General features: G+C 35.2%; 6 protein-coding genes and 1 long non-coding RNA gene across 14 annotated transcripts in view; 3 read left to right on the forward strand and 4 right to left on the reverse strand.

The window, feature by feature from the left end:
- The first annotated feature begins 8,407 nt into the window (after positions 1–8,407).
- LOC18436208 (protein trichome birefringence-like 36) lies at positions 8,408–12,108 on the forward strand. 2 transcript variants are annotated; one of them, XM_006846230.4, is made up of 5 exons: positions 8,408–8,880; positions 10,126–10,297; positions 10,772–10,962; positions 11,169–11,327; positions 11,583–12,108. In XM_006846230.4, exons 1-5 carry the CDS (start codon positions 8,537–8,539, stop codon positions 11,899–11,901), a joined length of 1,185 nt encoding a protein of 394 aa, XP_006846293.1. In that variant the 5' UTR covers positions 8,408–8,536; the 3' UTR covers positions 11,902–12,108. The 2 variants fall into 2 exon arrangements, with proteins under 2 accessions (XP_006846293.1, XP_088701793.1); XM_088845667.1 differs by having other exon boundaries at positions 8,413–8,880; positions 11,789–12,108.
- Positions 12,109–15,540: 3,432 nt separating this feature from the next.
- On the forward strand, positions 15,541–19,177 carry LOC18436207 (protein LATERAL BRANCHING OXIDOREDUCTASE 1). Its single transcript, XM_020668438.2, has 6 exons — positions 15,541–15,578; positions 15,698–15,753; positions 16,456–16,739; positions 17,432–17,676; positions 18,116–18,440; positions 18,788–19,177. The coding sequence occupies exons 1-6, from the start codon at positions 15,541–15,543 to the stop codon at positions 19,037–19,039; spliced, it is 1,200 nt and encodes a 399-aa protein (XP_020524097.1). The 3' UTR covers positions 19,040–19,177.
- Positions 19,178–26,183: 7,006 nt separating this feature from the next.
- On the reverse strand, positions 26,184–37,347 carry LOC18436206 (transcription factor PCL1). Of its 3 annotated transcripts, XM_088845669.1 has the most exons (4): positions 35,278–37,347; positions 27,022–27,159; positions 26,749–26,916; positions 26,184–26,644 (listed from the first exon to the last, which is right to left on the reverse strand). In XM_088845669.1, exon 1 carries the CDS (start codon positions 36,261–36,263, stop codon positions 35,400–35,402), a length of 864 nt encoding a protein of 287 aa, XP_088701795.1. In that variant the 5' UTR covers positions 36,264–37,347; the 3' UTR covers positions 26,184–26,644; positions 26,749–26,916; positions 27,022–27,159; positions 35,278–35,399. The 3 variants fall into 3 exon arrangements, with proteins under 3 accessions (XP_088701795.1, XP_006846291.1, XP_088701796.1); XM_006846228.4 differs by having other exon boundaries at positions 26,749–27,952; XM_088845670.1 differs by lacking the exons at positions 26,184–26,644; positions 26,749–26,916; positions 27,022–27,159 and adding an exon at positions 32,687–33,550.
- Positions 37,348–50,551: 13,204 nt separating this feature from the next.
- LOC148780742 (uncharacterized) lies at positions 50,552–51,997 on the reverse strand. The gene is made up of 2 exons (XR_016039751.1): positions 51,914–51,997; positions 50,552–50,928 (listed from the first exon to the last, which is right to left on the reverse strand). It is a non-coding gene; the product is annotated as an uncharacterized LOC148780742 (long non-coding RNA).
- A 2,716-nt stretch (positions 51,998–54,713) lies between these two features.
- FES1C (Fes1C) lies at positions 54,714–60,674 on the reverse strand. 2 transcript variants are annotated; one of them, XM_006846227.4, is made up of 6 exons: positions 60,374–60,674; positions 57,769–57,911; positions 57,583–57,633; positions 56,687–56,908; positions 56,352–56,454; positions 54,714–55,794 (listed from the first exon to the last, which is right to left on the reverse strand). In XM_006846227.4, the coding sequence occupies exons 1-6, from the start codon at positions 60,457–60,459 to the stop codon at positions 55,182–55,184; spliced, it is 1,218 nt and encodes a 405-aa protein (XP_006846290.1). In that variant the 5' UTR covers positions 60,460–60,674; the 3' UTR covers positions 54,714–55,181. The 2 variants fall into 2 exon arrangements, with proteins under 2 accessions (XP_006846290.1, XP_088701797.1); XM_088845671.1 differs by having other exon boundaries at positions 57,769–57,985.
- Positions 60,675–62,843: 2,169 nt separating this feature from the next.
- LOC18436204 (uncharacterized) lies at positions 62,844–66,684 on the forward strand. Of its 3 annotated transcripts, none has more exons than XM_006846226.4 (3): positions 62,844–63,348; positions 63,512–63,690; positions 66,105–66,684. In XM_006846226.4, exons 1-2 carry the CDS (start codon positions 62,992–62,994, stop codon positions 63,671–63,673), a joined length of 519 nt encoding a protein of 172 aa, XP_006846289.1. In that variant the 5' UTR covers positions 62,844–62,991; the 3' UTR covers positions 63,674–63,690; positions 66,105–66,684. The 3 variants fall into 3 exon arrangements, with proteins under 3 accessions (XP_006846289.1, XP_020524148.1, XP_011624127.1); XM_020668489.2 differs by having other exon boundaries at positions 62,854–63,348; positions 64,738–66,684; XM_011625825.3 differs by having other exon boundaries at positions 62,854–63,348; positions 66,525–66,684.
- Positions 66,685–69,620: 2,936 nt separating this feature from the next.
- LOC18436203 (pumilio homolog 1) overlaps positions 69,621–71,475 on the reverse strand; it is a 20,125-nt gene continuing 18,270 nt past the window's right edge. For both annotated transcript variants that reach the window (XR_016039752.1, XM_006846225.4), the window contains 2 exons: positions 70,280–70,454; positions 69,621–70,125 (listed from right to left, as the gene is read on the reverse strand). Coding sequence is in view for 1 of the 2 variants with exons in the window: in XM_006846225.4 (XP_006846288.1) it covers positions 70,088–70,125; positions 70,280–70,454 (213 nt within the window). In the remaining variant the exon portion in view is untranslated. The remainder of the gene's footprint in view (positions 70,126–70,279; positions 70,455–71,475) is intronic.

Raw genomic sequence — 71,475 nt, forward strand, 5'->3', positions numbered from 1 at the left:
TAAATATTGAAATTTTATTTCATTTCCAGAGTCTAAGCATCTTAACCTAGATCAGGATTTGGATTAAAAATCCATTTTTGAGATACATTTAAGTAGGGCCCTGCATATACACAGGATGAGCCGGCTGACTCATAGAAACCCCATCCAAATGGTGGCAAAGTCACACATGAGGTTACTGAATATGCCTACGAGACTAAGGGCTTGGTTATTACTGTGTTAATATCCAATAAGACTTAATGTTCATAATCCAACTAAGCAGATAATCAATGGTTTTGAAAGATAAACACGTGACTTTATTGCAGAAAAATATGCACAAGATAGGGTACTTTTTCAGGTGATTGGGCTCAGTGCGTGTGGGACATCATCGAGCCCGAGAAAAACATCGGGGGTTGCCATTTAGGCTGCGGCCAGAACAGGGGCCCATGGGCCTGGGAAGTATGGGGCGTACAGGTCGGGCCCAATTTAGGGATCAGGCTTTGAAAGAAATACCTATGTGATCTTTTGCAAGGAAAATACAATTTTTTTTTTTTTTAATAATGATCGCCCTTTATAATTTTGGCAACAAGATCACTCACAGATGGTCTTATTATAAATAATAAAAATTTCAAAAATAAATAACACATTAATAAAATAAATCTCAACTACTTGATGTCATTCATATAACCTAATATTGTGCTTATGAATATGAAATAAAGAACAAGTAAGTATAAGATAAAGATGCTGGAGATTACCTCAACCGAGCTTCTTACACCCCACATCGAGTCACCACATTCAATGGCGCGAGATCTGCGGTCTAGCTTCAATCTTGAATCAAGAAAGCTGATTTTGGCCAAACTATGTAACCACCATTAATTCTTACAAAACCCTAACCTCCAAAAATAATTTAAGCTTCCCTCTAATTTATACAACCCTTAGTTTCTTTTTAGTTCAAGGGAGAAAAAGAGTAGTACCATTAGTTTTTTCTTAGTTCTAGGGAGAAAAAGAGTAGTCCCCTTAATTCCTTCTTATTTCTAGGGAGAAAAAGAGTAGTAGTTAGAGTGTAGTACCATTAGTTTCTTTTTAGTTCTAGGGAGAAAAAGAGTAATAGTTAGAGTTGAGACGTGGCCCCCTTTAAAACTTTGGGATAGAGAGGGTTAGAGAGAGAAACTCAAAGGAGAAAGAGTGGGGCGTGCCCCTCAAAGAGAGAGAGATTGTTATTATTTTAGATATGGGAAAGAACTCTCTTATTTATAGAGAAAATAAGATCTAAGGTTTTTTTAGGGTTTTTCATAGTTTATCTCTTTCGTGAGATGGAATTGTACCGTTGATTAAGGTGACTTGAGAGGTGAGAGATCTGAGTCATCTATTCTATAGATGGACTATCAACATTATAAAAAGTGCTTGGACTATTATCCCCCTTTCCTTAAACCATTTTCCCATTAATATATTTAGATAAAATAGATATAATGCATTCCATAAAAATAGCATGATCATATCACATATTCCATAAGGATATATCAAACATTATCAAGTAAATAAATACTACCAAAAAATTTAAACAAGATAAGGTTAATATTTACCATCTATTCAAATTGACCATATCCTTTTTAAAACATACTTTTCATATTACAAAATATACCATGGCTGCTATATCCTTTCCAAGATTTGACCACATGCCTCAAATCAAAATTACCATAATCTTAAATACCTTCATCACAAAGAAACAAGAGGAATCCAAAAGGTGGGGCGTGCCAACCCTTTGTGGCACATATGGGCACCCACCCACATGCCACATGATGAGCCTATGTGTACTTTGGGCCCCCATGAAATTTTATAAAAAAAAATTAAAATTAAATAAAATGAATTAATATATATTTGAATTTTTACAACTTTGTAAAATCAATAACCATATTTTTATAAGTCCAAAAATCATAATTAAAATATTGAGAGATTCATAAAAATTCAAATAATAAAACTAAAATCATTTCAATAATAAAATTAAATTAATATGATGGGAAAATGATCCATATGATTTTAGGAATTCAATCTGTAATAATAGGATACTCCACCTTTAACTGTGGACTACAGACCACACTAGCTTTATCGAACCGACCCAATGTTTTCCATGACCTACAGTCGAAGCATAAGCTCATTCGCGGGTCACCTTTGTTAGGTTGATAAATCAAGGGGTTGCAATCCCAGTCTGTAGATTACAAGTCCTCTCCTAGAGACGAGTCAAGGTCACCACGACCTGATGTGACCGTAGCTCTATAGTGCATAGGGGTATCTCTCGTACATGCATATGCTTCACCCAAAAGTGGATATCTGGCTTTCTCGAACGATCTATCAATATGCATGTCGTGTAATGAAATATGGATGAGGTTTTTGGACCCCGTCTCAGTAAGCCTACCATCACACATAAGGGTCACACAGTCCATCGGCTCTCTCATCTAGGCATAAGCTTCGACCTCATCAAGGGCTAACTCAAAACCCTCATTGGTTAATTCTTTATGCCTAAGTACCTTGAGTTTTACAACCGATTAGCCTAGATCGATAAACACAGTCCGGTATAAGTAAACATCATTCGTTTAGTATGGTCCTCGAGGGACCATACTCTCACTAAGTTTATGTTTCACTATAATAAAAGTATTTCAATACACATTTATAAGGCCTTTAAAGGTCACATAAACCCAACAAGCTTGGGGGCTCCACTGAAGCCTAGGGGCCAAACTCAGACTGCGACCTAGCTCCGAATACTCAGGTATGATGGCCCTAGCCGAGCTCGGGCAAAGCTCAGCATAACCCAAACCTAGCCAGGGGCTGCCAATTGGGGCTGGGCCAAGCTCTGAACTAGACCTGTCATTAATCATTCTTGCCCGAACCCACTGTAAAAGCTCATGTCATGCCTAAGCCAACCATGGCCCAATCCAAGTCGAACTTATTGGTTGCGCCAAAAAGTCATGGGGATCTGTTCGAATTTTCAGATCATCTTTAGTCAGTTCAATTCCATTATCTGATTTAGATATCAATAACAAATTCCAAATACATTTCCCGACAAGAACTGCCTGTAAAATGTCCATTTTAAAGATGACAAATTCAAGGTTTTGTAAGCTCGAAATCTTTATATTTTTTTGGAATGTTAAAACAAGATGATTTGGAAATTTTTTATACAAAAATTATTCTCAAAACTATTGGCTTTGGGAGTAGGGGTGGAAATGGTATGGTAGGATCAGGTCCCGGTCTACTTGGACTTGAACCGGGTCCAAAGCTTAGGTGCGGTTCGAGTCGGGTATGAGTCTAGAGCCTAACAAATTTTTTAAAAAAAATGCTATGCACATATTATACACGCACATCTTATTTTCATATATATATATATATATATATATATATATATATATATATATATATATATATATATATATATATATATATATATATATATATATATATATATAATGGTGGGATTAACCCACTAGCTCGTATGAATATATGCGTTCATATGAGCCCAATGGCTCAGATTGAATCTAGGCCGATCTGACGGTCACGACTTCATTTTGTGTTTGAATTTTAATATTTTTTATACAAATCCAAATAATTTGAAATTTTAGGCGTATATTTTTCAAAAATAGGAGAATCTAATAAAAATATATAAAAAATAATTTGTGAAAAATAAATTAACCAAAATACTCTTAAAATATTTTGAAGGTATTTTGGTCATTAAAATATTTTTATTAAGTGCGCCTTGATGAGAAGAATGGATACCCAAAATTTCAAGTTATTTGGATTCGTAGAAAAAAAAATTAAAATTCAAACATGAAATGAGGACGTGACTGTCAGATTGGCCTAGAGTTGGATTCATATATTCAAATGAGCTAGTAGAATATATATATATATATATATATATATATATATATATATATATATATATATATATATATATATATATATATATATATATATATATATATATATATATATATATATATATATATATATTATATAGTCAAATTTATCAAAAATTTATATATTTCAAAAAATATTTATATAATATGTATAAATATATGTATATGTGTATATAGATATGTTTGGGCCGGGTTTGGAATGGTTCTATCGTAGAACTGCTCAAAATCGGCCCCACTTTATATTTTTTATTTTTTAATTTTTTTTTATTTTTAATGTCCAATTCGATAAATTGGATCTCCAATCTACTCAACCAGATCGGAAATATGCATGTGCGATCCTGCTCACCGATGCATTTTTTTAAGGCTTGTGTAAATATAATCGCCAATAGACATTCAGAAATAGTGTCTCAACATAATAAAGATTTATAATACATCACTCCTATTTTTTCTTGAAATCCAAAAAATAATATTAATAATGATTTTTATTGAATTTTTTAATGCCGGTTTGGGCTGATCCAGACTACCTATCTGGACTAGTCTTGGGGATAGGCTATCCATATCATCGATTCTTTTTCTTAAACATTTGTTCAAAGAATGTTTCCCTTTGTTTAATATGGGAATAAACAATACCAAAAAAATCTCACTGTCAAAGGGCAAACCAAAAGCCCTATTTTTGTTGGATTACCGTCGTACAACAAGGCCCAAGCCCATATCCTTGTTAAAGGACTAAGATGGGCTTGAAGCCTTGAACTGAAGACTCAAATGAACCGCCCTTTTAACAGTCCCATAGATAAACATAACCAAAATTTCACCATTTTTTATGCAATAAATACTGAGTAAAATTAAATTAATGTTGGAAAATGGAAGGCCCTTTTCACACTAGCCCATACTCTTATCTTCCCAATCTCATTATAAAGTGTCATATCAATTGGGTGGGCAGCAATCCACTCAATACTATTCTTTTCTTGACCTAGATTCTCTCTCTCTCTCTCTCTCTCTCTCTCTCTCTTTCTCTCTCTCTCTCCTCTTTCTCTCTCTAGGTTGTGGAGAATCCCTCTTTACTTTACTTAAACATTTCCTGAGAATCTTTGGTTTCCTCGAAGTCCCACCAAGAGATGCCTCATATTCATCATATATTATTTGCCAAACTTATTCTAAGCCGTTATGATGAGTTAAATTTCATTTACCTGATAAGGAGCATAGTATAACTTCAATTGGTTCCCAAAACATGATGGAATGTCGGCTTATTTTGGTGAATATCAAATTAGGGTTAAAATCTCAAATCTATTCTTTTCCTTATGTCTTTTACCTTCCTACAAGGGACAAAGGATAAGTAAAAAAAAGTTTACCTTTTCTCGAAAAAAGTAGAGGAAAGAGGAGGTCTCTATTTTTATATTCCTTGAATTAGTGACAATGATACCCTTCTTTCTCCTAAAATACCACAACAATACTCAGGCCTTGTTCCTAATATTCTTTTTTAAAGAGAGTTTTTTTTTTTTTTTTGGTACATTTCAATACCCAAGATTAATTGTGGCCACTTTGTAGCAATAATAGCGGTTTTATTTTATACTTTTCTTATTATATCAAACTAGATCCCCCAAGTATGCTATGTTGGATTCTAAACTATGAGACCATTTATTTTTGTATAAAGAGGTTATAATTAGTTTTAGCCATTGAATATGAAATCCAATAGATTGAAGTGTGTCACAAGATTCGAAAAAATTTAGTTTGCACTTTGTGTTTAAGCAATGACACATCTTCAGCCATTCGATTTCACATCTAACCGTCAATAATGATTATTACTTCCTTATATCAAAAGTAAATAATATCATCGTATACATTTCCTTTTCCATGTTAAATTATACAATTTGGTCTCGCATGCATCAAGCAATATTAATATATTAGACTTGTCTAAGAGCCAGATCAAAACCGACAGCATAACCCAAGCGCTCTTTTTGCAATTCCATTGACGGTTGAGATTAGCCCAAAGTCAAGCCTTCACGTTAAAAGAGCAAAACCTCATTTTTTTTAAATCTCTCTCACAAATGTGATAAACCGCTTTAATATTTATTGTCACCCTTGATTATGAAAATTAAAGATGCAAAAATACTTGCATATTCATAAATACTATAAAATAGACTGTTCAAATGATATGCCGTTGGATATATATATATATATATATAAACAAGATATTTTATTTTCAGGGCTTAAAGCCTATTTTTCTTTTAGATATATAAATTTTTGGTTTTTGAGGTCGAGATATCAATTTGAAAGATTTTCAACATAGTTTTGAAAAACTGCTTTATTTTTAGTTGTGAATCTTAAGATTCATAAAAACTTTCTCTTTCGTACACGCATTTTCCAAAGCCAATCACCGTAATCGCGGGGATGTACCTAAGTCAATTTTTTTTTAAATGTGACACACTCAAATGGCAGCCTAAAGTGGGGGGAAAGAGAGGAGGTTTTAACTTTTGAAGGATGATTTGGGGAGTGCCAGTTGATAGGATTAAAACCATTAAGGGGTGGTCTAAAGTCCGATGCACATGTACACTTTAACAGTTCAAATTGAACCTAGTCTCATTAAATAAAAAACAAAATTATATTTTATGTTGGATGTGGCTTTATTTAATCTGAACTGTTATCCTCCCTTCCAACCATGTACAAGTGCAAATATGTAGAGAAATGTCGAAATCAATGGATGGATGTTGTCGTGAGAGTTTAGGGCCTACATTAGGATGGGTCTTTGTTTTTCCATCACTAACCGTCCACACCACCAACTACATGTACGTTTTGAGAATGAGCTTGGGTGGTACCACCACCCGAGCCCCTGTTAAAGGTCACGGCCTCCATTCTCATTAGCACTTGTTAAAGGTCACGGCCTTTATTCTCATTAGCACTGTTAAAAACTTGACTCTTCCCAAAACAGGTTGGGGCAATAGATGATAGGCTTGTCATTTGCCGATTGCTAGGACAAGGAAATCAAGGAAATTGATACACAGGCCATGGATTGCCTGTTGCCATTGCCAATTGCTAGGAGCCGATTGCTAGGAAAAAGAAATCAAGGAAATTGATACACAGGCCATGGATTGCCCATTGCCATTTGCCAATTGCTAGGAAAAGGAAATCAAGGAAATTGATACACAGGCCATGTATTGCCTGTTGCGTTTTGCCAATTGCTAGGAAAAGGAAATCAAGGAAATTGATATACGGGCCATGGATTGTCCGCCAATTCTCAACTTCTCTTAACATATATATATATACGTATCTTTCTTTTAAAAGATTGCATATAATGTGATCATTTACTTCCATGAGCTTCTGTGATGGGACCATTTAGGTTTTTATATGGATTTAGGATGTAAAATATAATTTTAATCATTTGAAATTACAGTTCTGTTTGATCCACCTCAAAAGGTTGGTCCATGAAGAACTAAATGATGCAAAACAAAATAAAAAAGAATACTTTTTAAAATATAAAAATTTATTTATTTTTTTTAAAAAAAATAGTCAAAAATCTATAATCCATCATTTTCAATCATTCTCTCTCACTTGTTCATAAAAAGTCACTAAATTAGTGTCAAAATGGTAGTTTTTTAGCTCAGTTTCCAATCTATACAATCATTTCTTTTATCAACAACCAAAATAGAATAAATCAAGAGTTCAAATTTCAGGATTTCTAAAAACCAAAATAAAAAATCTTTGATTTATGTCACATTCTTTCACCAAATTCTATCAAAATTTGTCATACAATGCACTTATCATACTGATGTACAAAATCCATAACAAAATATTTTAAAACATAACAAAAATCCCCTAACATTGATTTTTGCTTTTATCTATTATCTCTCAATAGAAATAATTAAATTTTTGAACTTAAGGTCTAAATTAATTTTTTCTACAATCGAACGATGGAAAATTGGGTCTCTATTTTCATTTTGAGCTCAATTTTTCTTTTTATTTTAATCGTTTATTTTGGTTTTGATTCTTAGCTCCCAAAAACAAAATTTTGATTTCGAGTTTCCATGTTTTCCTTGTTTCCATTGTTTCATCCTCCCGAAATTCTTTTTTTTTTTTAAAGCTTTTCGTTTTCTTTTTTAAAACAGTGAACCTCCTATCATAAATAACCAATAAACCGATTTGACTAGAAACTAGTGGGTGACTGTTCCATCCCGCCGATCCGACTTTTTAAACGTTCAATAGAAAATAGAAAATAGAGAAGAAGAGATTTAATAAGATTTGGAAAATATTTATGAAAAATAAATATCACGAAGGAGGCCCGACTATATTACTTGCATTAGTCAAAGCTGGGCCAATTCAACCCGGGGCACTAAATGGATGCCCATTCGGCCATGACAAAAACTTGTTTCCAATGGCCATAATATGGGAACCAAACATTACAGTAATTGTTATTTTACATCAAGGGTACGTTTTGAGTTCGTATTATTGTGAAGGGTAATTTAAGTCAAGTTTATTAATTAAATAATACATCAAACCGTGAACTGGCGTATAAAAGGACGCTCTGACAACCGAAAATTTGAACTCCAAAATTCATCATAAAAACCCACACCATAGCTGAGACCATGCTTTCTCTCTCTAAGCGTTAACATCAAAACTTTCTCTCTCTAAAGAAGGAGGGAAACAGTGAGGAGTGAGAACAGATGCCTGAACTCGCACTGAGCTCTTTCCTTTTTTTGCTATTATTGTTATTCTTCCTCTTTTTCGATCCTCTCTCTGCAACTCATTTGCCATTTTCTAGAGACAGAAGGCTCGGACGAAGCATTCATGGCCATGTTTCGTTGCTTGAAGAGAATATGGTTTCAGAAGGGAGTGCAGAGCTCTGCAACATCTTCAATGGAAGGTGGGTTTTTGATGAGAGTTACCCTCTCTACTCCTCTCAGAGTTGCCCATATATCAGCTCAAGGGTGAACTGTAAGTATAATGGAAGGCCAGATTCAGATTACCAGAAGTGGCGATGGCAACCTGACACTTGCAACGTGCCAAGGTGGGTCTCTCTCTCTCTCTCATCTAAATACTGCAACATAACGAGGTTGGAAATGCAACTCTGTTGAGTTACTCTCTGTCATCTAGTTTTGGTCTCTCTCTCTCTCTCTCTCTCCTAGGTGATGTGCTCTCTCTCTCCTGAGAGGAAAGAGTAAAGAGTTGTTTGTGCTTCACTGTTTAGGAGCGCTCTCTATCTCTCTCTCCCTCTCAAATGGAACTGGTCTTTTTCTGTGGGTTTTCCTGGGTTATTGCTTGGAAGTTGGGGAAAATAACCTCCCCATAATGGGGAAAGGAATCTGTTTGTCTGTTTCTTCTTTGTTTTGTGGTTTTTAGACGATTAACCGGCTAATTATTATTATTATTTCTTAAAAAGTATCGAGTCCTTTAAAAGTGCGGTTTGTAAAGAGCCGAGGCTCTAACCAATCAAAGTAAAAGTGCACCTCCAAATAGTGTCGAGAAATGTGGTTATGAAAATCTTTGTGATAGCTTTAAAATATATTAAAATTTTTAATTATAAAATTTAAATATTTAAAAATAATGTAGATCAAGCTGATAAACTTGAAAATCTAGAAATTTGGCCGTCCAAAAATGAATGCACTATTTCCAAAAACTTGAAATCCATGTTTTTCCTTTCAAGCTGAAGCTGAGGATATTTGGGCATCAAAAACAACTTCTTCGGCTAAAATTTTGAGGTGGGCTCTAATTTTACTGTTTAGAGCCTCGGCTCTATATATTCTTTTTCCCCTTTAAAATGGAATTACTTTTTTTTCTCCCTCTTTAATTTGTGTCATAAAAGATGGGTAGGTCACTAAGTTTTTCTTGACTTATTGAAACATAGGGAAATATAATTTTGCCATGGATACATCTCTCCTCATTTTTCATTAATACCTTCAGACCAAAGGTGAAATATGTTAATTGTTTTAGACTTTCCTTACAGGATATTTGTAGATTTTTAGATGAAGAAAGTGATGTAATAAATTCTTTTTTTTTGAAACTCCATATGAAAGTTGGTCTTTTCGTGATGAAGAAAAGCAAAAGTGTTTCTTCTTCAGTCTCATTCTTGGCCTTTTATCAATGAATTTCTGCAAAGTTAAAGCTTACAGTTTCAATTTTGAATCTTTCTGACTTTAACTTTGCATCATGAGATAATTATCCCTTTAACTTTTTGGTTGTAGTTCTTTTGCAATGAAAATTTGCAGCATCTATCCCATTTGTTTATGCTTTTTTGGAGTGAATCAAAATGCAGGTTTGATGGTGAAAAGTTGCTGGAGGGGTTGAGGGGGAAGAGGTTGATGATAGTTGGGGATTCATTGGACAGGAGCATGTGGGAATCCTTGGTTTGCATGCTCCTTTCTTACTCCCCAGACATCACCAAATCCATTCAGCTCAATTACCCCTTCAATGTCTTTAGAGCCCTGGTATACTCTCTCTCTCTCTCTCTCTCTCTCTCTCTCTCTCTCTCTCTCTCTCACTCACACACACACACACACACAAAGAGACATACACACACACACAAATCTTTTGGTTTTCTTGTTGATCTTAAATTTCCCTGTCCCCCACCTTTGGTTTTAATAAAACTCTCTCTGTCTCTCTCTCTCTCACATACACACACACATGTACTGGTAGGTTTTTTGGTTGATCTAATTTTCCCCTGTTCCCAGTTTTGGTATTAACTCTCTCTCTCTCTCTCTCTCTCTCTCTCTCTCTCTCTCTCTCTCTCTCTCTCTCTCTCTCTTTGAAATGATTTTTGAAATTTTAGTGAATGTTTAACCTTCTTCAATATTATTCCATTTCTTGCTATTGTTTTTCAATTTTGACCTTTTTCATGGTACTCATATTTGAGTACAGAAATCTTACAAAGGAGTTCTATAAAATTGTGTTCGACTTTGCAGGAGTACAATGCCAGTGTAGAATTCTTTTGGGCTCCGTTTCTAGTTGATTTGGACATGGAACTGGTTCTCGGCCAGCCCAAGAGAGTTCTCAAACCCTATGAAATCGAAGGAAATGCCCAAGCATGGAGAGGTGTCGACATTCTCATCTTCAATTCTGCTCATTACTGGACACATCTTGGTGGTCTCAAATCGTAAATCTCCAAACCTTTGACTATTTTTTCTATTTTTTTCATCTTTTCTCCTTGATTCTGATTGCTAGAGAGGCCTGAATTGGAACCATAATAAAAGAAAAACACCTAAAAACCTAAAACATGATAATACAGGATGAACCCATAATGAAAACTGAAAAGAACAAGAAAGTGTACAAAAATTGATGTGCATTTGTTTGTATGAGCAGATGGGATTACATAGAGTATGAGAATGGACTATATGAAGACCTAGACAGGATGTTTATATACCAAAAAGGCATGGAAACTTGGGCAAGCTGGATTGACTCTAATCTGGATCCACAAAAAACCAGAGTCTTCTTCAGGAGCATTTCTCCTATTCACACAGAGTAAGAAACAAAACCATAATAACTTACCCTCTAGTTCTTCTATACATATTTTTTTGGTAAATAGTTCTTCTATACTGGTTAATAATAGAACAAATTTATCTTTCCATCCATCTCTATTTAACTATCTAGCTATCTATCTATGATGGCTACCACCTTCTCCTTTCACTTGTCTTTTTCTTTTAATTTAAATGTGGTAATGTGATTGAATTCTGTATTAAAAAGGAGAAAAGAAGATTTATCCAAAAAATTTTGCAGCCCAAGTCAATGGGACGAACCAAATGGGAATCGGTGTGTGAATGAGACCGAGCCAATTACACAGGATGCGTTCTTGAGCCCGATCCCTCCTCAAATGACCATCATCGAGACTGTTTTGAAACAGATGAAATTTCCAGTCTATTTCTTCAATATCACAAGGCTTTCGGATTATAGGAAGGATGCTCACCCTTCTGTGTACACCTCAGGTGATGGAGAAATGAGATATGGAAGTGCTAGCCCCGCTGATTGCAGCCATTGGTGTGTCTCTGGGGTGCCAGATATCTGGAATGAGCTGCTCGCGTTTCTTCTTCTCTACTGAATTTTCTGCGACTCTCTCTCTCTCTGTGGTAGCTCTACTGAGTTGCAGCCAAAGGTGACTTGGGGTTGCCATGTATTTGAAATGAGCTGCTTGCTTTTCTGCTGCTCTCTTAAGCTTTTGCAAGCCTCTCTCTCTTTCATGTTCCCATTTTTGTATACTCCCTTTAGTTGGGATTTTCATATCTTATGTAGTCATTTTCTTGTTACAGTTCGTCTGCCTCCGTTGATGCTTGCGCTAAACTCCGATATGTTTACCTATGATTAGTTCTAGATGGATGAGTATGCTCTATACATTTTGATGAAAGCAAAAAGCTATAGGGCATGGCAGAAAATAAAAACAGGGGTCTATTGAGCATCCCATATTGCATGACTCCACCCTGGTTCTTTATGGATTTAGGATAGGAAATAATTTTGGGACCAATCGAAATGTACCTTCACTTTGTATTCATGATTTTGAAGAATTAAAATGAATTTTCCAGTAAGAAAAAGCTTCAAATATATTATTTTTAGGATTTGGTTTGCACAAGGTTGCAATCTTAAACAATCAAGGTAAGGTGTATCTCCAACCTTTATCATGAGACGTGATTCTAGTATTGAAAATTCTTAGATGGTATGAGAATCAATTTTTATCTCGAACTATAACATTGTAAAAAAGTGGTTCAGATCAAGCACATCTATAAATGCATGAAAGTATCGAAAATGGATAGTCCAGATAATGTGTTGCAAAAGGGCTAAGGTGGTAGTGGTAGCACCCTACACCTTAGTCACCACATTGTGGTTTCCATTCCCATTACTAACACCGCTTTACTAACATCTTCAAAAGGCTAACTCTTAATTTACTTGAAAAAATGGGTAGGGCCTACCCTCCCCATTGAATTATCCAAAAAAAAAAAAAAAAAGGATGTACCACATTTAGGATTTGAAAATATCTTTTTTTTTCTCCATATTTATACATCTCAATATCAAAATTATTACTTACATTTTTTTCCAATATCAAAACAGCCCTTTTTTAAAAGGATTTTAGAGGGGCACCTTAATTCTACATCTTAAGGTGTCAACCTTCTAAAAAATTTTCTTTTATTTTTTATGCTTCAAAATCCAATTTTAGGGTCATTGTCGATTTTGGAAGCATAATCGCATTTGAATACTGTTTGGGTGGGTTTTGTCGCTCCCAAAAGGACTTAACCCATATAAAACACTGAGCACTCGAGGGAATACTTATCCAATAGGCCTTCCATCTATACATAAGCACTTGAGGGAATTATCCAATAGGCCTTCCAACTATACATAAGCACTTGAGGGAATTATCCAATAGGCCTTCCAACTATACATAGTTTGGATTATGACTCAATTAAGCTCATGCCATAGTTCACGCCCAAATATGGTCCATGCCTTGTAAACCGACTTATAACTCAATCCGCTCAAGCATCCGTAGTATCCTCATAAAGTCCATATCCCATGAATATACTGTTTGAAATTCCATATCCATATTACCCTCGTAAGTCTGCATCCATAATCATCTAGTGGTAAAGTCACATGGTTGAAATGTACTACACCCTTCGAAAGACATCGTTATACTCCTCTATCATAAAAAGAGGATAGGATGGTGTTTATAGTGCAAATCTCAAGAGTTCTCCGATAAAACATCCCAAATTTACGCTTGAAGCTGTTAAAATTAAACATCGATAAAGAATAGTCGGGTCTAGCAAATTACAGTTCAACTCCTGATCTCAAAAGATCAACCTTCTCTTCTCTAAAACTCGTTGGTAGAGCTAGATTGAGATCACATAGAATCCATTAAGAAACCCTAGAAATCAAACCAAAAAAAAAAAAAAAGAAGAAGAAGAAGAAGAAGGAAAAAAAGAAACGAAAAATAAATTGCAAATAAAAGATTTACTGAAATCCGGTCCCTTTGGCCTGGCACCTAAGATTTGGTGGCTCGGAATAGACTTGCGGTTAAAGTGCTTTCATCTTCTCGACCCCCGAAGATTCGCTTGAATTTGGAAGTACCTAGGACGTGTTCATACTAGGGTTTTAAAGTTGATGAGAATCAGGGTTAAATGATTGTAGAGAATTGACTGACTTACCTAGGGCTTCTAAGGAACTGCGGACCTGCACTCGGACTCATATCTTCATCTAGGTTAGGACATAAGACTTGGACTCGAATCTTGACCCTGACATGGACCTTGAATCAGACCGAGATCTAAATAGTGCAAGCCACACGAAATGGTTTGAAGAAAGATTGACCTAGGAATCTATAAGTAGGTCAGGATCCATGATGGGTTCTTAATTAGGGAGAAATTTGAAATGCGAATAGGTCTGATAGGTACCCCTTAGGTCACGGCCACCTATTAAAGGGATCAACCAAGTCTTACAACACCTAAGATACTTTGGGGCAGAAAATTACGGAGGGTACCTCACAGTTACAGTTGCACAATCCCCAACCGTATTGGGCCCCACAAGCTTAAGGGTGGCAATGGATTGGGTATGGATCATCAGGCCCAAAAGTTGGACCCATACCGTAACTGTCGGGTCCCGAGTCTAGCCCATCGGGTCCCAGGTCTGATCGAGTTCATTGCCACCCTCACTATGAGCTTCCTTTTTTGCAGCCTACAATGGTGAACAACGGAGAACTAATTTTTGAGGGTTGGGCGATTAGAGAGAGAGAGAGAGACAGTCGAGAGCCAGAGAGAGCTATGTCCCCAAGAAACTGAGAGAGGGAGAATTGCAGAGAGAGATGATGGCGATGGAGTTTAACCATTTGGAGAACTAGGGAGAACTAGGGGAAGACAAAAAATATTGAAACGATTTTAGAGTTGGGGCTTTGGCCTTCGGGTGAACTAAAATTTTGAGTCCAGACGGGTAGGGTATAGCAGAACCTGTACCTGAACTCGAGACTATCCGGGTATCCTTTATTTGACTCAGACCCCACCCGTGGGTCCCAAACTTGGACCCATACACAGACCCGTGTCGGGCATACCCGGCAGGTACGGGTCGGGTCCGAGTCCATTGCCACCCCTACACAGCTAGGTACCCCTCTCACAGTTAATGCCTACCACGGGGGTTTTTGAAAATTTTGACATAAGTCTCAGGGTTACCCTGTTGGTGTGTGCGAGAGATGTGGAAAGCAACACGCGTGTTATGCAATATCAAACAATCTAGAAATCTAAGAAGCAACAATAGTTATTTTTATTTTCATTTTTCATTTTTTTTTTTTTGCTTTCTGTAGTAAAAACATCAGGAACGAGAGTACCACAGAGGGGTTAGGCACCGCCGGAAAAGTTTTCCAGGGTCTTGGATTTGGACAACGCGTACACTGTCATCTATCGCAGAAATCCAGATGACAGTGTCTGCATGATGGTTTAGGAAGTATCCAAAAACAAAGACCCCATACAAGTTTTGAGGAGGCTAGTGTAACAACATAGGCTTGATCGCATGACAAGAAACGAATATACCTCCCCTCTTTGGCAGCGTTTGCTGACCCACTTGAATTTTCATTATTTATCTCCTAGGCTTATATTTTTATCGTCATCTTTACTTCACAGAATCAATGCCAAGCAAACAAAGGAATCCAATGATACCAATACAATACAAGAGCATCCAAGTTAACCTACTCATGAACAAAATACCAAAGTGTATGATGCCTATTCATGACAATAACACAACAGCAATTAAAGTGTGAAGAAATGGAGAGAAGACGAGATTTGGTCATAAGAAAGACCACCGTAAAAAAAAAAAATTATCTTTATTTTTCATTGTTATTGATGCAATTTACTTGCTTTTGGTCTGTTGAACAGAAAAGATATATATGGCTTCAGTGCATCTAGAAAGAAGATGCATGGCAGTGTTATCGGTTAAACTAAGCAAATTCACCCTAGTCCTTCAAAACATACACCAGCCAGGAAAGGGAAATGCCCTAATTGAGCTAATCAAACCATTAACACAACCATAACTCTTCTAAAATAATTTTCTGTAGGGTTCAATGATAACTAAGTAGAAATGTACCATAGAGGGATCCAATGGCTAAGATCCAAGATATAGAAAGCTGAAGAAAGTAGAGTGATACCTTGGGAGCAAAGAAATTTGCCCCTTGGACAGAATAATAGAAAGAAATAGACTTACTTCCTATTACCCTTTATTTTTTGTTTCCATTTTTTCTTATTTCTAGTTCTAATATATAGTTATCTCATGGAAAAATGATCTAGTTAATGCCATAAAGATCAAGGATAATAGAAACTACAACAGCAACGTTAACCAGGCATTGGCTGTTTATGGAGATTTCCCCAACAAGCACAGAGCAACCCATGTCCTTTTCTAGGAGCTCCAAGAAACTACAAGGGTTCCCTTTCAAACAGAAGTTATAAATTACACATTGTATTGGACCCACTGTCTTTTACACAGAGTTCTTTGCATTTTCAAACAATATGAGGAGTCAAACAAAGCAATTAGCGAACATTAGTGCAGGGAATCCCTAACAATCAGAAAGGGCAAGATACCACACAAGGATTACCTATTGCAAAATATATGGCCACCATAAAGTCACAAAAACCATAAGAAAAGAGAGAATGGATCTGCAAGTTGAGAGTCTTAGAACAAAAGCAAGGAATCCCCAGTTGGGCTAAATCTTTGCCCGTTGAAAGCATTCAAGAGATTGTGAGGAAGAATCCTTCCATAGTCCCAGAGAGATATGTCAAGAGCCATGAAGAAAGACCAAATCAAAACAGTCTCTCTCCTCTCACTTCTCAGACTCCCACCATTGATTTCTCATTGCTATCTCAACAAAATGAAGATGAACTCCAGAAGCTAGATCTTGCTTGCAAAGAATGGGGCTTCTTTCAGGTATGAAAAAGTAACAAGCCAATTCTCATAACTCTATTCTAGTGTTCGAAAAATCGAACCAGAACGGTTAACCGGACATAGGCTTGGAAGCGGTTTAACCAGCCTAACCGGTAAACTGGCCGATTTAACTGCTCTAACCGGACAAGTCCCGGGCGGTAAAAAAAGTGTTGAAAAAAAATACAAAAAAAATCTACTAAAATATGAAAAACATATAAAGAATGATTAAAACAAAATACATTCAAGCGAAGTTGAAACTTAATGAAAAAAATGGATTTTAACCCATTTTATATTTTCCAAGGGCTATTTTTAAAATTTCTAAAAAAGATGGAAAAATAGAAAAGTGAGTATTAATGACCAAAACAATTTTTAATCTTTACCATCATGTAAAGAATATTTAAAAATGCATTACAAATCAAATTCCTTATTTTTGAGAATTTATATACTTTTTTTTTTTTTTTTTAAATACCGGTTGATCACCCTAGCCGCCCAAAACCGGAACCGGCCAGCTCCGATCTAACTGGGCGGTTAGCAGTTAGATCGGGCGATTTTGCGAACAATGCTCTATTTATACTCACATCAACTGATACTCCTTTTGCAGCTGTCGAATACTTTTTAAGTGTATGGTAATTTGTTATTGTATGCTACATTTTCTTAATTTAGTGTGTAACCCTGAACTGATATTACTTGCACAGATAATAAACCATGGGGTCTCAGAGAACCTATTGCAAAAGATGCAGGCTACTGCAGCTGAGTTTTTCAAACTTCCCATAGAAGAGAAAAAGAAGTATGCAATGGCATCAGATGACATCCAGGGATATGGGCAAGCATATGTAGTCTCAGAACAACAGAACCTAAACTGGGGAGACCTAATATATTTGCAAATATTTCCATCTAGATACAGGAAAATGAGTTATTGGCCGACTATACCAGAATTTAAGTATGTTTCTGTCGCAACCATACCTACATAATCCATTAATAATTCAACTTCTCTAAAAACCAAGCCCTTTCAACACATTGGAACTGCATGTTTCCATGAGATTTGAATAGAGGGAATGTATGCTATGATAATAATAATAACAATAATAATAATAATAATTAGTATTTTAAGACAAAAAAGGTTAAGAAAAACCATAGTCCTATGGGGTTATCATCATCCAATAAAATGGGCAGTGATGGAGAAAGAATGGGACCCACCAGAAGAGGATCCCAAAAGATGGTCCCGTTTTCTCCAGCGCCGTGAATAGTGACAACCGTTAGACTAAAGTTTCCATACTCCAGTTGCTACTGGTATGATTCCCCTTTGCTTTTATAACTTGGTTTGACTTTACTAAGTTTAACATTTGTATATTTCAACTTCCTATCGACCCACATGGCAGGGAGACAATAGAGGATTATTCCTCAGCGGTGAATAAAGTTGCAGTGCAGCTCCTTCCTAATATATCAGTGATTCTGGGATTGGACAAAGATGGTCTGCATGGACTACATCAAGAAATAATGCAAGGTATACGTATGAATTACTACCCAAAGTGTTGCAAGACTGACCTTGTTCTTGGTGTGAGCCCCCACTCAGATCAAACCACCATCACTATACTTCTCCAAGATGATGATGAAGTAGGTCTCCAAATTCACCATCAAACTGGTTGGGTGCCAGTAAAACCAGTTCCAAATACACTGGTTGTTAATGTTGGAGACGTTTTAGAGGTAGCATGAACAAATGCAAATTTCTTTCTTATAGATAGAAACAAAGGCATCCTGTATTTGGAAGCACAGAAATGCTTAAATATCAGTAGGGAAAGTATAATACAAGCTCCAAATTGGGTCTTAAACTTCGCATGAAATGATGGACGGTGATGAGAGAGAGGGTACCCACCAGAAGAGCAAATAGCCCCAATGGTGGCTCCTACTCTGTCTCCATCACAATACATGATCTCATCTAGTCGTGGCCCCAATGGACCATGGTTGCCTATTGTCCACTGGACTGTAGAATACTTTCTTGTACAAAAAATAAATATAAAGAAATGCCCAAATAATACAATCACGTCTTGCAGGTTTGGAGCAATGGGAGGTACAGGAGCATTGAACACAGAGCAGTGACATATGAGAAGAAAGAAAGAATGTCTTTCGCTACTTTCATCGTTCCAGATCAGGAGGTAGAGTTGGAGCCACTCGATCAAATGATGGATCGTCATTACGGCCCTAGGATGTACAAGAAAATCAAGTATGGGGATTTTGTTCGGCACTCGTTAGCAAGGAAACTGGCTGGGAAAACCCATACCGAGTTCTTGAAAATTGAAACTTAACAGTCGTCACCAAAAAAAACTTCCTGCTTCGGTAGGCCCATGTCAATTGGGACCCATGATGAGACAAACAGAAAAATTGTTGCAATTTCAAATTTCTTTGACTTCACTCTATGAATCCACACTCCAATTTTAGTGAACTACCAAGATATGTGCAAAATATGATGCAACTTATGAGCATTCGATGCATTTCAACAAAGTAATCTCCATGTTTCTCTTATCTGTCGCCTAAACCTCTTGGCAAATCCTTCAATTAAAAACTAAAAATAAAGCATTTCGCAACCATGCTTCCATCATTAATTGCAAAGTAATGCAAGTCACACTATGTAGCAAAAGCAACATATGCAACCATAAAAGTTTATTGAGCAGAAACAATCATGCCAAGACATCACTGATTTAATGATGGATACGGTTTCTATGAGTCCACGGACTCACGTGTAGAAATGCAGACCCCTTAATAATTTATTTTTGAAATTGAATTTGATCCTACTTTTTGGGGAATATATAATCTTTAATATGGAGATTATTAATCTGCAAAAATAAATAAATTTTAAAAACTAGAAATGATATTTTTTGAAAAATATATTTGAACCAATGATTTTACTTTTTCTTTCGAGGACTTTTATTTATAGGACAGTGGACGTTACTCCAAGCCCGCATAGTAACAGTTGCGGGCTAGGACGCACCAAACAATTTTACTTTAATAAACAAGGAGTTCAGTTACTTTTTGACAACTTTCAGTGCCGGAGCTCTAACATAAATATTGGAACATAAGCTCTGCAAAACAGTGTAAAGAAACTTGTCTCGTTCGGGGACTCGGCCCTAGACCGAGCCGAGTCGAGTTTTGGCCGAGCTGAAAAAATGCGCACAAACAAAACTGGGTCTGTTTAGGTACATGGATTTTAAGGCATGGATTCCTAATATCTTGGATATTGCCAAAATCCACCATTTGGATTGCTTAAGACTAGGATACTTAAAATCAAGAAAATCAAAATCATGGAAATAAGACCTACTTTTCCATGATTTTATTTCCACACTTAAACATGTTTTTTTGCATGTCCAAGGCCCATGGATTTCACTCATTGGCTCCCTCAACCCGAAACGTAGGGAGCATTTCGCAGGTATGAAAATTTTAGAGACAGAGTACCTGAATTTTTTAAAGAGAGAAGCTATCTCAAAAATTTTAGAGAAAAAAACTATCTCAAATTTTAACTTTTAGAGAGAAAGTATGTTAAAATTTTAGAGAGAGAAAGTACCAAATTTTTTAGAGAGACGAACTATCTCAAAATTTTAGAGAGATAAACTATATCAAATTTTAACTTTTAAATAGAGAAAGTATGTTAAAATTTTAGAGAGAGAAAAGTACCAAAAAAATTTAGAGAGGGAAACTATCTCAAATTTTAAGTTTTAGAGAGAACCTATCCTATTTTAGAGAGAAAATACATGCAAATTTTTAGAGAGAGAAACTATCTTAATTTTTTTAGAGAGAAATTATTTCAAAATTTTTAGAGAGAAACAATATCGTATTTTAATTTTTAGAGAGAGAAACTGTTGGGCTTATGTGACCTTTAAAGGACTTATGAGTGTGTAATGAAAAACATTTATTATCGTGGAACATAAACTCAGTGGGAGTGTGGTCCTTCGAAGACCATACTAAGCAAATGATGTTTACTGATACCGAATTGTGCTTGACGATTTAGACCAGTCGATTGGAAAACCCAAGGTACCTGGGCATAAAAAATAAACCGAGAAGAGTTTTTGGGTTAGCCCTTGATGAGGTCGGAGCTTATGCCTAGATGAGTGAGCTGAGGGACGGTGTCACCCTTGTGTATGATGGTAGAACAGAGACGGGGGCCAAAACCTCATCTATGTTCCATCATACGGCATGCATATAGATAGATCATTCGGAAAAGCCAGATATCCACCTTTGGGTGAAGTGTATGCATGTGCGAGAGACACCCCTATGTGTCATAAAGCTGTGGTCGCATCAGATCGTAGTGACCTTGAATTGTCTCTAGGGGAGGACCTGTAATCCACAAACTGGGATTACGACCCCTTGGCTTATCGGCCAGATTTAGATGACCCGCTAATGAGCCCCTGCTTGGACTGTGGGTCATGGAAAACACTGGGTCGGTTTGATAAAGCAAGTGTGGTCTGTAGTCCACAGTTGAAAGTGGAGTACCCCGTGATCGTTGATAGCATTCTTGAACGATATGGATCCACTTCCCATCATATTAATTTAATTGTGTTTATTTTATTATTAAATTATTTTAGATTTATTATTTGAATTTTTATAAGTCATTTGATATTTTATTTCTTAATTTGGGACTTATAAAAATGAAGTTATTGATTTACAAAGTTATAATGTTTTAAAATTTATTTTGTTTAATTTTAAAATATTTATTAAAAAAATATATATGTGAGCCCATAGTGCACATAGGCCCACCATGTGGGTATTAGGTGGGGCCTCACATACCATACATGGGTGGCACGCCCCACCCTTGGATACCTTCTCTTGTTGCTTTGTCTTCAAGTTTATTAAATATGGTAACTATATCTTATAGCATATGGTCAAATATTGATTAGGAAATATTGACCATATCTTATCTTGATTATTGACGGAATATCTTGACTTGATATTATTGAAATATTCTTATGGAAAATATGAGAGAATATGCAATTTATGGTATGCACCATATCTTTAATAGATTTAATTTATTTAAATATATTGATGGGAAAATAGTTTAAGGAAATGGGGATAATAGTTCATGCACCTTCCATAATGTTGATGACTCATCTGTGGAATGGATGGCTCAGATCTCTCACCCCACCAGCACATTGATTAACGGTCCATATTCAATCTCAAGAAATAGACAAACTATGAAAAATCCTAAAGAAACCCCGAACCTAAATTTCACTATAAATATGGGTGCGCTCCGCCATCTCTACACACCTCTCTCTCTCCAATAACGTCTCTCTCTCCCATGACCTCTCTCTCTTAAACTCTCTCTCTCTCCTCCTTAGGGCCACGCCCCTCTCTCTCTAACCTTCTCTCTCCTCTCTAGACCTAAGAACAAACTAGGGTAAGAAATCAGAGGGAAGCCTAGAGTTATTTTTTGGGGGCTAGGGTTTCATAGAGATTTAAGGATGGTTACCTAGTTTGGCCGAAATTAGATTTCTGATTCGAAATTGAAGCTAGACCGCTGATCCCGCACCATTAGATGCGGTGACTTAGTGTGGGGTGTAAAAAGCCCGGTTGAGGTAATCTTCGGCATCTTTTCTTTTATTTGTTAGTTCTTTTATTTTGTATTCTCAAACACAGTATTAGGTTGTATGAATGGCATCAAGTAGTTGAGATTTATTTTTTTGATGTGTTATTTATTTTTGAAATTTTTATTGTTTGTAATAAGACCATTTGTGAATGATCTTGTTACCAAAATTATAAGCGGGGATTATTATTAAAAAAAAAAAAAAAATGTATTTCCCTAGCAAAAGATCACATAGGTCTTTCTTTCAGAAACTCTATCAAATTTTAAAGAGAGTACCTAAAAAGTTTTAGATAGAAACTATCTCAAAACATTTTAGAGAGAGAAACTATATCAAATCTTAAATTTTAGAGAGAGAAAGCATCCTTAAAATTATAGAGAGAGAAAGTATTCTTAACCTTTTAGAGAGAAACTATTATAAATTTTAGAAAGAGAAACCGCCAAAAAAATCTAGAGAGAAATATCTCGTTTTTTTAGAGAGAAATTATCTCGAATATTGAGTTCTAGAGAGAAACTATCTCGAATTTTGAATTTTAGAGAGCGAATATTAAAACTTTAGATAGAAAATTTATATAAAATTTTAGAGAGAGAAACTATCTGAAATTTTTTAGAGATTGAAACTATCTCTAAATTTTTGGAGAGAGAAACTATCGTAAAATTTATGTTTTAGTTAGAGAAAATATCTTAAAATTTTAGAGAGATAAACTATAGCAAATTTTTAATAGAGAAATAACATGAAATTTTTAGAGACAAAAACTATTTCAAAAAAATTTAGAGAGAGAAACTATCACAAAATTTAAATTTTAGAGAGAGAAAGTATCTCAAATTTTAAACTTTAGAGAAAGTATTTCAAATTTTAGAGTGACACTCTATCATATTTTAAAGAGAGAAACTATTTCAAAATTTTGGCGAGAGAAACTATCTAAAGCTTGAAGTTTTAAAGAGAGAAAGCATCTTAAAATTTAAGAGAGTGACTATATCAAATTTTAGAGAGAGAAAGTACATAAAAAATTTAAGAAAAAGAAACTATCTCAAAATTTTTAGAGATAAATTATCTCAAATTTTAGCTTTTAGAAAGAGAAAGTATTTTAAATTTTGAGAGAAAAACTATATCATATTTTAGAGAGAGAAACTACTTAAAAATGTTTAGAGAGAGAAACTATCTCAAAATTATTGAAGAGGGGAACTATCTCAAGTTTTAAGTTTTAGAGAGAGAGAGAGAGTATCTCAAAATTATAGAAAGAGAAATTATATTAAATTTTAGAGAGAGTAAAGCACTTAAAATTTTAGAGAGAGAAATTATCTTAAAAATTTTAGATAGACAATTTCAAATTTAAATTTTGGATAGAAAGTATATTAAAGTTTAGAGAGAGATCATATAAAATTTTAGGGAGAGATACTATCTCAAAAATTTTATAGATACACTATCCCATATTTTGAGTTTTAGAGAGAGAAAGTATAATAAAAATTTTAGAGAGAAATTATATCAAGTTTTGTTACCAAACAATGAACATGGAAGTGATTGCAAGGAATCCATGAATTTCGTATAGTTTATCTAAACAAGGAATCCATGAATTTTGTATAGTTTATCCAAATAAGAGATTTGAAGAATCCTTGACAAAATCCTTGATATTGAAAATCCATAGATTTACTTGGATTTCAAATACCTAAGATTTCTAATTTCCTCCTATCCAAACGGCTAAGACGTGAGATAAACCTGGAGTGGGGGTAGGGATCACGTGATCAAGGGAGGTAAAAGAAGGGGGCACTTGGGCCATGGAGAAAAAAAGAAGGCGGAGCTGACCACAAGAGTAAAACGTGGAGGCACATGGCTAGAGGAAGGAGATAGAAAAGGCAGGTGGCTGAGAGAGGGTGCATCAACGGCGGCAATGAGAGTGAGAGAGAAAGAGAGAGGAAAACAGAGGAGAGAAGAGAGGGTGAGAGGGAAGAAGGGAGGAAAAGAGAGAGAGGGAGTTGCTGAGAGAGAGGAGGGATGAAAACACGTAGATTGGGACTTCTCCGGCCGTGGCTGCCACTTGATTGAGTTGCAGAGGGAGAGAAGACATGATGCAATGGAGATGCAGAGTAGGGAAAGAGTACTGAAAGCGGGAAGATGGTCTTAGAGAGAAAAGGATGGGACTCGATTTATAGAGAATTTTCTCACTGCAAGAGAAAGAATGTACACCTTTCATTTTTCAGGGTGGTGTCTAATGTACTCGAGCTATACCCGTCTCAGCTAGAGGCTGAGGCCGTATAACTCAGCTGAATCCGAGTTGACTCAGCGAGTCTCATGACACTCCTTTCAAATATTCATATATGACAATCATGGAAACTTGGCTTTAAACATTGGACCATGTAAACACAGAAAGAAAACAATGTCACAAAAAATTTCGGTCCAAATGCTTTACCCTAGTTTCACGAAATCTGTGTCAGAAGCATTCAGGATCTAGAATGTGACTACGTATCCTGGCCCCCATTTAAAGCACAGAAAACTAACATGAAGATAACTCTGCTTGAGATCAATCTGGACAACTAGCAAGAAACAGTTTTAATAAACTAGAGGACAATTCTGAATATACTAATGTTTGAATGATCTTCCTAGATTTCACAATTTAACAATGAGAACACTATTAACACTCATAACTTAAAGCAAGGGACTGGCTTCCAAAAGTACCCAAGTGTACATAAGGACTCCAAAAGCCAAAAGAGATGCAATCTAGAAGCACCATTTTGAGCTTGTCCATAAAGTGACGCTTAATATGCAATTTTTTATTATCAAAAAAAAAAAAAATGCAATTTTTCAACCCCTAAAACTTTCAGGGCAAATGATGCCATCAAAGAGTCAAACTTAGAGAACCATTGTTGGGAACTCTTATGGTAAGCAAAATTATGAGCTTTCAGCAAGCATAAAATGAGAAGCCCCTACTGAATAAACTAAACCACAACACAAGTGAGCAGCATGTTTTAATCAATAGACGGTTTTCTATGAAAGTGAACATACCTAGAACAATGAGAATCCACAAAGTCACTCAGGTGCTACCAAGAAAGCCTAACCGAAATCAAGCAGATAGAGGGGCCATGGACGAGTTCAAGAAACCAGCACAAGATTGAGGATATGGTAGTCTATTCACAAAACATTAGGTGAAGCTAATGCATTATTCTTCATAGATGAGATGGCTTGTACGAGTGAAGGTAATGCTTTTTTTTTTTGTTTATATCTTTGAATATAACTTGGTTTGTATGAATGACAGACCCCCATTCTCTTTATTTACCCGCAATTTTGGATCTCATAAGGTTCGTCTTCAATTGTATTTTTGTTCTCATCAATTGCTCTCCCACCGTCCAGAAAAGCCACCAAGACTCCCAGACCCTTAATGTACCAATGGCGACATCTCATCTATAACCAAAACTTAAATTTAAAAGAGAAGACACCCCATAATGTCTCTTAGAGGTCCCTGTTAAAATGTTAACTACTGCAACTCTCACTCTCAATAGATCTCCGACCCTAAATACGTACATATTTAATACATATGTACATATATAAAATACATAACATAAAATTGTAATTTTTCTTCAAATAATCCCTTTAAAACAATTTATCACTTTTTATTACATAAAATATATTTTATCTTTCATACAATTTTTTTTTTCTACCATTGGGTTGACAAATGCACTGCAGAAACCCCAATAACCATGTTGGCGTACATGTAACCTTCTTCTCATATTCCCTAATCTTATAGACCGAATGTTAGGCCTACAAGTAGATTCACAATTAACTATTATATTGAAAGTAGATTGAGAGGGAGAACTAGAGTGCTCTAATATATTGTTCATCATCATTATCATCCGAGCCTAATATATTGCCATTAAGAACCAAAAAAAAATCAAAAAATGATAACATTACATGTAATGTATCCAAATACATGTATCTCTTTAATCTATTGAAAAGGTCAGACCCTCCATATCTCTACTACTCTTATCTTTGAAATACGTATGAAAAATTTGAATGGGTACAATCATGATAATTTTTCTTTTTGGATAATTACAATTATAAGCAAATCAAATATATACTATCACTGATTCACTTCATAAACTCAAAAATTGAACATACTGATTTTTATCTCTAATAATTTTGAGGCAAAGGGTTAAGTTTCCAAGAACTTACCAGGGTAACAGAACATCCTTAACTTCAAACGCTAAAATGAATATTTCATAAACTCAATTACTTCTTTAAAAGATTAAATGCTGTTTGACTCACTCCTTAACCACACATTTGAAGATGCAGGGCCGAGACATGCCTAGTTAGCTGGTTGGCCAGTTCTCTACTCTGCTCTGTAGTATCCTGCTCAAAAAAAATTAAACAACCAAGAAAGATATGCCATGTACAGATGCTGAAACAAAAATTTGTTTAGGCAAATTAACAGTACAGGTAAACCAGGGACTCACCTTCTGGATCACATAATTCCCAAACACATCTGTCATTGATGGCAGAGCTTGAGGAATAATTTCTTGGAAAACCGTATTTTTCTCCAGTTGTGGTTGTTTCAAGTTTTTTGTTGAATGGACCAACCCCCACACTGATCTGCACTACTCAAGAGGACAATTTTTTTTTTTCTGGAAGTTTAAAAAGAACAAAGAGAAAATAAAATACACCGCCAAATCTTGGGAATAATTGATGGAAGACCATTAACTGCTTGGTTATTTCCATGCGATACATACAGTGTGTTAATGACTAGTGCCTGAAGACCAATGACTGCTTGGATCCCAGTCCTAAGTCCGTCTGGCAAATCATTATTCCCTCAAAAATGATTCTGAATTCAAACCAGCAACAATTGCCAAAAGAGTCCAATTAAATACCTGTCAAAGAGGCAGCTGCAGCAATGTTATCAAGGAGGGGACATATTATTGGAACCAAGATGGTTGCTCATCATTAAGAGGTTCTCAGAAAACCACTCAAACCATAAATTGCAAATGCTGCATTTGAAGCTTCCATATTCAGATAGAAATAGCCAAATCTCATGAACGAGAAACAACTCATGCGGAGGCTGCTTTCAAATATGAATTATTGGAGGAAGTAGTTTGTTTAGGCAGATCAGCATCAGAAGTTAGTCAAATCTTATTTAAATTAAATCTAGCTCCATTGCTTCTACACAGATCACTACATGATGGTTTACATACCCAATTGGGAAATGCCTAGGTTAATCAAAGAGAAATTTCTCCTGGATTTCATTTTGGAGCTGTGATTGCAAGTGTTTGGTTTGGTCTATCACTCTGTCCTCAACAAGTTTATTCCTGTGAACGCATTTGCCAGATCTGTGGAGTCAGTTATACCTGGTAGAACACCATTGAATTGTCTTATCTAAGTGTTAAGTTTTCATCCTCAGATGGAAAGCAGGGTCTAGGAGACCTCATTACATGATGAGAAACAGGAATTGTGCTCCTTGGGGGAGACTGATAAGAGAAACAAAACCGTGAGATGAGTTATGAACCCCAGATAGACCTTGCATAGCTGCTGAACCAGATGTAGACTGTTCTTGTGATACAAATGGGCATATTCGGAGTGCATTGAATTCACACCTTTATCAAAGGCATTGTAGCTTGCTGGAAGAGATAGGTGACCAGAGATTGGAGTCAGATGGCCCACATCCTCCTGCCGGAGAAAAAGGATCATGATCTTGATTAAATTTCATGACAAAAAATCATTGTAACCAGACTTTACAATATTCCGACCGAAAAAAAAAAAGCGAAGCTAATCACCTCTTATCCACAGGATGCTACAATGCATTATGGTATCCTTGAAATGATTGCTATGGCATTGGCACGGACAGCACATAAAAAATGATACGGCAAGGGCACTGCTATTGCAATCAACAGATCTCTGTGTATGGCATGCTAGGACGGATTCTAAATCACCTTTTATTTTCAAATAACATTTGGCCTTTACAGCAGAGACAATACAAGCAAAAAGAACCAAGTTCCCCTTAATTTTTACAAAGTATAATTGAATAACAGGTATCTAAATTAAATGATCAAGGCACTCTCTCACAAAAATTTTCAGGGCTTCTGGTTGTATCCTTTTGTCTGGAGTGTGTGGGCATGTGTGTATATAGTAATTTATAAAACCGCTCTTTCAAAAACCATGTTAGGAGCATTTGTATGCCATGCCCCAAGATTTGCACCTACACACTAACTTCATTTCAAAGCTATATTTAAAAAACAACATTTCAAAAATGCTCCCTTAAATTAAATTTTTTGAACTCAATGACCACAGGTGATCCATCACGGGACCGTTAGTTCTAGGCCTTTAAAATTTTTTATGCCAAACTTATTAGATGGCCTTATCATCATCAGATGAACAACGAACAATGAAAAAAACAAACTTTATTTTGAGTCCTTAAAGGCCTATATATATATATATATATATATATATATATATGTTCCTCGCTAAATGGACTGCTAGCATTAATTGTTAGAGTGGGAAACATTTGGACCTTTTCTAGTTTGCAATTTCAATTTTCTTTCTTTTTTTTTTAGATTGATCCTTGGGGTTAACAGATTTGGCAAAATTTGGGGTACACAACTACCCATAACATAGTTTTTTGAAAGAGCTGTTTCATACATACCATGAAACTGTTCCCCCAAAAAAACACAAAAAACACATTTGTGTGTGCATGTGTGAAGTACCTTGAGTCACAGTAACAAACGGGTGCAGTTTGTATAGAGCCTAGGCTCTAAACAATCAAATTAGAGCCTACTTCAAATAGGGTTGAGAAATGTGGTTTCAATACTGGAAATCTTTGTGATACCCTTAAAATATATTTTCAACTTTATTTATAAAATTTAAAGCTTCAAAAATAGTGTAGATCGACAGATCTAAGAAAACTTGAAAATCTTGAAATTGATGGTCTGAAAATGCGTTACAAAATACACTATTTTCAAAACTTGAAATCCATTTTTTTCTCATGTCCATGCATCTTGATGTTGAGATGATCAATTTGAGAATATTTGAGCATCAAAACAACCTCTTGTAGTGAAATTTTTGAGATAGGCTCCAATTTGATGGTTTAGAGCCTCGGCTCCATATAAATTTTCCCATAACATAATATCATACCTTATTGTCCCTTTACTAAAACAAATAGACTCCAAATCCTTGTAATGATTTACTTCAATAGTTCATAAATCATAATATTTACAATAATTTTGCTTTTATCCCTATGGATTACCCATGTGCAGCACAGACCCAATACAACACCTGTTAGGAGGTGTGAGTTAGTTCAAGTGGAATGCTCAAAAAGGGCAAAGGTTAGGTCCAAAAGAACATGGCTGAAAGTAGTGAGCAAAGATATGGAGACTTATGGCTTCACTGAGGGAATGACCCTTGGTAGAGCAGAATGGCAGACTAGGATTAATAGAGCTGACCCAATTAGTTGGAAAAAGGCTCTGATATATATATATATATATATATATATATATATATATATATATATATATATTTGACCAAGATTCAACAATTTCATTAATGTGCTAAAAGGAAATTACATCGTTAGAAACAGTAAAGGAAGAGAGAGAAACATGGGTGAAGGAAACTGAAAGACTATCCACCGCATCCAAAATTTGCAACCAGAACGATGACATTCCCATGGTACCCTCTGCTCCTTCTTGCACCATCAAATAACATTTTGGGAGTCCCCTTCAATTAAACAATTAAGGCTTAAGTTCTTCCCAATGCAAGTTTGGACACCCCTTAATAAAGGGGCAAGTTCCGCACAATTAGCCATTGCAACACTAATTGGACCTGCATAAGAAAACACAACATTTCCAAAGCAATCTCTAAGAACTCCTCCAATACCTGCTGATCCCGGGTTTCCTATCAAGTTGCCATCAAAATTTAACTTAAAACTGCCAATCGGTGGGGCATACCATAAACATTTGGGGGTCTGCTAGGTCTAAAACCCAAAGAAAAAAGATTGGGCAGATTGACCATGACATCAACCTTAGAGATGCCCCACACATCCTTAGCCACCGACAAAGAAGACCAGATAGATAACTTGATAAGGTGAATTAGCTTGTCTACCGGCAGCCCCACACCCTCAAATGTCCTCATATTTCTCTCCTTCCAAACTTCCCATAGAATCAGACCTTTAGCAATCTTCCAAATCGTAACACCCACCTTAGATAGACAAGGGATACTAAATTGTGAAACTATCCCAATCACTTTCTGAGTAAAACCAACTTGTCCAATTAGCCAGTGCCAAATCTTTAAAGTATAGGGACAATATATTAAAAGATGATCAACTGCTTCACTCAAAGCAAACATATATTAGGCAGCACTTTCACCCGTTTTTGCAAGTTATCAATTGTTAAGATTTTATCTTGCGAGGCTAGCCAAATGAAAATTTGAACTTTATGTGGTATTGGCCACTTCCATATCTGCACAAATTTGGGTGACGACCATCTCCAACGATCATGAAAGAAGAGGTTATAGCATGATTTAACAGAGAATATACTGTCCCTTTCAATTTCCCATATCAAGAAATATTCTGCCCCCTGAGAAATATAAACTTTATCCAAAAGTTCCATCAATGTACACCATTGGGACAGTACGGTATTGTTCAGCCTTCTATACATAAGAGGCATATCCCACACCATTTGCTGACCTCTATTTTCAACTGCCTCACAAATTTTATGATAAGGAGATGTAATTACCTTAAAGAGGTCAAGGAAAGTAGCCTTCAGCGGGTAATCTCAGAGCCACTTGTGGTGCCAAAATAAAATTTGACTGCCACAACCCACATTCCATCTAAAGTAGCCCGAGACCATATTCCTACAATTGAAAATAGCCCTCCACATATAAGACACCTCCTTCCTTCTACTACCCCTTATCCACAGATTTTGCCTATCCATCCCATACTTCGTCCTCAGCACTTGGGTCCATAGGTGATCCTTTAGGTGAATGCTACACCACCACCATTTACAAAATAGGGCCTGGTTGAACCTCAACACTTTTCGTATACCCAAACCACCTTCACGCTTGGGTGTACAAACTCTATCCCATCTTAATAAATGGAACTTCCTTCTCTCACTGCTCGACCCCAAAGCAATCTCTCGTCATCTTCTCAATTCTCTTTGCAATCGAAGCTGGCATTTGTATTAAGGACATTTGATACACTGGCAGGTTCGCGAGGCACGATCTTAGCAAAGTCACCTTTCCCCCCAAAGCAAGGTATTTGTGTTTCCATAGATCTAACTTAACTTGAATTCTCTCGAGTACCCTATCCCATATAGCAATGGGGAATTTAGAGTATGAAATCGGAAGCCCCAAATAAGTAATAAAGAAATAATTCACTTGCACCCCATAACCATAGCGAACTCAGTCACAACACTGTCACTGCAGCTGACTCCTTCCATAGAAGACTAATGGAAATTAACCTTCAGGCCTAAAGTAACTTCACAGATCTCCAAAAATCTCTGGACATTTCTGATTTGTGTAACCTCAGCATAAACGAAAATTAAGGTATCATCAGCATACTGAAGGTGAGAAACTGAGATATCTAAGTTTGCAAATTGGAAACCCTCAAAAGCCCTTGCCCTCACCACCCTGCTTAACATAAGGCTAAAACATTCAGCATAAATCGTGAATAAGAAAGGAGATAGGGGGTCTCCTTGATGAAGGCCTCGGGTTGCATTAAAAAAGCCTATCGAACTACCTTTGAAAGTGATAGAGAAGTAAGCTGAAGATAGGCAACCAGATATCCACCTCCTCCACCGGTCTCCAAACCCCATCCGTTTTAAAATCTCTAACAGAATTCCCCATTCCACCTTATCATATGCCTTTTCCATGTCAAGCTTTAAAAGAATGTCATCCTTCTTGCTCAGGACTCGCGAATGGATACATTCTTGCGTCACCAGTACACAATCAATAATTTGGCGATCTTAAATAAAAGCTGACTGTGTAGTGGAAATAATAGTAGGAAAGACCACCTTTAGACGCTCAACAAGAATTTTGGCAATAATCTTATAAACACTTGTGAGAAGGTTAATAGGCCTGATGATATATATATATATATATATATATATATAAGCATTCTTGTCGAGAGTGGTGTGGGAATGGGAGTGGGTGACAATGCCCTGCCTAAAGTTCCATGCCTTAGAAGCCACTAGAATATATATGCATTATCTGTTCTATTTATATAATGTGTACCTAGGAACATATGCTCGGAAGTAGCCTTAGAATACACAAATACATGCATGCATACATATGTAGATGCATACATATGTACACACACCCATCATAAAATAAGGCGAAAAAGTTAAATATATATGATTGATTCATTTTAAATATTATATACAAATGCACAACAAATTTCATAGCAGGAAACACATAAAAAAAAGGAGATATTCTAGGGTTATGACCAAAAGTGGAACTTATCCCCTTTTTCATTTGTACATTTTTTTTATTCATTTTATCTTCCCCCCCCCCCAAAAAAAATAAAAATGTCAAATACAACCTAATTCAGTTTCTTGCTCACCAGTTCATTGTCGTGACACTCATTATTACATAGAATGTTATCTAATATTCATCATCTTCGTAAAATTTCTTGAGTTAAAATTCTCAGAGTTTAGACCTACAAATTGCTTGCATGTGTATTGATAGGCTTTTAGCTTTCGTCACGCTGCAGAACATACCGTTCGCTATAGGTGAGTATGAGATTCTAGCTCTCTGGCATCTCAGACACATGATTCATGAGATCTAGACCTCGCAAAGAGAAGAGATCCAACTCCAAGGGCCAAGGGCGTCACAATCTCTCATGGTATGAAACAATAGCCTAAGGTGATGGAGGATCATGTTTCCCCTTCCTGACTGCTGGAATGAGATTCTGGAGCTAGAACACCTGCTACCTTTAAAGCATCTCATAACTATGTATATAATGCCCATAAATGATAAGTAAGCAAGCACCTTGCTTTACAGAAAAATAATATTAGACCATATTATCCCTTTACCAAAACAAAGGGACTCTAAACTCATGCAACATACTTCAGGAGCTTCTAACTCATGCCTGGCTGCTAATCTCGCCTTTCTATTTAAATGGGATTCACAAAAAAAGGAAGGTGAGATAAGTAAGCAGCTGGGTATGCAAACACTGCTAGTTGAAGATCTGATTAAGGAGACGCCTTATCCTCGTACGTTACCAAATGGCCCATTCCAATTTCTTCAGTACAATACAGATGGCTTCACTGAGCATAAAACCTAGGAGCAAAAGAAAAGAGTCATTTCTCAGTTGAGTTAAGATGCCCAAGGGAACATAATAATGTCAATCACTCTCGATAAACTTCATAATAGACCTCCACGAAAGGTGATACAATAGTATGAGACTCATAATCGTTAGTGAAGGGCCCAATGAGACCATGGCTAGGGAAATGGCACTATCACCCTCAGGGTGCAGAAGGAGATATCTGGTAAGTGAGTACTAGTGGTAAGGATAGCCTTAACAAATTTGATAGCCGACTATTCAAAAAAACTGCTCATAAATAATGCCATCAAAACTGCCCGGACAGGATCCATTACTCACAAAAATAACTCAATCCAATAAATTCTTATGGATTACCAAAGGAGCCAAGGTTTTGAAGAAAACTAACTCAATATAGTCAATCAAACCGCCCGGACAGGACCCATTACTTACAAAAATAACTCAATCCAATCAATTCTTATGGATTACCAAAGGAGCCAAGGTTTCGAAGAAAACTAACTCAATATAGTCACTAGAGGACAAGAATCCTGAGAAAACACCTATAACCATTGAACGCCAATGCATGAAAATAGGTACTAATATGCTCTCTTTTTTTTTTTGGTAGTTCAGTAAGGAAAGGGTCCCCTAAATAGGTACCATTATTCCTAACAAGAAAACCCATAATGACTGAATTCCACCGCATTGCCCTAGGAAAGAGTGATCAGGATTCAGAACTACCATTTAGAAATTAGAACATTGGGAGCATCCTTGACTAATTCCCACAAAATTTAACAGCTCGACTGAAACGTTTTTTTCTGCGTGTGTAGGTGTGTGGGTGGGTGGGAGGAAAAGGAGGGGGGGTTGGACGGTTTTTTTCTGCGTGTGTGTGTGTGTGGGTGGGTGGGAGGAAAAGGAGGGGGGGTTGGACGGGGAATAACTTTAAAGGTCCATGCTTACATAAAAGCCCAGCAAATAAGAAAAAAATCCAAGCTTACATAAAGATTTCAGGGGGATAATATAAGCCAAATTAGAATCAAGATTCTCTAGTTAGCAAAGTAATTATAAATCAACATTACCGAACAATAAAATGCCCTTGTAGGAAGAAAAAACTATTGAAAATATTGAAACCGCAAACAACATTTGGATTATAAGTCACAAATTACAAGCTCGAATATGTTATGATCAGAAGCTATCTTAACATCTTCTGGTTTTCAGTTGAATCTCAGCTATTGATTACACATAATTGCTTTACATGATGAATCCTCTCCTTTTCTTTGATGTTACAACAATAATTATCCAAACTCGAGAGTTTCCACAAGTGCATGCAGTATGAATGATAATGACAAAACACATGCCTGCTTTGTCAAATGGTTTTTTTTCTTGCATAACAGGAGTCTCAAAAACTCTCTCAGTGTGAACAATGTTGATGGAGCAATTAACCAGCCTGGGTGAATTACTTAAAGCCCTGAATTTTATTTAGCCAAAGAAAGGCTAATTTTCTAGTGAAGAAATAATTCTTGCAATTGAGATGCAATATCAGCCAATACATTCAATCAAAACAGAATGCGACAAGCATTTAAGCAATAAGAGGATATTCAAATCCTTTCAACCCAACCATTGCAAATATAAGATGGTTAATCCCATACGAGCTAACTCACCCGCTATCATAATTTTATAGATGAACATACACATTACAGATGATCATCAATTATTTGATATACATAGGATTACAAAGAATCGGGTGAACCTTTCTCATGAGCGATTACATGCCGCTACAATCCCAACCATAATTCTAATTACACCAAGAAGCCTCATCTTCTCAGTGAAACCCAGTTAGCAAAATAGCCCATTTCTTCAACTTGCCTTCATTTATTGCTTGGACACATGGGGATACCCGACTATCGAATCAAACTTGTTCTGAGGCCCAAATGCACCATACCCATGATATCCCATATTACCATTTGTCATCGCCATGTGCCCATGGCCATGCCCCATATGTCCATGGGCATGATGCCCAGCCATTGGCATGGGTATCATGTATGGCATCGGGATAGGCATGAGCCCTTGAGGCTCCTCTCTAGCAAGGCTATGAGGAACAGGGGTCGAAGCAAACAGATGATCTGATGAAGAAGGCCCCTCACTTGAAAGACCCTGCATTCTCTTGAGGTAAAGCCTGTATTTTTGAAGGTGGCTGGCAACATTCTCTCTTGTTAACCCCTCTACATTCATAAGCTGCATGATGGTTTTTGGCACCGCATTCTTGATACCCAAATGAGCTACAACATCAACAAAGCGTTTATGAAGTTGTGGAGTCCAAACCAGCCTTGGGCGCTTTAGGGTTCGAGCCGATTGCTCATCAACTGGATCAGGTCTGCTCGAGTCCATTATCTCATCAGTAGCCTCACGGTCCGAGAACTTGCGGGCCCTTGATTCAGTCGCTGGCTCGGTGGGCTCGTGTTCTTGTTGGAGAGAGAAAGAGGGGAGGGATTTGAGATTGGTAGGGAGCGCCTGGCGCCTGAGTGTGGAAACTGTGTTTTGTGATGCACGGTTCACATCAAGCATGCTCCGACATGCCTCGGGGCTTATGCTGAAAGCTGATGCAAGCTCAGGAGGGATGAGGACCTGAGATAATGGAGTCAAGTCTTCAGCTCTGGGCAACCCCAACTCCCACTCCATTACATGGTCTTCTTCTGATGAAGGTTGGTAGTCTATGCTTTGCTCTTCCTCCCCCATGGCTGAAATCCCAGAAAGCTTAATTTAACTGATCAAGTTTGAATCGAAGCTAGAGTTTTAAGCCCCTCAATTCTGATCCAGAATGAATTGAAAGGGTTTGAGCTTATTCTACGGGGAGAAAACCTGGCAAATCTTATTTCTCACACGATTTGAAATCAAATTCGAATTTTGAATTGAGCCAGGGTTTTGAGCTTTTCAACTACCAGGGAGAAGGACCCAACCCCAATTACGTTTGTTAGAAGAAAAGAGTTTCAGAGGCTTGAATTGAGCTCAGGTGATTAGATGGGGGTTAAATCACGACCTAACATTACGAAACCCAATTCTGATCCATCACAAATCAACCTATCATTTTGTTATTTCGATCACACAGGGAATAGGAACAGGTGTGCCCTAAACCATATTTCTAATTTCGATCATCTCTGGTCTGGAAGGAGTTTCAGAATAAAAAATAAACTGGGTTAGGTGTCCATCACCTGAGCACATGGCCCCCAAACCGTATCCTTCGGTTCTCTGTTTCTCAGATTCTCAAATGTGGGCGCTAGGATTTACAGAGAACAAAGTTGGGAGATACTAGGTTTTCTAATTACAGAGGTTCAAGAGTACAGACGAACCCTAACCCTAATTATATCTACAGGTGCTAAAAAAGTAGTGGAGAGCGAATTCGCGAGATTCTATGGGCTTCTGGTTACAAAGACTTTGACCACTAACCCTAACGCTAACTAATGTTGGGTTTCAGAGACACAGAGAGAGATGCCTGAAAAAAACCGGCGAAGATATTTGGAGGAGAGAGAGAGAGAGGGACAGAGAAAATATCTACGAAGATATTCGTGGCTTTAATTAAATTAGTGATGATTGATACAGCCACCCATATTCTTTAGTAAAACAACGCTAATCAGTAAAGACAAAATTTAAATCAAAGGGATGAAACACTAAAACGTTAGGTGGCGATATCAGTTTGCAGAATAAAAAAATAGAGAAGGAGGGACGAGTTGGGGATTTGGAAAATGTGGGAGGGGAAGGCGGTTGTTGGGGTCGGGAAAAGCGCACGTCTGATGCATATCCAAAGCGGCAAAGGGGGGCTTACGTGGACGCCTTGCCCCGATATTTTGGCCTCACTTTTATACGCTTTTTCGCTTTTCCTTTATTTATTGTTCATTTATAAATAATCCATTATTTATATTATGCGGGAAAAGGACACCGCCACACTTGCGGTGGGTTCTGGAGAGAGAGGGGGAACAGTTCAACAAAAAAGTAAGAGAGAGGAAGAGAGTCGTAGTGGGGTTTCTACGTTGTAGAGAGAGAAAGAGGAGAGAGAGAGCGAGTTTGTGGGGAAACGAAATTGTGTATTAATATCGAGACTCGGAGAGGCGTTACGGCTTGTAAATGGCCACGACTCACCAGTGTTTGAGAAAGAGGGTGGGACACTGCCAGAAGAGCATTGGGTGAATTTAAGGGTAATTAATGTAAATATTTTTTGAAGAGATATATAAAGTTATTTTAAGAGTACTTAATGTAAATATATTTTTTAAGAGATATATAAAGTATAAAAAAAGTATATAACGAGATCATTTTTATGTGGTTCATCATTAATCTTGACCATTAAATGTGAAATTCTATAACCAAATTTAATTTTTAAATTAAAGTTTTTTTAAACTTTGTGACAACTCAAGCTAGCGAATTTTACTTCAATTGTAAGTAATTGTGACCTCTTTGATCCTTGTATCAAAGATAAATGATCTCATGATATACAATCTCATAAAAGTTTTTTGAAATTTATTAATTTATGATTTTTTTTTCTAAAATATCTCTTTTTGTTCGTCACTCTTAAGTATGATATTTATGAGAGGCATATCCTCAACATAGTCCAATAGTACTCAATTTATTTTTGGGATTAATTTTAATGCAGTTAGTTATTCTAATAAACAAATGTGTTTTTGGGCTTAATTTTTAACCTAATTGGGTACTTTGAGCACCAAAGGTGTTTGAGTTTGTAAATATATAATTTTTGGAAATTTGTTTTAGTGTTAACACTAATTTCATTGAAAAAAATGAGAAAATACTTAAAGAAAAAAAAAACATTGAGAAAATGAGAAAGTACATAGAAAAAAAAAAAAAAAGGAAAGAGAAAAAGGAAGGGGAAGATGTAGAAATGGAAAGTGAAGAGATAGAAGAGGGCTTAAGACGACCCTAATTTCGCAATAGAGTCAGCAGCATCGCCATTTCTGTATCTATTGATGTAACAAAAAAGAATTTTTTTGACAAATAATGCAAAAGAAATTTAATCCATAATGAAAGTCCATTTGCCAAGGAGTTGAGAGAACAATTTGATAACATTTGCTGAGTCTCTTTCAATAAGAATGTGCTTGTGACCTCTTGTGCCTGATGACACCCTCTTTGACCGCCTTCATTTCCGCGTCATTGATGTAACAAAAAGTTAAGGCCCCCAAAATTGTACTTATAACTATCGAAATTGATAGTTATGAGTACCAAAATTTTTGGTACTTACGAGTTTTGAAATTGTATACATAGGCTCGATTTGGTTTCAGTGAAATTGAAGAACATACGATATCATGCCATAAATCATCGGCGATTCCATGTCGTAAATCGCCGGCGATTCCATACCGTAAAATACATTTGATGTGGGATTATGTAAAGGTATTAACTTGAAACATTAATATATTATATATTTTGTTTGCGTTTTTAATATTACTAGGTAAAGAAAGTTCTTATTAAAAAATAATAATACAACAAGTATTTTTGTCATAAGAAAAAAATTAAAGGTTTTTTTATCAATTTCGCCTTTTGTCAAAAAATTTTCTTATCAAAAAAATGAAAGGTCTTTTTATCAATTTTGCTTTTTGTCAAATTTTTTTATTATCAATAAAATAAAAAATTTCTTATAAAAAAATTAAAGGTTCTTATCAATTACTTTCCTTGTCAAATTTCTTTTTTTTGTGAAAAAAAATAAAAGGTTTTTATCAAAAAAATAAAAATTAATAAAAAGATATTGTCAAAAAAAAAATTCTAATAAAGAAAAATAATACAACAAGTATTTTTTATCAAAAAAAAAGGTTCTTGCTATAAACAAAAAAAAATTGTAATACGACAAACATTTCTTGTAAAAAAATAAAAGGTTTTTGTCAAAAAAACTAAAATGTTCTTATAAAAAAATCATTCTTTATTATAGTCTATGTATGATTATATACTTTATCCATAATAGTTCTATGATTTTTATTTTGTGTGATGTAATTTAATGGTTAAAATAAGTTCATACAGATAAAAAATATCTCAATATTCACATATTGATGAAAAAAATGAAAATTAATAATATAGTACCCTGATTTCTTATTGGATTCCTAAAAAACAACATTTATAATAATTTTTTTATATTTTTTTACAGCTTAATCCAACCGATTCTCGATCCGGATCGTCGATTCGCCGATCCGGATGGATTTTTGAAATACTCGATCCAGGTCACCGATCTGCTTTTTAAACCACTGATCTAAAATAAAGACATAACGAGGCTATGTTTTGTTTAAAAAAATTTACATACATATCTAGTAAAAGATGTGCACCATATGTTGCAAAATTTGGGCCTTACTAAATTGAGTTTCTACTTTTTCTGTCTTTTTTATTCTCATTTTACTTCAGTTTGAAAATACATTTCAACTGCTCAATCTACAAAAAAAAAAAATTGGATTTTATTTCGAACTACTCAAGCCACAAAAAGAATTGATGTATTTAGGGCAGGTTATATATTGGACTTTCGAACCACCTGACTCTTAGTTATTTTTAGTTTTCTTTTTCTTTTGTATTTTAGGTCATTCAAAAGTTACATTTTTTGAACCACCCAAGCACATCAATTTTCTTGCGTTTTGAATCATGCGGCATCAAAATGTATGTTTGGGTTTCAATGTTGAACTTTCAAACCACTCAAATATATCATTTTTTTTTTCAAGTACATGCAGTTTGAAAATCGTACTTTGAACAAAAGGTCAAATGAAAAAAAAAAAAAGCAAAAAAATAGCATCTCAATGTAATATGTTCCAAAGTTTGGACCGTATATGATCATACCGCACTTTTTTTTTTTTTTCAAGTGTTGTCAAACGTCAACTTTTTTCCCCTCCTCGCAAAAACTTATCTTCTGTTTAACTCAAATAATATGGTTTTCTGAAAAGAAATTTGAAAAAGGCATTCCTTTTAAAACATACCTTCCAAAAAGAAAGGTGTTTTCAAAAAACCGTTGTTTTAAATATAGTACTGCAAACCATGCTCTAATCTTCTCTTGTTCCAAGGAAATTTATAGTACTTTTTTTATATTTTTGAAATTAAAAACTAATATGTATATTTACATTTTGTGAAAGCTTTTTATTTTTCCCCTACTATATAGAAGATATATACCCCTCGCATCAAGCCGTCCAATGTAGATAAAGTGAGCTACTGACCATTTGATCTAGATCCGTCACCTCAAAGTATTTTATGTTAATTTTTGTATACAAATTATATGAATATAAAATTTGGTGTGTACCATCATCTCAATGGGACGACCTAAAAATAATATTTAAAAATATTTTTGACAAAATAAAATAATCAAAATACTCTTGAAACTTTTATGGGCATTTTGGTTATTTTATTTTATTGGGAATATTATTTTTATACATTTTACAGGTTCAAGTCTTAAAAGAGGCGTGGGCGCCCAAATTTTTGTGTCAAAATGTTTTGCAGAAAAAAATTAAAAATAAAATGGTGTAGAGGCGTGACATTGGATTGGGGCCATCTCAACCGTCTATTTATAATGGACGGTTGGATAGAAGGAAGTATATAAGTTTTATACGATATGGAAAGTATAGAAAGCTTGCCATTATATTTTATACTCAAACCCTACTTTTTGTGATCGTAAAGTGTATTTTAATTTTAATCTTTTTTTCTAAATATCTGATTCAGCTCAAACTAGATAAGCCTATATTTTTTACCATCATACAACATAAAAAATATTTTAAAAATAATTCAAAAATAATAAATAACCAAAGTACCCTTACAATATTCACGGATATTTTACTAATTTTTTTATTTTAACTTATATTTAAAATATTTTTTATAGGTGTGTGACGGTGAAAAGTATGACATACCAAATCTGAGCTCAATCCGATAAATTGATAAAAAGTTGAAATTAAAATACATTTTATTCCTTCAAAAGTAGGATTTTAGTGTAAAATGTAAAATATACATGAGTATTTTTAATTTAAAAAATAAAATAATATTTTTCCGTAAATTTCCCTGTGTTCTAACTAATCCTCTACTATTAAAAGAATAAAAAAAAAGTTGTTGAGGCCTTGTGTACTTCAATTTAGTCTCCCTTTTTTTCTCTTTATTCCAAATAAAATGAAGAAATAGAAAATATGATTTGGATGAATGCCTAGAAAATATGTTGAGTTAGGGAAAAGTGCATACATGAAGTATCAATTACACAGACACTCTAGTCCCGAGAAAAATCAATAAAATCAACAAAACCTCAACATAATCACGGTCGGATTCAATACAGGTGTGTCCAAAAAACTTTTAGTCTTACTTAAATTTCTGTAGGAAATAAATCAAGTTTCGAAGCTTATCTAGCAACATAAAATGCTCCTTTTGTATAGCAATTAAAACAGGCTGTAGAGGCTAAACAAAGTGACATAAGATGTTGAGACTTGGAGGCACGGGACAAATTTGCTTTTCTTCGGATTTGAGGCATAAACTAAAAAGAAGTGAAGTATAGTGTTGTCGCTTCAGTAAGATTCAAGTTGCTTTGGGCTGCTTCGGTTAGATTCAGGTCTGTTTCAGGTATGCTTCGACAAGCAAAGATATAGCTATATAAAAATATTTTTTTAAAAAAAAAATTCATTATTTGTATATATTTTTATATATCAATATCCTATTTATTTATATTAAATTAAAAAAAAATTAAAATCTTCCTATGAATCGACCAAAACACCAAATTACTTTATTTTTTTCACCAAACTAAAGAAGACCATATCAACTGAGTGAGCGAGTGAGAAGATGTAAAGAAAGCCCTTGGTTTTTGTTTGATTATGAAAACCACTTCAAAATCCGAAACATGAGTGATGACTATCATGTGGACCACGTGCTAAAGACTAAGTGAATTAATTAAGGAGGAAGAAATATGGCGCAACATGACAAAAGACTAAAAAGAAGGTTCAGTATCTGTGGCCCCTGAGTACCACTCAATGTAAAGTGGTTGTGCAGAAAAGAAATGGAGGTAGAAAAGGAATGTTTATTTAAAAAAATATATATATATTAAATAACATGAAGTTCATAAGCGCTTAGTGTTTGCCAAAAAAAATACATCTCATTTGGATCTACCATCAAATCACAGTTAACTATTTCCAATAAAACCATTTGCCTTGGTAAAAGGATTTCCTACATGAGCACAACATGAGCAGTGAAATGTAGATGAAATAAAACTGATTAGAGTTTTTTTTTTTTTTTGGAAAAGTTTATATAAAGCCGAGGCTCTAAACAATCAAATTAGAGCCTATCTCAAAACTTTCACTAGAAAAGGTTGTTTTGAAGCCTAAATTTCGTCAAATTGATCATCTCGACATGAAGATGAATGGACATGAGAAAAAAATAGATTTCAAGATTTGGAAATGGTGTATTTTGTAATGCATTTTTGAACCGTCAATTTTCAAGATTTTCAAGTTTTCATAGATCTATCGATCTACACTTCTTTTGAAGCTTTAGATTTTATAAATAAAGATGAAAATGTATTTTAAGGCTATCACAAATATTTCTAGTATTACAACTACATTTTTCGAAACGATTTGATGATAGGCTCTAATTTGATTATTTAGAGCTCGCTTTTAGGGACAAGTTTATATAGAGCCGATGCTCTAAACAATCAAATTAGAGCCTATCTCAAAATTTTCACTAGAAGAGGTTGTTTTAATTCCCAAATATCGTCAAATTGATCATCTCGACATCACGATGCATGGACATGAGAAAAAATGGATTTCAATTTTTGGAAATAATGCATTTTGTAACACAATTTTTTACGGTCAATTTTCAAGTTTTCATAGATCTGTCGATCTACACTATTTTTAAAGCTTTAAAATTTATAAATAAAGATAAAAATATATTTTAAGGCTATCACAAAAATTTCCAATATTAAAACCACATATTTCGATACTATTTGAAGGTAGGCTCTAATTTGATTGTTTAGAGCCTAGGCTCCATACAAACCGCACCCTATTTTTTGTGAGGATTAATTGTATTGAAAGACGAATCAATGGTTATGAATGCATCCAGACAAGCCCTAAGGCTCACAAAAGTGTCATGCCGTCTTCCTCGGGGAAAGGGAGAGAGAGAGAGAATTATAGATTGTTTTTTATCAGGATTATTTTTATTGAAACACTAATCAATGGTTACGAATGCACCCAAACAAGCCCTAAGCCTCACAAAAGTGTCATGCCGTCTTCGTGGGGAGAGAGAGAGGTAGGTGTTTTGAATTGTTTTTATTTGTATAATGTGCAGTGAATGTCAATTTATTTGTCTCCTTCAACGTTTCTCGACGAACTTATTTGTCCATTTTGGACTCACATGGATGGCCTCTCCACATTTAGAAAAGCCCCCTTTGTTTGGCTTTGTTTTAAAATACACGCACGTCATTTTGGTAGAGGGATAAGGTTGCACCAACAAAATTGTCTAATTATTGTAGCTATTTTATGCTTGTATGAGAGGGATAGCCGCATGTCGATAGCGTTAGCTTTGGCGGCAGTATTGTCGAACTTCATGAAGAGATCTCTAATTTCATTCTCACCAAAAGGTAGGAGCTTAAATCCGCACTGACTTTATCACTTTAGAAAATGGGTTAGGTATTAGTGGTAGCACTTTCTAGTTACACCACGTTGCGGTTTTCAATCCTAACCGGGTACCACCTGTCTTTCCCATTGAATTACACAATAAAAAATATGAGCTGGGTCGTAGTGTCTTTCCCATTGAATTATACAAAAAAAAAATAGGAGTTGAATCGTAGTGGTAGCACCTCCATACCCATTGAATTACACAAAAAAACCATACCCATTGAATTACACAAAAAAACCATACCCATTGAATTACACAAAAAAATATATAAAAAAAATAGGAGCTGAGTCGTAGTGGTAGCACCTCTATACCTAGGAGCGCATAACTGCATTTGTATCCCGAGGCATCCATAATTTTCGTCTCTAAAGAAAAGGTCAAAATTAAAAGTTTGTTTCAAATAATTATCATTTTTAGTTTTCAATTTTCTTTTGAAAAAATTTTGTATAGAACTCTAATTCCTCGTATTATTTGATAGTAGACCCTCTTTCCTTTTTTTTTTGAAACGGCATAAGAAAACCTCTAAAGATTTCACCGTACCCTCTCATCTCTTATCTCCCTATTTTTTATCATAAAAATTAACCTTAACCAATATTTTTATATTATTTCAACCTAAAAACTTTTTTAATGGGTGGAAAGAAAAAAAGAGTGTTAAAAAAGTTTTTGAGAAGAAATGGTATAAAAGATTTATTGAGTTAATTTTTATAGTAAAAAATTCAATAAAAGAGTAAGATAAAAGATGAAGGAGTACAAATCAATAAAAGAGGGAGATATGATACGAGGGGTACAGTAAAATCTTTAGAAATTTTTTTATGTCGTTTGAAAGAAAAACAAAAAGATGATCTATTATAGAATAATATGAAAAATTAAAGTTCAATACAAAATTTTTTTTTTTGTTTTTATATATTCACGATCTCCGTATTAAGATATATATATACTTAAAAAATTATATTCAAAATAAATCATAAATAAGGTACACGTATTTACATGAGTCCTAAGACACATGACAACCGTGTCCGTTAAAATTTCAAGGAGGTTTATCAAAATGTTGATTGGAAACTGTGGGACAAACTCTTTTTAGGCATCTTTAATAGGGGTGAGTAATTCCTTGAGCCAGCTGTATGTCATGATGGGAAGTGCCACCGACTTAAAGAAATTAATATAAAAATGTCATTGATTTGATACATCCTTTGGAAACTTGTGTTGATGCCAACATTAGACTTCTTTCCAGCTCAGAATTTCATTTAGAAATTATTGCATAAAACTTGATAAACTTAGGAAATAATATAGATGTGGAAAGCTTAACATTGTTGGGTTGGGTCTAAAAAAAGGATTTTTTATATGAGGAGATTAGAATTATTTTTAGCTATTGAAAGTAAAAGTCAACACATGAAAGTGTATTACAACGTTTGGAAAATTTTATTTTGAATTTTGTTGGTAAATACTGACTAATTCTCAATTGTGACCTTTTTATATAAAAAATAAATGATTTTTTTAATTATTTTTTTTTAAAAACATAAGAAATTTTTGCTAGACATATAAAAAACTCTCAAGTCATTTGAATATGAAGAGGGAAAGGTTTCTATGCTGCCCCTCCTCCTACCATTCAGCCGTCCAATTTTGATTAAGAGAGCTATTCACTGTTTGATTTTAGATCCGACGTCTAAAAGTATTTTATTTTTAATTTTTTTAATAAAAATTGTATGAATATGAAATTTGGTACGTGTTATCTTCTCATTGGGGTGCACCTATAAATAATATTAAAAATAATTTTTCAATAAAAATATAATGATCAAAATACCCTTTGAACCTTTCAAGGGTATTTTGATCATTTTATTTTATTGAAAATATTTTTTTTATATTTTTCACTAGTGAGAGTTTCATAGAGGAATGGACGTGCAAAATTTCATGTCAAAATAGTTCGTAGAAAATAAAATAAAATAAAACAGTATAAAGAAGTGACATTGTGATTGGGGCAATCTTAGCCTTCCATTCATAATGGATGGTTGGATAAGAGGGAGGATAGAACTTCTATGCTACTGGGGAAGCATAGAAAGCTTGACAGCATAGAAAGCTTGCCCATATGAAAATGCTATCTCAAAAAAATCTATTTTTTGTGAAATATCCTTTTTATAGAAAAAAAAAATCTTTAAAAATAGGTTTTTGTAGCATCTCATGTACTATGGAGGATACATTTATGTAGATCATCAAGTCTGGTTTACTTTTTATTTTTCTTTATATATTGTTGTTGAAGAATAAATAGGAGTGTGGTTTTTATGATCCGTTAATTTTTAAGTATGAAAAAATTTTATATAAGGTTGAGCCCTAAACAATCAAATTAAGGCGTATCTAAAAAATTCACTAGAAGAGGTTGTTTCGATGTCGAAAAACCTTCAAATCAATCATCTCAACCTCGAAACATGAAAAAAAATTGGATTTCAAGTCTGGGAAACAATGCATCTTGTAATGCATTATTTTGGCTGTCAATTTTTAATATTTGTAAGTGTTTATAGATATGCTTGATCATCTAGGCCGTCAATTTTTAATATTAAGTGTTTACAAATCTGCTCTATCTACATTACTTTTGAAGCTTTAAATTTTATAATGAGATAATAAAATAATTTTTAAGATCATCACAAATATTTTTATTGCTAAAAAATCATCTTGTAGGTGCACCTTACTTTGATTATTTAGAGCCTCAACTCTATACAAGAACAAACCATATCCTATAAATATTCATTTAGATAAAGTTTAATAAGATTATTCTTAATCTCCTCACATTCTATTCTCAGTCTCTATCTCTAAGAAAATGTACTAAATTACTTGTTTATCTCTAATTCCTAAAATTTTCATTTATATTCACTTTTTAGTCTTTGTTTTTAAGTAAATTCACTAAATCTATGTTTATCTCTTATTCCAATTAATTCCTAGAGTAAATGTATTTTTATCTCTAATTTCAATGAGCTTATAGATTATTATAAAAGCAGAAAAGTTGAGAGGAAATAGAGCTCTGATTTATATTTTTTTCTTAATTGCAAATCCATTCTTTTAAATCGGAACTAACAATTTATTCAATATTGAATATATTTATAATTTAAAGTCTTCTCATTATGATATTATAAATAAAATATATCGAAAGATTTATTGATCTTGCATTAGCATGCTGTCAATTTACTCCTTCATGTAAAACCCAGTCTAAGAGTATTTTTAAGATCCCAACCTCTTTAATCTAAAGACTGCCTGACCTCAAATAACTAATAACAATATTATGGACCCGGTTTCTATACGGCCAAGCCCTGCATATGTAGAAATGAGGGCCTCTTAATAAAATCTATTTTTGAGATGGATTTTAACATTTAATTTTTAAAGACATGTAATCTCTAACATGGAGATCTTGAATATGAAAAAATAAATAAATTTTAAAAACTAGAAATAATAATTCTAATAAGAAAACATTTGGACCGTTATTTTCTATTGTTTTTAGATGGATCACCTACTTGCATCCATCTTTAAGATGGATGCTTTACACTTTTTGGACCACATATGTAGAAATATGGTCCAACCCGCATGAAACAATTTTCCTTATCAATATCATTTATCAACATTATTAAGAAAAAATTGCATAAACCCCCTTTAAAAAATAAATAATATAAAATATTTTAAAAAAATTAATTAGGTAATTAGTAAAATATTTAGCACATGTGATGCCTCATGGCCACACACGCACCAACATCTTTCATATGGACATGAAGGCCGAATATATTGATACACCTTGAAGTCTGTACCACTTAACGGATGTAACCTTTATGAGCATATCCTTGTCATGAGAGTTTCATGATAGTTCTATTATACATCTCATGACCAAAAATCATACAAAGCATTGTAATAGGGTTTTTCACGCTAATGCAGCTTTTCCTCTCATGACTAAGACAACAAAAAATATCTTTTTAGAAGTTTCGGACTTAAATATTCCTAAGTCCCATCGAATTTACATTCTTTATCAACACTCGATCCCTTTATCAAATGGTCTGCAATCATATCAGCTGCTGGTAAACAACTCAACTATTGCATTCTTTTGAATAATATCATAAATATAATAATAGTAAATTTCAATGAGCTTGCCCTTAGAGCTGCAAGCTCCATTCTCAATCAATGAGATATCAACCTAATTATCACAAAAAAAAATTCAACTTGTCCGTCAGCTATATCCAACTTCAAATCCCTTATGAAGTGTCTTATCTAGACGATATAAATAGCAGCACTACTATAAGAAATATATTGAGCTTCCATAGTATATTGAGCTATCCAACCCCGTTGCTTACTTGACCAAGAAATGCGTCCACCTGCAAAGAGGTATACATGACCTGAGGTTGATTTTCTATCATCAGGGCCTTTTGCAAAGTCTGCATTAGTGTACCTTGTAACCTTTAATTTATCAGTTTGAAAATATAATTTGTAGTTTTTAGTTTTTAGCTTTTTAAATATACCTAAGTATCATTTTTATGGCTTGTCAATGATATCCCATGATTACTTTGAAATCTACTTACAATACCAAATGCAAAACTCAAATCAAGTCTTGTGCATAAAATGACATATACTATGCACCCTACATGTATGAGTATATCGAATTCTTTTCATTTCAACTATGTTATTATCACTTGTTGAATACATGCTCCTTGACAATTTTAAGCCTTTACAAACAAGTGCATCTACATGCTTATAATGTTTCATCTTAAGAGAATGCTCTCTAAATTATTTTCTTGAGATAAACATAAGAGCTTTGAACTTCTGTCTCTTGTTATTTTCATGCCCAGTACAAATGAGGCTTCTCCCCTTCTCCCCTGTCTTTTATCTCAAAGTGGGAACTATGCCAAGATTTGGTATAGTTAATCATGCCAATGTCATTACTAGCAAGCAAAATGTCATTACATATAAAGATAAGATAAAAAAATTATTCATGCTATTCCAAATACATACACAATAATCTAATCTATTGCCTATATAACCAATTTCTATAATTGAATTATGAAAGGTGAAGTACATTTATCTCGGAAATGGTTTCATATCATATAAAGATTTCTTATGTTTGTATACTTTGTTTTTTTGACTTTTAATTACATATCATTTAGGTTGTATTCCTGTAATTCTCCATTTAAATTTAATTCTTCATTTAAAAAGGTTGTTTTGACATCCATTAAAATAATTCTAAATAATAATATCTAACTATTGCTAAAATGATCCTAATAGATATAAATTTGGCTATTGCAACGTAGGTCTCCACATAATCAATACATTCTTTTGGGCAAACCCGTAGCTACCAATCGTGCTTTACATTTTTCTATGGATCTATTTACATTAAGCTTATTCTTTAGTTGAGTCATGTGAGTTAGTAACCTCACTGTAGCTCTAAGGTTCATCTATGGTATCCTCACTTATTGCAGAATAGTTATATTCATTCTTATATACTAGATTCAAAGTAACCATTCTCAACAATTGTAGAGGGAGACAGAGTAATAGGTTCTTCAAGACCCTTATTGGTATCAATTTCATATAAGTCAATAGGCTCATTTAATGTACATTTATCATCCATAATTTTTTTTAAAATGAGCATCACAACTCTTTTATTAAGAATCTAGTATCATGTTTATAAAATCTGAACCCTTTAAAATTTTATGAATAACCTATAAAGGAGCATTCAATAGTTCTATTTTGTAATTTCATTTTGTGGTAGTATAAGTATATGTGTCCAAAAATCCAAGACTTTTAATATACTAAGGTTTGATTTTCCAGCAATCCATAATTCATAAAGGGCTAAATCTATAGCTTTGGTTGGAACACGGTTAATAATGTACAATGCAGTGTTGTCTTAGACCTAACCATGTTAAATCGAATTCTATTTCTTCTTTCAGCTAAACTAGTTTATTGTAATGTACACAACATAGTAGTTTGGTGCATTATACTATGCTCCTTATAAAATTGAGCAAATAAGTCAAAGTAATATTCACCTCCCCGGTCTGTATTAAGAATTTTAATATGTCTACCTAGCTGATCTTCTACCTCAGCTTTATGTTCTTTAAATGTTTCCAACACATCTGATTTTCTACTATTAGATAAATATATTAATAACAAGAATAATCATCTATAAATATTATGAAATATGCTATATCTCTGTGTTTTCATATCTAATGGCCCAAATATATCAGAGCATACAATATAAAGAAGTTCATTAGACTTTTTTTTTCTTTAGGAAAATGCTTCTTCGTTAATTTACCAAATATACATTGCTTGTATGTTTTGAAAACGATTTATGAGTTAGGAATTGAGCCTCTTTTAACCATTATGTTCATTGTATCGTTATTATACTTAATCTTCAATACTATAAATATGAATCATGCAGATAAATATAAGCATAATAGCAAGCATCCATATAACTAGAATAAGAGAAATTTTCATTAATATATAGCTGTTACAAATTGTTAATTTTAATACCATACACCAATAGTCGATAGCGTTTACCAATGATGGCACAACTGACCCTAAAACTTATTTCATATCCTTTATCGTCTAACCTAGTAATATAAATCAAATTCTGACTAATATTGGAAACATACAAAGTATCAATAAGTAAGATACTCATTCCTCCAGGTAGACACAACTTGTAGACACGAAGTACATCATAACAGGTGTCATTCCCCATAAAAAAAATTTAGTTACTGGTTGTGATCTTCCTTAACTCTGTGAATTTGTCGTTAGTCCTCAACATATGTGAAGTGGAAACTGAGTCGATCCACCAATTCTTGAAGTCCTGGTCAACATTGGTAATACAGATAAAGTCATTTATCTTATTTTGATTATTATTCCAAGTATTATAAATATTATGGTTCCTAATTTTCTTTTTCAACTTAGGATAATTAACCTTGATATGCCGAATTTTCATACAGTAAATATATGTCATATCATCAAGCTTCTTTTGATTTTTGGAATTTTTTTCCTCTCCCTTATACCTATTATTATTATTGTTTCCATTTTTTTTAGGTTTCTTACGGTTTTGGAAAGATGAATTTTGAACAAAGTTGAGCTCATTTGTCTTTTTTCTCATTTTCCTCTCAGTTTCAATACTAAGGTGTATGGGATGATTTAGCATGGTGATGCCCTATGTAGAGTAGTTCAAAGCAATCACAACATGCTCCTAAGATGGAGGGAGACTGTAAAGGATAATGGCACCTGCATGTGGTTAGGGACTAGATTTCCAACCGCGACAAGGTCATTTGCAAGCGCCGTCATTTTTGTTGACATGCGTAATCACTAATTATGTTTCCTTCATCTTACACATAGTTATACTTTTCAAGTAGGAATTGGACATGGGTCTCAGAAATGGTAGCATACTTCTCAGATAGGGCACCCATCATATTTTGAGCTGTGGTGTAGACTTCAAATACCATAATCAAGTCATCTTTCATGAAACTAGACATTGTGGTCCTAACTATTTTATTGATTTCCAGCCATTTGTCTAATCACCTTCTAGCTTGATCCTTGGCATAATCTACTCTATCTTGGAAGTTGATGTAACCTATTTGTTGTGCGACATTGAAAAATTAGTTCCATTCAGTTTATCTAGTGTTGATAGCTTTGTCATCACCGACCTAGATGTCATTTTATTTGTGTAGGTTAAGCTAGCTAGAGTTGTAGATCTAGAATGCAATGCAAATAAAAGCAATAAGAATAAATCAAAATCTTAAATTAGATTTCAGCTTGGTGGATTGACGGTTTTATTAGAGTTAATGATTTACCAACTTCCTTAGACCCCCTTTTATGAGATACTTGAAAAATTGATGGAGGCCTTTCGTCAAACAATTGAAGTGCGCAAAGAAATCTCTTTCACCCACTAGTTTGCTGAAGCCATGAAACAGAGAAGGACAAAATTGAGAAAGGAGGGGCGGACCATCAACAAGATTTCAGCCACAAAATATTTTCATATTATAGAGTAGATATTGTTGCATTTTCCCTTGAAAATGCTCAATATGATTTCAAAATAATAACCCTCTAGCTTCGTAGCATTATGGAAAGTGTAATATAGTGAAACTTGTATTTTGTCTTATTTGTAAAGAGAAATTATTATTATTTATCTCATATTGAATTGAAGATATGGTTGATAGAAGGTTGCTTGAATATAAATTTATTATCTTAACTTGTATTTTTAAAAACTAAAGGAAGAAAAAACCTAGACCGATAAAGAACACACTCGCACATGTGTATGCACATGTACATGTGCGAGAGCGCAAAGGCTTTGAAGGCGCATTTTACACTATATATTTTCGTAATGGCACATGAGGTGTCCCTAGCAAAAGCACGTGTGCCGGTTCTAGAATCTTCTATTGATTTGATTCCTACCAAATGTGTGCATGGTTTCGCCGGAATGGTGCACTCATGTGTATCGTGCACCATCGCAGCAATTACACTCGAAGAGATGCACCACACCGACGATGACCAAGAGATGCTATTATTCACTTTTATCCTCATGCGCACGAGGTGAATAATATCTCTCTAAATGGGGGACTACTCTCCTCCAATTTTTACGTATGAAATTTTATACCCAAGTTTTATGTATGAAATTTTATGTACTCTCTCTCTCTCTTCTCTCTCCATGAAAGACAACTCTAGTGCGTGCTCTAGGTTTTGTACTACTTCCGCATTTAGCTTCTTCAATCATTTGTATCCTCAGGATAAATTGGTTTAGTAATATCTTAAATTGACTTTTCAGTAGGAAACAATGTTTTGTCTTAAAAAAACTATATATCGTGCTTGGGATAAGAAAAGTTGAAACATCGTTAGTTTCCTGCCCATTTCACCTCTCATTTCCAAACCTTTCATACGGAAGTCGGTCCTGCACTCCAAGAGTCGGATGGACCTCTTAGGAGTTATTTTGAGTCAGTGGTCAGGAGAGCCGAATGGACCTCTTAGAAGTTATTTTGAGTCGTGATCAGCTTCACTTGAAGTGCCAAACAGATCTCAGCAAAATAAATTTCCAACCAAAGTCCATCCAACATTCCAAGGGCCTTGAAATTTTTTTGAATAGAGGTCACTTCGAAACTTGGGAGTGTCGAACTGACCTTGGTAATAAAATTTTGAATCAAGGTCCGTTCAGCATTTGGAGCAACAGACCAACTTTGACAATATTATTCCAAACCCATGGTACCAACAATAAAATTTCGAATCAATATTGGTTGGACACTTGGAGTATCAGACCGACTTTGACAAACAAATTGTACCTAATGTCGGTTCAGCACTGCATTTGGGAACTCACTTATCACACAACATGGCTTTAAACTAATTTTTCACGTGTACTGTTTACATACAAAATAGCTTTAAACTAATTTTTCACCTTTACAGTTTTGACGCGTATTATTATCCAAAACGGGCCAAAGATGTCAATGCAAACAGAAATGAAAACATTAACACGGTATTGGATGTAATAAATGCAGCAGTGGACACGCCTGAAAACTCCAATGTAGCCGTGTGTATGTGATTTTCACTAATAATAATAATTCACCTCTTCAGTCGTGAAATTTATAAAAAACCACGCAAAATTTGAAATTTAGAATCCGTGTTGAGGAACTCAAAATCTTTTTTTTTTTTTTTCCCCTTTGAAAATCATTCAAAATCGATCCAAAATTGAAAGTAAATGAAAATCATTCAAATTGTAAATGTTTCTTTGAAAATCATTCAAAATGGATACAAAAATGACAGTAGAAGTTGGAAAGGGAAACCCAATAGGAAAAGCCCGCCGTACATTTAAAGAGGAAAAGTAGGGGCGGCAATGGGTCGGGTCCGTCTGGACATGGACCTGGACCCGAACCCAGACCCGATCCATTGGGTCCAGAAGTTGGACCCATGCCGTAACCATCGGGCCCCGAGTCTATCCCGCCAGGTCTCAAGGTCTACCCCATTGGGTACCGAGTCCATTGCCACCCTCACTATGAGCTTTTTTTTTTGTAGCCTACAATGGTGAACAACATAAAACTAATTTTTGAAGGGTAGGCGGGTGGGCGATCAGTGAGAAAGAGATTCGAGATCTAGAGAGACCTATGTCTTCAAAAAAAGCTAGAGATGAATAAACTAAAAATCGGGTCCAGGAAGCCACCAGGTCGGGTATATCAACACCCATACCCGGACACAGGACTTCATGGGTATCTTTTATTAGACCCAGACCCTACCCACGGGGCTGGAACTTGGAGCCATACTCGTACCCGTGTCGGGTATACCGGTGGGTATTGGTCGGGTCCGGGTCCATTGCCACCGCTAAGGAAAAGGTTGCTTCCACATAATGCCACAGATAAAATTCAACGACCAAAAATATGAGATAACTGAAGTATGAGAAGAACAAAAAGAATTTCGTCCTTTGGGATAATAAAGGAGAAAAGACGGAATAAATGTGTATTTTTCGTCCTTGAGGTTTCGGATACCTCCCTTTTTTCATCTCCAAATGGCCCGTTACAAGGTTGCAACCTCGTATGAACTTTTTCCATTTCTACAAGAGAAGGATACATAGAATCCATCACCCTCAAACAACAAAAATAACGCAAATCAAAATTTGACTAAACCACCTTTTTACAACTAAAAAGCCAAGAACATAGTTGAATTTGACAAAAGTATTCACTTCCATAATTTACAGTAACTCAGGGTCCCCTCCCTAATCAAATGGAGACTCCTATTCAAAATCAAATTATATTAAAAACCCATGCCCTAATGGCATCTATCACAAACTACATCCTATCCTGACTAAAACCATGGGAACAAAATTTCTACCACCATATAAAGACTGTAGGAACTCTAGTAAAAAAAGAGGAGCGAGTTATATATGGAAGTCTTCATTAGTTTCCCCCGCACCTTATCAAGATCTGTTTCATGTTGATCACCATTCACAGAGAGAGAATATGAGAGGAGAAGACGGATGATTCCCTTCAAAACTCTAGTAGAAAGAGAAAGGGATGATGTATGGAATTTTGCATAAATTCCCCAGCACATGGTCAATACCCGTTACTTGGGTGATCATCAGAATCATGTCCGGGAATTCTGAACTGAGTCCACCACCCTGTCCTCCTCACCCCCTTCAAGACTGCTTCCATTTTGCACCAGTGCTGTGCTTTCCACTGAGCGTGACGGACCGCCAAAACCCAACAACAAAGGTGGACCCTCCACCTTCTTCTCACCATCCTTCCTTTTGGAGGCCCAACCCCTTAGAGGTGGCTCAAACATCTTACTAGCAACATCAGGTGGTGGATTGGTCTCACTATCACCAGGCATAACCGCAAGCCCCTTCTCTCTAAGCAAAGATGGCTCCCCATAATAAGCTTGCCATAAAGAGTCCACTAATTGTCTCTCTTCCCTTGCAGCCCCTAACTCTTCAGGTTCCATTGATCTTATACCATCAATGCGTTCGCTTAATATTTGCTTCAATTTCTTGTCATCTACCCCATCCAGACTGGTGGAATTCAGCCCCTCACCGCCTCCATGGGTGAGCTCGAGGATGCCTCGCAAGGCTCCTTCTCTCACCTCGGGGTCTTCACTTGAGGCTAGGTGCATTATAATTCGGGGGAACCCCAGCTCGGTCACGACACTATGGTCTGCCTTGTTCTCTCGCAGTAGATAGTGAATCAAGTAAAGAGCCTTTCTGTAGAATGAATGCATCAACGTTGGCAATTTTTCATAAAATCACACAAAAACATCAATGGATCTTTAGAATACGATACTTATTTCTCCATGATGATATGACTTCTCATAATATCCATATGACATTAACAGTCTTATTCACTTGTAAATTTTTTTCAACAAATAATTATGTAGAACTTCATTCTGTAGAGCTTGAGCAGTTCCTTTGTTTTCCTAAAATTTCGACAAAATTTTTGTTTTGCAATTCATTGAGAATCTCAAAAACCAACCCTCCAAAAAAATGAAATTATAACACCACTCATAGGGCGGCACCCCAAATCGGTAAAACTAGATGCTCAATGAAGCATAAGCACAAAATGCCATGAAAGATCCATTCACTAATAAAAAAAAATAGTGTCCGATTCTTAGAAGAATCCATGCAATGCTACTATGAATTCCTTATATATTGACCAAGCTCCCTACGAGAAACTATCACTACATTCTGCTGCAACCAAGAATAATATGTAGAGATTAAGGATATTATATAATATATTTATCCTCAAGGGTTGGAAAACATACCTTTGGAATCTGACACTTTCTGAACTCAAAGCATCCCTTAGTGCAGCATAACCATTGGCCAAACGAAATGCAGTAATGCCTGGTTTGTTGTGTCGAATCAAAGCTAGAAGCACCACATGAAAGATATTAGCGAAATTGAAAATAAATAAATTCCTCTCTTGAGGTTTTTTTTTCATAGCTACAAATGTGTCATTTACCTACAAATTGGCACCCATCATTTTACAAATGAATTCTCACAATAAAAAATAAATAAATAAAAAGTGAGGCTCTAACACAAACTCTAGCAACTGGAAGTATTCTTTTATAAGTATATAAAAGATGGAGCAAACACTTACATGATATGGCACCTAGTGCTTTGGTCCGAACTGTTATGTCCGGATCTGAAGTGAAAGCTGAGATTAAAGGTTCGAATCCATTTGCCTCCATCACAAGTTGTTGACTCCTTGGATTGTTTTGCACAATGGTTGTTACAACTTCAGCAGCCCTTGCTCGAATAGCAGCATGAGAGTTCTTCAAATAGCCAAGCAAGGGAACCAAACCACCAATTGAGTGAAGATCTGCATTGATAAGATGAACAATAGAATTAAGAGCAACCCAAGAAAAAACTCTTTAAATCAAATGAGATTCTAGATGAAGGTATTGTGGTTAATGCCATGGAGAGACGCAGGAGATTGAGCAACCACTCCTGACACTCAACCATCCTAGACATGAACATGGTTAACTATAAATCTCTATTGCTCTCTTTTGTATACAAGCACGTACATATGCATATGGAAACGTGCATGCACACATGTACACAGGTTTCAATAGAAATTAGTAATTAGTTTCAACCAAAGCAAGTATGGTCCATGGTCTAGAGATCCAAATGCCAAATGAACCAAATGTACAATAGGGCACGCAGAGAAGACCATAACAAAAAATATAAAAGAAAATTCTATTATGTAAAAAAAAAAAAGGTTACATACATTCCATGCCTAGATTATGCTTCCTCATAAAATGATGCCTAGGGACCAAAGAGGATAATTTCTTCAATATGGCAAGGAATGAATTATCTTTTCCAGAATGGTAACAAATGCATTGTCAAATTTCTACAGAAACAATCATTGTCACTAGAGAATGGAATGCAAATTTCTCCAGTGAGTACAGAGAAAACAATTCCTAGTCCTCTGCTATCAATGAATATGCAAAATTTGCACAATCAGAAGAAAAGAAATGGATAAGAAGGATTTACCATTGGCCATATCTATGGCTTCGACATGTTCTTGTAGCTCTTCCAACATTCCTACAAAATAAGTGCAACGCGGGTAAGAAAATGTTTAAACTTTTGGACATTTAAACGATGCCCATTGAATCTCTTGTTGAATGAAAAGAAGAAAACAGTTACAACGTGTTTCAACATATATTTAAACATATATACCTTCAAGATCCGCAGGAGTGACACCTTGAGCCTCCAAAACTTGCTCCGGAGTTTCCATTACAAGAGTGATCTCCTTCATTCTCTTAATAACATCTACAGTGTTGGTTTCCATGGCCTCCATAAACCATTTCCGATCTTCCTCACTACAAATATAAAGATTAAATTCAAACTAAAGGAAGTTTGTAGAAACTCCATAAACCATTTCCGATCTTCCTCACTACAAATATAAAGATTAAATTCAAACCAAGGAAGTTTGTAGAAACATACAAGTTGCTCCTCAAACAAACATATCTATGATAAAAAAGTTGATTCAAATAGACGTTTTGATTGTATGAATGTAAGATGATGCCATTAGAAGCATGCTATAATAGCACTATGACTCTCCTACTTTTACATTATTCTGAGAGGCTGCCACCACCAATTTCCTACTTTCCATGACATTCCATACTTGAACCTTGGCATGATGGAAGCTACAAGAGCAACCACCATAAGCATCACATTGGGTTCATCATATACTTTGATAAGATCAGAAGAAATAGAAAATAAAACCACCAAATAAGTATGAAAGCATTGATTTCTTCTATCACATAATGGACAAAAGTCTAAATCAGGTTAACGGAAAAGTAAGTCTCTCCCCCATACTTATAGTTGCTTATGGGGACTCCTTAAAAATTACTGGAAAAGCCAGACTTAAGGCGTCTTTTTCTTTTTGTCATTTTGGGTGCTCAATAGGACAGCCAAACTAGATTTTTTTATGGATATGGGGAGTAAGTTCATGACAATACACGAGAGTAGGGGCCCAGAAAAATGCAAAATTTTCAATTGTTATATTATGTTGAAAAAGCATTGCCATTTTTTGTAAAAATTAAACAAAAAAGGACACTAAGAATAGGCCACAGGTCCTAACTATTGAAAAATGTAATAACTCCAACTTGAAATAAACACACTGCTTTGGCTATAAGCATGATTAAATCCATCAGCAACTTACAAGATTTTTATTCATTAAAATTGTTTTAAATTACAGAAAGAACAACATAAAATTATTTTTTGCATCTGGCCACATTAAGGACCATAATATTTCAGTCTTTAGTTTCACTAAATTAATACGGGTCAGCCTTTATGCTCCTAATTTTTGCAGCTACGTACAAAATTATGGTTGAAAGTAGTAAAATTTCCTCATAGTTCTATGTATTTTTATGCTAAAAAATTGTAAGTATATTAGAAGCAGATTCCAATAAGCATTCAAATATCAGGAACATTGAAAGTGTAGGTGAATTTAAGACAGAAAATATACAAATTCCTTCTTGTCTCCAGGCACAGAGTAGAGCTTTCTCATGACAATATTTGCCCCCTTTGTATACTGTAATCAATGGGCAAAGTTGTCCTTGGAATACAAGAAAACAGGAGGTCTCAATTTGCTTCTGAGTTGTATGCAGACAAACCAAAAACTTACTGTAAGCACCAAAGTAGTGCTATTGTAGAGAGAGAAAGTTCAAATTTAGAGAGAGAAAGTGAGACGGGTAGACAGAGAATAGGAGAGAAAAAGAATCATTTGATAGGGAATTCAGATTTCTATATCTAGAGTGGATAGTGACTATTTAAAGCGGCTCTATAAGTGAAAAGTTGTAAATGTTCACTTTGCCATGTGACTATTGGGTTCGCAAAAGTCTAGAACAAGGAGTCATTTAATATGGAATTTGAACCTATATATAGAGTGAATGGTGACTCTTTGAAGTGGCACTACAAGTGAACAATGTGCGAGTGTGCGCACACTTCGCGTGCTCGACACAATTGCCCACATTCTCTCCTTTGTTGTATGAAGAGAAGACGTAAGAGTGCTCCCATATAAATACCACTATTACTCTACTCCAGTCTTCAATGTGGGACTAAAATCATCTATTTATTAAAAATGTTGGAAAACAACACATGAAGGTATACCATTTTGAAACACAACATAATATTTTTCAAATCCAAAAATACTAACAAGGAATATTCCAAAATTCTTCCTATCCAAAGGGAAAAATTAATCCTGATTTTTTTTCCCCTTGAAAAGGAAAAATTACCCGTCTGGAAAAAGGAGGAGCTACCAAGGGAACAGGTACACTGCCTATCTCTTGAAACCTATTCCTTTCTCTCTCCTCTCTATATCTCCTAATCTTCTCCCCCCTTGTTCAAATCCCTCCCCCCCCCCCAATTTTCATCCAAGATGAGAAAATTGAAAAAAAAAAAAAAAAAAAATCCTGATTTCTATACTATATTCCAAACTTTGTATGAGCCACTACCCTAAAATTCAACCACGATGTTTTTCACATTTACAAGGCCACCAAAACTAACAGATTATAAGTCATCAGAACAAAACAGGCCAGATTCAGACAAAATTCCAGCAATTACCAAACATTTAAAGCACAAAAAACAAATAAATTACAAAAGGTAAAATTCCTAGAATAGCAAACCATGATATCCTGAAACTAAAGCAGTGTAATACGATATACGTTATGGTCAATGGATTGCTCCCATATTTGACAAAAAGATTACATAAATTTTGACAAATTCTTCTGCACATCTTCAACAATGGAGTTGCAAATAGAGGAAAAGCACTTGTTACCTAAGACTTCGAGCAGGACGAGTACCATCTGATTGTGCAAGGCTCCATTTAAGTAACGCGTCCCATTTTGGTGCATCACCCTCCATTGCCGCCAAAGTTCAAAGAAAATCCTGTACTACAAAATTTCTATGAAGCAATCGCAGTACTAAACGCTCGAGAAAAACCCTAGAAAATCGCTCTCCTTCGAACTTCAACTAGAAACGCCCTATAAGCTCGAGAAAAGCCCTAAAAGGTTTGCGCAAACAAAAAGCTTAAGAATGTGGAGGTCAGGCTTCGGGAGGCAGGTTTCGAGAGGCGACGTGAACCTTCTAACGTTTCGATTGAAATGTTAAAAAGAACAACGAAACTATCCCCAATTTATATCCCAATGTCCGTTCTGCCCTCAACTTTCTGAATCGGCCAATTGACCCGAGTATGAATCCGCCCCCGTCGGTCGAGAGTCTTCAAAAACAAACCATATGTGGTCATGACGCTCATCACCGTCCATTTTCGAAGATCGTGAAAAATATAATCTGTACAAGTGGAGAGAAACTAGGGGTGGCAATAGGTCGGGTCGACGCCATGGCTGTTGGGTCCACCCCATCCAGGTCTAGGTCGGGATGTGGTTTCTAAGTTTTGAACCTAAAATTGTGTTGGGTCCAAAACACTGAACCAGAGTTGAATCTGGGTCCGAGTGGACCCTAAATGAATTTGACCCCAAAATATCTACGCACCTCCAAATTTTATCATAACATGTAACTTTGTCTTAAAAAATCTTAAGATTACCTTAAAATCTATTCATATCTAATTAGAAAATTTTAAACTCCAAATATGGTTAAAATCAAGTAGATCTATAAAGCATATTAAAATCTTGAAAATGGACGGTCTAGATAATGCGTTGCAAGATGCACTATTTCTGAGACTCAAAATCTTTTCCTTTTTTTCGTATTCATACATCTCGATGTTGAGATGATCAATTCTAGGGCTTTTCAACATTGAAACAACTTTTACCGATCATTTTTGAGGTGCATATGTAATTCAACATTTTAAGGTTGTAACCTGATATAAACTTTTTCGATGATAAAGGGTGACAAAATATACCTCTTTTGCAAGGTAGTCCAATCAAAATATATAGGGTGCAGATCGCATACGGATGCATCTGTAGCTATAGAGCTAAGGTGCACCTTCAAATTTTATTATGGTATATAATTTTGATGTAAAATGTTCTTTAGGATTATTTCAAAATTTATTTTTATATTTAATTATAAAATTTCAAATTTAAAAAATGGTTAAAATCAAGTAGATCTATAAACATATGAAAATTTTGAAAATAGATGGTGTAGATAATATGTTGTAAAATGCACTTCTTTTTAGACTTAAAATCTTTTTATTTTTCATGGTCATACATCTCGATGTCGAGATGATCAATCAAAGGGTTTTTCAACATTAAAACTGCCTTTTCTGATGGTTTTTTGATGTGCATCCATAGTTCTACATTATAAGATTGCATCCTTATATAATTTTTTTCCAAAGATATATTCACCATATGTAAATTCTTTACTCAAATCCAATTATATGTTTATATTTATTCTGTTTATAAATAGAGTTTAGATAAAAAGGACTTTCCCTTTTAAATATAATTAAAATAATAAAATAAATAGATAAAAACATTTTTATGTCTCTTTTTAAAACGCATTTCTTTTATAAAAAAGATAATCTTTCTAACTACATATTTATGAAAGGTTTGATTTTCTAACTAAAATATTGAATTTCTAATATTACTACATATCATCTAAGGCAATCATTCCTATAAAATTTAAAAATAAATATCTTTTATACCCTTCAAATCTCTACAACAAAAAATACTAAAATAACCTTAAATAAACTAAAAACCTAAATAATACTAAATCTAAAATAAAAAAAAATAAAAACCCTTTTTTTTTATTTGCATCATGAGTGATCATATATATAAGTGTACATATATGTTTGAAATAACTTTTTTTAAGAGTAATGATCATACGAGACCCTCCCACACCCATGTGTAGGATCCTAAAGGATCACCATTAAATTTGATACAGATTTCTAAAAAAGTCGAATCCCACATCCATGAGATAATTTTTTTAAAGATGTGTGTTAAATTTAATGATGATCCTTTGAAATCCTACACACATGAGTGTCTGCGGGTCTCATATGATCAGTACTCTTTTTTTAAATACTTCTCAAAGGAAATTTATTAAGTTCCGGACGTGGATCAAAGACCAAGTTCTGGACCCGATGGGTTGGGTTCACATCAGGTCGAGATGTAGGTCAACCCAAACAGACCCAACAATTGCCACCCGTTGTTAGAAACCCATCACAAGGCTCTACCATGTTACTGCGGGTCCACTCTCTCCACCACCGTCCAATTACATGTGACAAATACGTCCTATGATCAAGAGGACTACAGTATGATGCTTCCTTAGGATAATGACTGTTATACCCCTTATCTACATGGGAATTTTGCCCCGCTTGAGAGTGTGGATTATTCTTCCTGCTTTATTCATGCGGATCCTCACGCTGGAAAACTCAAAAACCTGAACAAAATATCTCCCTTTTGTAATGTCAATGACTCATTAATCAAAGGAAGTTTCATATGAACAATGGCCATGCTATTTGCTCGATGCATCCCCTATCCATTTCATTATAGAACCCATATCACACTGTATGCATTGAATTATTCTTCCTCTTGCAAACCCAAGATCCCATTCTCTTTCTCTCTCTACCATAAACACCAGAAGCCATTGAATTCTTCCTACCCATCTCATTTTCTAAAAAAATCAGTAAAGGGAACCCAAATTTGGAGGACCAATGCTGAATCTGGAGAAGCTTTGATATCCACAGAGACCCAATCATCAGGGGCCCAAGAAATTGTTTCCTCTGATGAAAATAGTGGGTCATTCATAATCTCTGTCCTTCTCTTAATTGCTTTTGTGGGTCTCTCAATACTCACTATTGGGGTGAGTCCCCCACAATTCTCTGGTTTTTTATATTATTGGTACTTAACTATTTTATGGGTTTTCAGTAATTTAGTAATTTTTTGGTGTTTTGTTTGCTAATGGTCTGTTTTAGACTTTTAGTTGATTTTAGTGATTTCTTTGATGTTTTTTGGTTGTTGGGCAGGTTGTGTACATTGCGGTAACAGATTTATTGCAGAAAAGAGAGAGAGAAAAGATTGAAAAGGAAGAGGCAGCCAAGAAGAAGAAGGATGGGAAGAAAGGGAAGGTCAGGGCTAAAACTGGTCCTAGAGGATTTGGCCAGAAGATTGTTGAGGAAGAAGATTAGGGTCCCCTTAAGAGCAGGTAGTTTCTCTCTCTTTCATCATATCCAATTGTTGTTGGATACATCTATTCATGCGAAAGTAGGTGTCTTGTGTACATTTTTGTAAATTCAGACATCTATTTCCTTCTTTGAAAAGTTTAAAGAGTTTAGGCAGGCTTCTAATTACTTAAAGATACTGGCTTTTTCTGATTTTCATTTTATTGAATTTCCTTGTATAACTCGTGGTAATGGTCGTCATACGTTGAGTACTCAAAATTTGTGCATTTCATGGTGCTTCTAGTTCTAGAATTATTTCTCTTGGATATGAATTTCAATGAATAGTTAGGCAAATATATCACGCGCCAAAGAAGAATTTGAAGCTGATGGAGATGGATAAAAAAACATGCTTCTCATGTAAGAGAAAAACAAAATTCGAAATAGGATTCAAAGAAGAAACATCGCCTTCTATGAGAAAGAAGAAAAAAATGATTCAAGTTAATAAATCCATACTCACCCAAAAAAAAACCAAAAAACGAATCTCTCGAGAAGAAACAGATTCGTAAAGGGTACTTGTATTTTTTCAGTGATAGCCTTACATTGACCAAGTGGCCATAAAATGGAATTCGACAACCAAAAAATAATGAGGCTCGGCTGTGCATAGAGAAGCATCAGTGCAAGAATAGGAACACCAATACCAAAATACTTTTTAGGAGATAACTGGGATGCTGATTGAACAATTATTCATGTGGGACTGTTCTATAATATAATCGGGTTTGTAGTAACTTAGAAATATTTGTAACTTGGAATTAGTTTTCCCCTCTCTGGAAATATTAGAAATTAATCTAATAAAAGAACTCAGACCTGAATCAAAGTATAGATCCAAGAATAATAATGCAATAATCAGTGAAAATGAATAATAATGCCTTTCAGAAGAATGAAACCTAACTACACACATAAAGGTGGTTCTAAAACTAGATGTATTACTTTTGACGAATTTAGATATGGAGGTTCCACATGCTATATTGTTTGATAGTTCATACTTAGTGATCAAAAGTCTTCAGCTGAAGTATAAGGTCATGTTTGGACAGGGTGCAGTTCCATAAAGGGAGTGAATCATTTAAATGAAAAAAAGGTATCTTTTTTTTGGCAGGGTCACAAACTTTTTGGCAGGATTTCTTTGAAAAACAATGTTACAAAATTATGTTGGCAGGATTTCTTTGAAAAACAATGTTACAAAATTATGTTGCCCATGAATATAGGGCTGACCAAGTGGGGGTGTTTTTCGCTCCAAATAGTAGAGGAAAAAAGATGGCCATGCTCCCAAAATTTGGCCCATCCAAGTGGGGCTTGATGCATGAGGTATAATTTTGATAGTTTCTTAATTTGTGTTGATAGTTGTCAACTTAATGTTATCTTATGCCATGTCTACAAGTTGACTGAACCAATGAAGAAATAGGTATGAAAAATCTGCCAAACTTGCTAACGGAGCTCATCTTTATATTGAACTAGCATTTTCTCAAGAAATAACTTCCTTGAAGTAACAATCTCATTCGGACCAACATAGTTTTATTCGCTCGACCGGTCCAGCAAAAATATAGGTCTCCTTTGATCCTTCAAGCACGGCATATTATAGATCAATGCCTCGTTGCTTCATTAGATTCACTGACTTCCATTAATCATTCATGCCTGCAAATGAATTTCGCATTGACATAGTTCTTTTGAATAATCGATTAATGTGAACCAACAAATTTGTATAACTATATCATAGATAGATGTTTTCCTACTTTTTTTCATGCTTGTGTGTGATTTTCAGACCTATATGGATTTCATCTAATGACAATCAGCAAGTTTATGACCAGCATGTTTATGGGACACACTGAGTTTTTAGTACGTTGTTTCCTTAAGTATGTTGTTTAGCACTTTGATATATTCAGAGTTCCATAAATCATTTCAAGACATGCTTATCCTTTAACTATTTTTAATATAAAAGTTGTGTTTGATGTTGCAAATCATAACTAGAATGTGAATAAGTTCATGTTGATAAATATCCTGTCAAAATGTAATTTGGAACCTATGGCTAGACCATCTAATTTGAAGATGAATTTTTGAACTTTAATGTAAAATTAGTAGTATCAACCATTCCTTGATCCAGAAGAACGATAGATGCATGTTCTATGCAGAAGGACCTAGGGAATTCCACTACAATTGATAACGACCAAGAGAATTCCTCTTCAATTGAAAGCCATGTCAGATCCAAACATATGCATGATCCATGAAAAATTTTGCATTTCTCTAGCGACTGATCTTGGAGATCTCACAATACTAGCTACGCATTTCACTCAACTTTCATTTCCTAAACAACCCAATATTATTGCTTTTATCATGCTTGTAAACAGTGATAAGAAAGATGGGTATAGTTGCATGTTATGTAACCATGAAGCATGCATGTCCGCAGGAAAACCATGGTGACATGATGAACTAAAGTACACTTGAGAACCATTTTTCTGGTTATACATGTCAAGATTCTACTGAAATTTTTGGAACTCCACTTATATATATCAAACAGAATGTAGCAGATTGTTACTAATGCGATCAAGCTAGCAACCAAACCCAAGGCAAGTTGGACAATTAGTTTCTTATTTCTTAAATTAGAACATTTGTCGTTCTTTTTTTTTGGGGGGTTCTGTTTTTATGGATGAGGCTAGTGAGACACTTTATGCCCTTGGTTTTAACGTGTGTGAAGAGAGGCAAATAGCATTGCATATGTCATCTAGATCTCAAGACTGCTTCTTGTATTCGATGATTTTTTTTGTTGTGATATTTTCTTTTTTTGGGGCCTTTGTCATAAGCTTCTTTTGGGTTGTTCTTTTGAAAGGTTTGAGGTACCTCTCTCTGTGCTAAGGAAAAGGATGGATGTTATTTTGGTGGCAATTGTATTTTTCTACTTGGCTAAGTGCATTTCCAACGAGTATGAAATGGAGCCATAGATTACTACCTTGGAAGTTTCTCTTAAATAAATAAATTTTGTTGTGATATTTCATGGGTGATTTTGATTTTAGAAGCATGATACATATCTGAATTGTAGAAATTTTTGTGATGACATAATTTATTGGGACTTTTCCCAGGGAGAGAACCTCTTGGAGAAAAAATAAAAAATAAAAAATAAAAAGTGAAAAAGAAATAAAATGAAAATGTGTGAAAATATCAAAAATAAAGAAAAATATTACTTTTCCTTCAGAGCAGGTAGTTGCGCGCGCTCTCTCTCTCTAGCACTAATGGATCAAGAGGAAATGTTGCTGCAAGAGAGAAATTTTAGGTTAGAGTTTCCATATGCTCTCCACCGTTTTCCAGGATTTGCCAATTCCAGGATATATCTATTCCAAGAGAGTCATCTCTCCTAGAGAGGCATCTTTGGTATCCAAAAAATATGTTATGGGTTTGGAACCTATAACTAGAGGGGTATATCGCATGTAGCTGCAGTAGCATGTCTTTTGATTTCACTTGTTTTTTCCTGTGCTTTATAAGTATCTTCGGCACAAAATAAAAAACGGCCCCATAAATGGTTGGGAGTTCATATTCTCATCATCAGTGTATAGTTGAGTACTATTGATTGTTTTATAGTTCTAAAAATGGAAAAAAGGTTTTCAACTAACAAAAAAAAGGGGGGTGGAGGGGGAGGAGGGCGAATTTGTTTTATAGTTCTAAAAATGGAAAAAAGGTTTTCAACTAACAAAAAAAAGGAGGGTGGAGGGGGAGGAGGGCGAATTTGATGCTTTGTTCCTACTTGTATCATGGGCCACATTGTGAGAACATCTCCAAAAGCAGGGCATGTTAGACATTTAACAAAAATTGTTGAGAAGATAAGGGATTTGTTTATAATGCGTTTTTTAATGTTTTTTTTTTATCATTTAGGCAAATTGTTTTTGGCTATAAATATTTATTTTTACATTTTTCATTTTGGTTAAGTATATAATGAAACTATTTATCTTTGGTACAAGGTGATCAAATTAATCTTGACCATTGGATGTGAAATTAAGTGGTTGCATTTATTTAATTGATCAAACTCAAAGTTCAAAAGAAATTTTTTCAAACTTTATGACACACTCAAGCTATCACATATCACATCATATGGTTGTAAATAATTGTGACATCCTTGTACCTAAGAAAATACTCATTGTATACAATCCCCTTTCTTTTTTGGATTATTATTAAAATGTCCCTAGGCACAAATCCATTTTCTTTGCTTTTCAATTTCATTTTAATATGCTTTGTTTAATTATGCTTTAAATGCACCTCTCGTATTTTTGACCTTTTTTTTTAACATTTTTTTAACCAGCCTAGACCTACCAGATGAAGCCGGGTGAACCAGCCAATTTACCGATTACTCTGACCGGGCCCTTGACTAGTTTTCGAGTCCAGTTCAATCTGTCGAACACTAGTAAAAACAGCATCTCACATATACTACGAATTTCTTCCATCAATTGTCGTAGCTCCAATGAGCGCTCTTACCTAGGCCCTGTTGGAACACCAACTAGACCTACGTATGTCTTTTTTTTTTTTGACAAGAGCACATGATTTTATTAATGAAAGAAGATTACAAAAAATTACAATGGTACAGATGAAGAAAAAACCAAGTAAACCGAATGCACCCCTTGCTTTGGCCAACATATCCACCTTTTCATTACCTTCCTAAATATATGAGATAAACAGTACTAACTGAGATCGACAAAGGTTCAAGACTTCCATCCATACACCCTTCAAATTCCATGGTGGTCTCCCAACTCTATTGCACCAATTAATCTCGTTTAAAGAATTCCCTTCCACCATCCAGCACAAATCAGGACCTCTATCTCAATAATTTCAGTCCTTGTAACAAAGCCAATACCTCAGCCTCATTAGCTATAGCCTCAACTGGACTTGAGTATTATCAACATAATCCTTCCATTGTAGTCTTTTATGAGGCCGTATTCCCGCCCAGGATATCCTCGAACGGATCTTTCTGGTGGAAAAGACCATGTGCTTCTCCAACTCACTCCACAATCCCATTTGCAAAATCTTAGCTTTTGCACTTCCCAGAGCTGCTAACACTCCTTCAAAACACCTAATCCTTTATCTCCCTACCTGCCATAAAACAGTAGTTTTTAAGGCATTTCCGTAGTACTTTCCCTTCTCCAGCAGCATTGGGGCGCTGAGGTGATTGTATATTTAGTGTGCATGGTTTGCTGGGGTTATCTGTGAATTTATCTACTACATTGTCCACTTCCAAAGATTTCTTCCAACTGATTTGAGAATTGGAAACACAAATTTGGGTGAATCCCTTGGCACTTGGGCAATCATTGGGAGTCCCTTTCAATTGGGTAAACAGGATAAGAACGTATGATCATAGGCAAACGATTTAAAAAAATCTGAATCTTGGCCTGAATGGACATCATGCCAGTTCCAATTAACCCAATCTGATTCAAGCAATTCCCAAGTTGGATCATCATACAAATCATCATCATCGTCATCATCCGGACTTTATCCCAACTATTTGAAATCGGTTATACGAATTCCTGTTCTAGCAATATAAAAGTTCAAAAACAAGAGGAATCGAGTGATTCCAGGGTTCCTCAAACTAGAGGGTGATACCAAGTCCAACAAACTTTTGTAGCAAGTCATATGCAAAGAAGTTTCAGCTACACACAACTAGCAAAACACTCAGGGAATACATATGAAAGATACTCCCATAAAGCATCTCAAATCATGCCTCCTAGTGAGCATTCAAAATCCAACAAGCATTGGATGATACGGGATCGGAGCTAGGGTAGACAGTCATTACATCTCCACTGTCCAACACCTGTTGGACAGTTCATTCTTACTAAGTGCCCAAAACAGGGGTAATATGTTTCGTCCCAAGTTGATCCCAGAATAAAAAGCAAAAACTACAGAATAAGATCTGAATAAAAGGATGACAAACATCATATTCACATAGTTTATGAACTTAAAAAGATATATTTGGTCCCAACTGAAATAACATGTCTTTTACAGACATTGGGCTCAACTCGCCCAGGCCATTAAGAAAAATAAATTATCCGAAGGGGGAAAATTTCTCACCTCACCTAAAAGACAACAGCCTCTCCACACGGCGAAATTTGTACAGTCACGTTACCAACTTACTACTTTTTTCTCTTTTTACAGCTCTAAAAACTTATACACTCTTTTATCTCCACTGCAAATCCCTTTGTTAAGGGATATCAGCTATTCACCATCTGAGCCTCAGCCTGTGCCCCACACTAACATTCTCGTTACAAACTACACAATGTACATTTTTCTGGTACAAACAATAAATTTATTTCCATCCAGCTTGTACCTGTGCCGAGAGAAAGAGAGAGAGAGAGAGATAGAGAGAGAGAGCTCACACTAAGCGCTGTTAGCTGTACAATTACATGTCCATGCAATTTAGGACAGGTATGAAGACTGTATTCCAATGCGCCTTTCTGCAACCATACGATGGCCAACATAAATTGCAGTTTCATCAAATAGTTGAGATACCCCAAAAAGTCACAAAACAATGTAAGTTATTGATCAAAAGCAACAAAAGGTTAAGAATGCCACTGTAGAGAGAGAGAGAGAGAGAGAGATTACACTAACCTCCAGCAGCAACAAGTTTCTCTACACGTGCAACAATATGTTTTCCGTATGTATACTTCTTCAAAGCATTCAAATGCACCTTAATTCGGGAAAGGATCAGTTCACGTTGTTGGTCCTCACAAGTCTCCAGGACCTTCTGTACAACATAGTTGGCAAATTGGTCTTTCATCATCGCCTGTAAGTCGCATACAAATTCCAGGGTTAGAAAGACATTGATTTAACCACGGAACATGGCATTTCACCATGAGTCATTGGGCAATTTATCCCCCACATTGGTAGTTCCATTTCTCATTAAAGTAATGTCATGAAAAACCATTTTTCACCAATCAAGTAAGTATTTATTGGAAAAAATGATTACAGTCGAAGTTTAGTGAAAAAATGCACCACTAGTGTTACATGAGTTTTGAAACTAAAATCAAATAAGCCAACATACAGCACTTTATGCAGTTCGCTAAGGTTCTGCGTTAAACTAACCTTAGGGATCCCTATTGTCAGAACAATAGTTACTGGAAATCCCGAACTTAGGTGGCAATCCCACCCTGGAATCTCACGTTGGCCCTCCGATCCCCACTTTATAGGGATTGCCCTAGCCACTTGAAAGGGTAACAAGAGATCAAGAAGGTGATTTCAGTTCGATCTAAATTGCAATCATTCTCTCTGTCTCTCTCTGTCTCTCTGTCTATCTCTCTCTCTCTCTCTCTCTGACATGCTCTTTGGGGCTCCCATATTTTGCATGAACGCATTGTGTACAGCAATGCCTAGATTTCATTGCGTAACCTGATAATTGACCTAGTTGATCTCAAGCCCTCCTACACCTGGGCCGAATTGAAGGCTGTTATGGGAGCAATTTCAGCATTTGAAGATGTTTTCCCTTGCTCCAATGCATGGAGGGAAGGCAAAGAAGCTTGTAATCTTCTAGAGGGATGCCTATGGGAGCCAAAAATGGAAGGCATAAACTTCACCTGGTTACGTGAGAGGACAATCAAAGGGGTCTGTGTAGCCAGGACATTTGGTAACAGGTGTCAATGACGCAACTGACAGTATTAGGCAAATGGCATCAGAGAGGAGACGAGATTTCAGTGAACATCACCAAAGACTTAAGAAGGGAACCTCAGCCAATGATCTTCTGCATCTCTAGGGACTTTAGACGGAAATAAAATTTGAATTTTGGATGGTTGCACTCTAGTTGTTAGGTG

Source organism: Amborella trichopoda, chromosome 8 (genome assembly GCF_054954075.1).
Source record: "Amborella trichopoda isolate Santa Cruz 75 chromosome 8, AtrichopodaSantaCruz75HAP2 v2.0, whole genome shotgun sequence".
Lineage (NCBI taxonomy): Eukaryota > Viridiplantae > Streptophyta > Magnoliopsida > Amborellales > Amborellaceae > Amborella > Amborella trichopoda.

Excerpts from the sequence above, each read along its gene's own strand:
- LOC18436206 (XM_088845669.1), bottom strand. The coding sequence starts at position 36,263 with ATGGGGGAGGAAGAGCAAAGCATAGACTACCAACCTTCATCAGAAGAA.
- FES1C (XM_006846227.4), bottom strand. The coding sequence starts at position 60,459 with ATGGAGGGTGATGCACCAAAATGGGACGCGTTACTTAAATGGAGCCTT. Across the intron at positions 57,912-60,373 it reads CGTCCTGCTCGAAGTCTTAG|TGAGGAAGATCGGAAATGGT; the intron begins GTAACAAGTGCT and ends TTATATTTGTAG. Across the intron at positions 56,455-56,686 it reads AGCACTAGGTGCCATATCAT|CTTTGATTCGACACAACAAA; the intron begins GTAAGTGTTTGC and ends TGGTGCTTCTAG.
- LOC18436208 (XM_006846230.4), top strand. The coding sequence starts at position 8,537 with ATGCCTGAACTCGCACTGAGCTCTTTCCTTTTTTTGCTATTATTGTTA. Across the intron at positions 8,881-10,125 it reads GACACTTGCAACGTGCCAAG|GTTTGATGGTGAAAAGTTGC; the intron begins GTGGGTCTCTCT and ends ATCAAAATGCAG. Across the intron at positions 10,963-11,168 it reads CATCTTGGTGGTCTCAAATC|ATGGGATTACATAGAGTATG; the intron begins GTAAATCTCCAA and ends TTGTATGAGCAG.
- LOC18436204 (XM_006846226.4), top strand. The coding sequence starts at position 62,992 with ATGGCCATGCTATTTGCTCGATGCATCCCCTATCCATTTCATTATAGA. Across the intron at positions 63,349-63,511 it reads TCTCAATACTCACTATTGGG|GTTGTGTACATTGCGGTAAC; the intron begins GTGAGTCCCCCA and ends GTTGTTGGGCAG.
- LOC18436207 (XM_020668438.2), top strand. The coding sequence starts at position 15,541 with ATGCCTATTCATGACAATAACACAACAGCAATTAAAGT. Across the intron at positions 15,579-15,697 it reads AACACAACAGCAATTAAAGT|AAAAGATATATATGGCTTCA; the intron begins GTGAAGAAATGG and ends TCTGTTGAACAG. Across the intron at positions 17,677-18,115 it reads CCGACTATACCAGAATTTAA|GGAGACAATAGAGGATTATT; the intron begins GTATGTTTCTGT and ends CCCACATGGCAG.